Source organism: Triplophysa dalaica, chromosome 9 (genome assembly GCF_015846415.1).
Source record: "Triplophysa dalaica isolate WHDGS20190420 chromosome 9, ASM1584641v1, whole genome shotgun sequence".
NCBI classification, from domain to species: domain Eukaryota; kingdom Metazoa; phylum Chordata; class Actinopteri; order Cypriniformes; family Nemacheilidae; genus Triplophysa; species Triplophysa dalaica.
The window spans coordinates 1,078,580-1,139,527 of NC_079550.1; the positions used below are offsets into that span (position 1 = coordinate 1,078,580).

At 42.3% G+C, this 60,948-nt stretch overlaps 2 protein-coding genes across 2 annotated transcripts; one reads left to right on the top strand and one right to left on the bottom strand.

Moving 5' to 3' along the window:
* Window positions 1–38,427: 38,427 nt before the first annotated feature.
* otol1b (otolin 1b) lies at window positions 38,428–40,206 on the top strand (the record flags this gene model as incomplete). Its single annotated transcript, XM_056756813.1, has 4 exons — window positions 38,428–38,839; window positions 38,946–39,035; window positions 39,151–39,222; window positions 39,305–40,206. Coding segments are annotated over 4 exons (1,476 nt in total), but the record flags the coding sequence as incomplete, so codon positions are not given.
* A 5,321-nt stretch (window positions 40,207–45,527) lies between these two features.
* Window positions 45,528–55,820, bottom strand: rabgef1l (RAB guanine nucleotide exchange factor (GEF) 1, like). The gene is made up of 9 exons (XM_056757169.1): window positions 55,671–55,820; window positions 55,071–55,250; window positions 54,263–54,399; window positions 53,443–53,603; window positions 53,138–53,219; window positions 51,093–51,225; window positions 50,908–50,999; window positions 46,662–46,918; window positions 45,528–46,583 (listed from the first exon to the last, which is right to left on the bottom strand). The coding sequence occupies exons 2-9, from the start codon at window positions 55,247–55,249 to the stop codon at window positions 46,206–46,208; spliced, it is 1,419 nt and encodes a 472-aa protein (XP_056613147.1). The 5' UTR covers window position 55,250; window positions 55,671–55,820; the 3' UTR covers window positions 45,528–46,205.
* Window positions 55,821–60,948: the final 5,128 nt, after the last annotated feature.

Genomic DNA, 60,948 nt, shown 5'->3' on the forward strand with positions numbered 1-60,948 from the left:
AGGTTATTTTACTAAAGCTGATGATCACGGAGTGGTGGATGTTGGAGCTGATGATAAAGACACAGCGTCATCATCGACCCCACCAATTTCAGGTAACGTTAACTGTTAAGTTTGATTATTAACTTGATGGATGTATGATATTGCTTTTTGTGTTTGATCAAACTATTCGCCTAAAGGGCTGGCAGTGGCGATAGTGCTAATGTGTCCGGTAGAAATATGTCAATTGTGCTGCGCCATCATCATGATGTAAGTTTATAATTTAAACACGTATTTAAGCACCCAGCAAGCAAAAATTTGTTCCTTAGACGTTATTTAGACGTTATTTAGACCACTCCAGTCCACGTGCATTACTACAGGAAATGTTTTGGATGTCTCCCTAAACCAGCGGTTCCCAATCCTTGTCCTCGCGACCCCCTACTCTGCATATTTTGTATGCTTCTCCTACCGCTTCGGAGGTTTGTTTAATACGCCCATAAGAGCCCTGCGAAGTAAACATCACTAGATATTCTGCCATAAATCCCGTTCGAAATGTGGATAATGTTGCGCAAATCTCAAAATTACGGTTAAATTACCCTTCAATCTTCCGTAGTAAGTTTTGTTCTTCGTGTTCTTAAATTAACGTCAGACGATTTCATGTGTGCAGGGAGTAGAGAGCAATGAACACAGTTCAGGGAACACGTAATCGGAACGCGGTTCATTCATTAAGGTCTCTTCTAATGAGCTAGAGATTTAAATCCGGTGTGTTAAACAAGAGAGATACACAAAATATGCAGAGCGGTGGGTCGCGAGGACCAGGATTGGGAACCGCTGCCCTAAACAACACATGAACAAGTTAATGAGTAAAATCAGGTTGAGTTAAGGAATCAATCATTACTTTATTATCTCATTAATGATGAACAGCTGCTGTTAACAAACACAATCACTAAAGAAAACATGAGCAATAAGAAGTCACCATAATAGTGTTTAGTGTTTCCTTTAGTTGGGTTTTACCCTTGTTTATACGAGAAGTTTTCTGAAGCACAAATCTAGCTACCAAGAAAAGAAAAAATGATTTAGTTTCTTGTTGTTGAGAAAATTTGCAGAAGAGAGACGGTTTTGCACAGCGCACTTGGTCTTAAAGTGACAGAAGCTGCTAATAAAGCTGATGTCGCTATTGTGTCAATAATGTTAATCAAACTTAATTGTATTTTGTAAAGGAATTGGCAACAGTTATTCTGAATGATTCTAGATTATATTTATGTAAAACAACTTCAGCAGTGTTTAAAAAAACAGTGTTTTTTTCTATTTCTCTGTAGTTGGTGACCTAAAGTGGTGGGGGGGCCCTGCAGTAACTGATAGCCCCGGGGCCCAGTGAGCTCTTAATGCGGCCCTGGGTGTGGCGAGAGACTCAATCCGAGCTCAAGCATCGTCATTGTCTGTCCCTCGGAAAAGAGGTGAAGCTGCTGTCCTCCCACCGACTGTTCTACGAACACACACGTATGCCGAGCCCGAGCACCGTCATTGTCTGTCCCTCGGAGCAGAGGTGAAGTTGCTGTCCTCCTATTGACTGTTCTGTGAACGTACACACCAGCCGAGTCTGAACACTGTCGTCTGCCTGTCTCACGAGCACATCCGAGGAGACGAAGAAAGCCACTGTCTCACCCACGAACCAGTGAGAAGAGGAGCCCCCGAAGAACCGCTTACCGGCAACCCCCCCGTTCCCCTTCCCACGCTGGGTCCCAGCCACGAACATTCGCATCACTGCTTTTATTGTTTTAAATTAATAAAATACTTACCCTTTTTAAATTCACTTCTTGTTGTCCGCCTCTTGGTGTCCTCTGGTGTCTGCTCCTCCGGAGTGTGGTTATTAACCCTCTGCCCTAACATCGGTGACAGAATCCTTTGTTTCATGTGGGGAGAGATGTTTTTTGACCTTGTGGTTTTCCATACTCTCCCCAAGTCGCGTTATCGTTCCTACCCTCCTGTTTCGTAGTTTGTGTTAATTAGCTTTACTTGATTGTTTATCCCCTGCACCTGTTCCCTCTTGGTTCCTCTCCCTTTAAAACATCCTCGTGTTCATTGACCTGGGAGCGTTCATTGTAAGTGTTACCTTGCCCGTGTCCTATACCTTGCCGTGTTGATATTTGGATGTTCCTTGTTCCTGGTTCGTGTTCCCCAGTCTTAGTGAGTTTAGTCATTGTTGTTCAAGTGTTTTGTTTTATAGTTTAGTTAGTCCGTGTCCTTGTTTGTTATTATATATAAGCCTGTCTTGTTTTCCCCATTGTGGGTTTTGTTTTGCCTTTTTGTCTTGTTTTTGTGATTAAATATCTGTTTACTTCACCCCCATGTCTGCCTGCATTTGGGTTCATTCCACACGAATCGTGACACCACAACTACTTCCATCCTTTTGTTTTGTGTGTTTAATGTCCATTGGACTCCATCTCAGACTGCTCCATTCTTTTCGGCCAAGAATGTTGTGGCGCATTTTGAAGAACCTCCTAAAGTATGATTACAAACAAAATCTTGTAAACTATTGTGGTTTTATTAAATGCTAGAAATAATATAAAGTAAAATTACCTAAATCTTTCTCCTGCTTTCCTTGCTTGGGCCTCCTCATTTCTTCCGAAAGGATCTAAAACTGTGACTTGTTTTGAAGTAGCATTCAGATACTGAAAAAATGAATTTGTCATTCAGTTACGATATTGAACAATGTGAGGTAGTGGAAACCTGCAACTAATGCTCTTATGTTATGTACAGGTGTGCACCTCATGTTGGAAACATTTGTCCTCATTATTGAAAATCATGACTTGAGACATGATTGCATGTAGACACATTTTGTTGCTTTAACAGTTAATGTTTTGAGCTAGCCTATGGACTCATTTTTTGGGACTCATTCAATATAAGCAATGTGTATAAAGAACATATTTATATATATGCTTATGCTTTGTCTAAATTTAGCTATTTGTGTTAAACATGCTGTTATTATAATTCAAGCTGTTATTAAGAAGTTTCTTGTTTTGTTAAATGTAAGTACTGCAAACATTCCCCCAGCCAAAAGAAAAAAGCCTAATGATACAACTTGTGGTTGAATTTGTTTCAGCCTAACTCACCACCAAGATCCAATGAGAATGATCTACATTTAGGGTGCCTACTGCTGCATCAAAGTTATCAAAATGAACCTATGGAAAATATTACTATTTTATTAAATACACTACAAAAATATGTTAGAAAACAGAATATTCAATCAGGAAATCAGGCATGTATTTTACTTCTTAAAAAAATATCAATTATATATTGTTAACAAGTCCTTACCTTTGAGACAATTTATGGCTTGAAAGATTATATATTTCTAAACACAGCAGGATAAAGGGCAAGGAAGAGTTAATTACTGTGTAACTGTGATGTATCAGAAAGAGGGAGAAACATTGCATTATTTTAATTAAGAAACAAGGTTGGAACAAAACATTTTTTTATATTGCTTTAATTAACTGAATTTTAAAAGTGCTATATATATATTTACCTAAAAATATAATGCAATGATCTTGTATTCAAACAAAGAGTTGTAGGCAAACAGAAATGAGAAATTTATTATAAAAAATGAATAAAGCATTCAAAAGTTTGTTTTAATTGCAGTCATTAAAATGCTTCTAAACTGTTGATGTGATGTCTGTTATTTCACTACGAGTTGAGTTAAAACATCTTACTTCTCCACATAGCCATTGTTGGGGACTAAGCGTTTTGAAGTCTGCTACTCTCAAAATCATAGAGTTTTTCACGTCTTGATTTGAAGGCAGTGTGGCTATGACAGCTTCTTTAATGTCTGTGTCCCAGAGAGCGTAGGTCTACAAGATAATTAGAAATGGCAGGTTAATTTTCATTTAGGTTACAATGTTATTATATAAAAAGGTAAAAGAACAAGATTATATACCTTTTCTTCTGGATCTTTTATTGCAGCAATTTCAGACCATTTTTTCTTTTTTGTGCTGTTATCAGGTTGCTGAATAGCAACCTTGCATGCATGGGATTCCTTTGTTTCATTTGGTTTGGTTAAATCTTGAACATTTGTGTTTTGTTTGCCATGTTTAACAGATTGTATATGTCTTCTTTGTTGATTTTTGTTTTTTATCTTTTTGGCACAGGCATGATTACAGGGACACTGTAGTATTTACAGTTGAAAGAAAAAGTATGTGAACCCTTTGGGCTTACTTGGATAAATTGGTCATAAAATGTGTTCTGATCTTCATCTAAGTCACAACAATAGAGAAACACAGTCTGCTTAAACTAATACCGCACAAACATTATACGTTTTCATGTTTTTATTGAACACAACATGTAAACATTCATAGTGCAGGGTGGAAAAAGTATGTGAAACCCTAGGCGAATGACTTCTCCAAGAGCTAATTGGAGCCAGGAGTCAGCCAACCTGGGATCCAATCAATGTGATGAGATTGGATGTGTTGATTAAAGCTGGCCTGTCCAATAAAAAACACACACCAGTTTTGAGTTTGCTGTTCTGAAGAAGCGTTGTCTGATGTGAACCATGCCTCTCACAAAAGAGCTCTCAGAAGACCTACGATCAAGAATTGTTGACTTACATAAAGCTGGAAAGGGCTACAAAAGTATATCTAAAAGCCTTGATGTCCATGTGTCCACGGTAAGACAGATTGTCTACAAATGGAGAAAGTTCAGCACTGTTGCTACACTCCCTAGGCGTGGTCGTCCTGTAAAGATGACTGCAAGAGCACAGCGCAGAATGCTCAATGAGGTGAAGAAGAATCCTAGAGTGTCAGCTAAACACTTACAGAAATCTCTGGCACATGCTAACATTTTTGTTGACAAATCTACAATAAGGAAAACATTAAACAAGAATGGACTTCATGGGAGGACACCACGGAGGAAGCAACAGCTGTCCAAAAAAAACATTGCAGCACGTTTGAAGTTTGCAAAAGAGCACCTGGATGTTCCACAGCACTACTGGCAAAACATTCTGTGGACAGATGAAACCAAAATTGAGTTGTTTGGAAAGAACACACAACGCTATGTGTGGAGAACAAAAGGCACAGCACACCAACATCAAAACCTCATTCCAACTGTGAAATATGGTGGAGGGGGCATCATGGTTTGGGGCTGCTTTGCTTCCTCAGGCCCTGGACGGATTACTGTCATCGATGGAAAAATGAATTCCAAAGTTTATCAAGACATTTTGCCGGAAAACTTAAGACCATTTGTCCACCAACTGAAGCTTAACAGAGGATGGACGATGCAACAGGACAACGACCCAAAGCATAGAAGTAAATCAATAACAGAATGGCTTCAACAGAAGAAAATACGCCTTCTGGAGTGGCCCAGTCAGAGTCCTGACCTCAACCCGATTGAGATGCTGTGGCATGACCTCAAGAGAGCGATTCACGCCAGACATCCCAAGAATACACTTTTGTAAAGAGGAATGGTCCAAAATTTCTCCTGACCGTTGTGCAGGTCTGATCTGCAACTATAGGAAACGTTTGGTTGAGGTTATTGCTGCCAAAGGAGGGTCAAAATGTTGCATGTTGTGTTCAATAAAAACACGAAAACGTAAAATGTTTGTGCGGGATTAGTTTAAGCAGACTGTGTTCCTCTATTGTTGTGACTAAGATGAAGATCAGAACACATTTTATGACCAATTTATGAAGAAATCCAAGTAAGCCCAAAGGGTTCACATACTTTTTCTTTCAACTGTAGACTTTGTTGTCTTTTGTCTTTTGGCCCACTGTTCTTCATTTAGCTCTAGTGCTTCCCTTTTTCTCTTTGTTGATGGAAGTTTTGATCCAAGTGAAAAGAGTGTTTTTTGAGTGATGATGAATTAACTAATTTTCCTTTCACATGAAGGACTCAAGGAATGTGTTTAGGCTAATACTGATCTGTGAAATGTTTCACAAATCTAAAGAGTCATTTTAAACTCAAAAATACGTTAGTAAAAGGTCATAATTAAGTTGTGTGGGTGTCCTGTACCTTTAAAGCTATAGATCACCATTAATATGCAGTTTAAATACACATAAGGCAATGCAACTATTCAAATCAATTTGTGAAAGTTTTCACAAATAATTTTTAGTGCAAAGAGAGTGTTGTTCACCATTTTAGGCCATTTGTTAAGTGGCGATGGACTCACATAACCTGTAAACTCATTTTTCTTTCACATGAAGGACTCAAGGGGTGTGTTTTAGACTAATACTGATCTGTGAAATGTTTCACAAATCTTAAGAGTCATTTTAAACTCAAAAACATAGAATAGGGTACCGCAGGCAATTTTTAGGAATAGTATGCCTTCTGTTCCTTTTAAGCCATGATTCACTATGATTATGCATTATATAAAGCCATTTTAAGTAATAAAGTCAATTTGTGAACATTTTTATGGTGACCTAACAATGACGCAGCTTTTTTATGAATAAGAACATGAGAAAATTGCAATGCCATTTGTGAAACTATCTATATAAAGTAAGCAACATGTGAAAGACAAACAAAACACTGAAACAATTCACCAATCACAACGGTACAGCTACTTGTATGACTCACTTGTCTTGTTTAATTTACAGGCTTATTATGTATAATATCTCAAACCGTTAATAATATTATACAGGACATAATAAACACAGGTGTAAGATTATATAAAAAAGACGAATTTGTTCGTGAAAGTTATACCAAATTAGGCTGCATAAACAAGTAAATCGGGATCAACTTTGAGTGCATGTACACTGAAAGTAGCTGTGAATGGTAGAGACTGTGTATTTGTCATCCTCCGTATCTAACAACTAACCCAGCTAACAGGGAACGTTCCCACAAATTTTACTAATGTTGTTTTGAAGGTATTTAAAGGTTATGGGGAAACATTCTTAAAATAATGTTTATGGAACGTTTTTATAATGTTTTCAATGTATGAGTAAGGTTCCTTTAATGTTAAGAAAAAACGTCCTTAGAACAACATTCTAGAAACGTTCTATTTATGTTATTTTAACCCAACGAATGCTCTTGTAATGTTAAAGGAAAATGTTCTTAGAACAACGTTCTTGTAACATTGTTTTGATGTTTTTTTGCACTTGATGAAGGTTTTCATAATATTTAGAGAAAACGTTCCAAGAACAATGTTGTTAGAAAGTTGTTTTGATGTCATTTGTAGGTGATAAATGTTCTGGTAGTGTTAAAGGAAAATGTTCTTAGAACAACGTTCTTGTAACATTGTTTTGATGTTTTTTTGCACTTGATGAAGGTTTTCATAATATTTAGAGAAAACGTTCCAAGAACAATGTTGTTAGAAAGTTGTTTTGATGTCATTTGTAGGTGATAAATGTTCTGGTAGTGTTAAAGGAAAATGTTCTTAGAACAACGTTCTTGTAACATTGTTTTGATGTTTTTTTGCACTTGATGAAGGTTTTCATAATATTTAGAGAAAACATTCTAAGAACAATGTTTTTAGAACGTTGTTTTGATGTCATTTGTAGGTGATAAATGTTCTGGTAGTGTTAAAGGAAAATGTTCTTAGAACAACATTCTTGTAACATTGTTTTGATGTTTTTTTGCTCTTGATGAAGGTTCTCATAATATTAAGAGAAAACGTTCCAAGAGCAATGTTTTTAGAACGTTGTTTTGATGTCATTTGTAGGTGATAAATGTTCTGGTAGTGTTAAAGGAAAATGTTCTTAGAACAACGTTCTTGTAACATTGTTTTGATGTTTTTTTGCACTTGATGAAGGTTTTCATAATATTAAGAGAAAACGTTCCAAGAACAATGTTTTTAGAATGTTGTTTTGATGTCATTTAGGGCTTCATGATGTTTCTCATAATGCTGAAGGATAACCATTCCTGGAACAATATTCTCAGAATGATTTTTTTATGTTATTTTGTGCTTGATGAAAGTTCTCGTAATGTTAAAGGTTATACGTTCTTAGAACAACATTATTGGAACTTTTTTAGACATTGGTTAAAGAGTTGGACTTGTAACCCGAAGGTTGTGAGTCTTAGGACCACCAGAAAATGTAATTGGGGGGATTGAATAAACACCACATTCTCCACTCTCATTACAACAACCAAAGGAGCCCTTGAGCACGTGTGACTTCTGCATTTAATGCAAGCACCCTCTGCAGTTTCCTGTTGGGGAGACTAAAAGCAGAGTGTAATGGGAAAATTAGAAATTAGTTAAATTAGAACAGCACTTCTATAGGCTATACCACTGCGGTGTGCTGCAGTGTAAGGCATCTGCGAAATTTATCAATTTTCTCAGTTTCCCATTTCTCCCTGCTTTAAGTTTGCAAACCGGAAACTGACGAGGGTTCTTCCTGTTTAATACAGAAGTAATGCACGCATGCTCCGCGGGCACCACAGCAAAAATGGCTGCAAAAACTGTATATAAACTCTCACTGCTGTGTGTGAGCACTTGGATGTGTGAAATGCAGAGCACAAATTCTGAGTATGGGAAACATGTACTCGGCCAAACAACACTTCTAAGAAAGAAAGAACTACATATTTATGGTAAAAAATGTTGCTAGACAATTTAAATGTCTATGATTAGTATGCCCAGTTGAGACCTCTATAGCACAGGTGTCAAACTCAGTTCCTGGAGGGCCGCAGCTCTGCACAGTTTAGCTCCAACCCTAATCAAACACACCTGATTCAGCTGATCATCTTCAGGATTACTAGAAACTTCCAAACAGGTGTGGTTAAGAGCTGGTTGGAGGTAAACTGTGCAGAGCTGAGGCCCTCCAGTAATTGAGTTTCACACCCCTGCTCTATAGGATCTCTGTGTAACCCAAAAATTGACATTTGAGGCATTGTGCAGCAGCACCGTGTCCTGTCATCTTTTGCACCATTCTTTGTTTCACAGTGTAACATGTATATGGCTGAATTTACAGTAATGCTGCTCTGACTACAAATGATTGAGACCTGCATCATTTTCTCCAGTAACATTTTAACGTAATGGCCTACTCAATGTTTGCTCATCAGTGAGTGACAAAACACCGCTGCACATAACCTGGGACAAAAATATAGCACAAATATAGCTTTTCATGACTCTAAATTTAAATGGTGGACAATTTATAACTTGCTGGACGAATGGGCCTGGCACAAAGTCTGGTCTGTGTTTGTTGAGCAGTCTGGCCAGTGGATTTTTATCAAATTTATATTAACATTAATTAAAATATTTTTTATTATTTAAATCTTATAAAATATTATATTTTCCTAGAATAATTGATGGCATGTGATAAAATATTAGATTTTTAATTGTGTAATCATATTTTAAGTGTCTATTAAGTAATCAATCAATCCATTATCCATCCATCCATCATGGGAAATCAGAAATATTATGAAGCTGATACTTTAAAATGTTAGCTATCTCTTTAAGAGCATGGCGCGAAAAACGGATCGCGCCCAAAACGGATCGCGCATGTGCACGCCGCACAACGAGCTCCACATGGCGCTTCACTAGGTGAGTACAGAGCATGATCTCTTATTTAGTCTTATCTTTATGTGTTTATTGCTATTATTACTAAGTCAAGATGCGACTTGATATTATATTATCGTATATTGACGTGTTTTGAAGTATATTTTACATTTAAATCTAGCATATGGGTATGCCTATTTCAGCTAAAAACATACCAAAGTATACTTCTATTTTTTAACCTTCCGAAAGTACAGTAAAATAAGTAAAAGTTTCATTATCGATTTCAGTCACCCTTATCTTTTATTGAATACTCACTGATGGATCTGTTTGACCTCAAAAGTATTTCACAAGAGTTTTATGTACTTTGTTGTGTGCGGGTTATGATATTCTAGATTTTGCATGGCATAGGAACATATTTAAGATGATTAGTTATCATTGTTGACTGATTATCTCCAGCAAGTTTGTGTTTCTTTCCAGAAAGTTCTTGGGACGTTCTGAAAAGTTTAAACAGTAAAAATACCACCATATGTTTAATTGAAGCTGTTAAAACCGTGTCCTAACCAAACGCAATGCGACACGCGATAAAAGGTGTCTTTTCTATGTTAACCAAATGTTTTGTCCTAACCAGCCTCGATAGCCCTGTGTGACGAGCAACGGCTGTTTCTACTTTAGAAACGTGACGCATAATATCTCTCTTCTGCTGCAGCGTGCGAGGGTGTGTGGACAGAGACAAACTCTTCTGATTAGCTGTGTCTTCTGATTGATTGACCCTTTTCAGTATGGACAAACAAATTGCTTATAGCAGTCGCGTTTGGTTAGGATGCGGTGAACCTATTACTGTAATATATATCATATTATATCATTGTGAAACCAAACAAAATTATTTCTTTATAGAAATTTTATATTTGACATAATACATGAATAAACAAATAAAGACTCAAATAAATGAAGACTTAAAAAAATTATAATAAGAAAAGCAGCCAAGGAAGAAAACTGTACGTGGCAAAAGATCACTAACTTACCCTTGTCCCTCGCTGTGGGGCATAATTTAAATTGTCTGCTATACAGTCACAAAACACCTTTGTAGACTCCTTTGGATGCATCTTGCGGCAGACTTCTGAAAATATTTTTCTGGAATAAACATCGAAGACATTTTTTACAAATGTCTCAGTGTTGTACATATATCATTAAAAGAGGTTTTCACAACTAGTGATGAAACGGATCACGGATGATCTATACGGATCGTGCTCTACGGTTCGGAAATTATGTGACCCGCGGATTATCTGTAAATGTATTCATCAGACAGTTTTAGCACGCACGCACATGTCCAAGAAAGTTTTTCGAGATATTTCATGATCTCCACCTTGTTACACGCGTCACATTTATAATCTGATGTCTAGAGATCCAGTTATTAGCTGTTTACTCTGATTGCACGTTTATATTATTTTTATTTGTTAAACATATTGCAATTTTTGAATGCATGCATTGCTTACTGTGTGACAGCCTAGAATATACATGATCATGTGAATTAATCTGTTAAATTAAATTAAATGAAATAGGGTACTTTAACACCTTCATATTTATAAATGTATTTAACACCATAAACGCCAATGTATTGATTGCAAAAACAAGTGATTATAGTTATAATAATAATAATATATATATATAGTAATAAACTATGGTGAATGTAGTGGAGTAGGCGGGGCGAGACCGTGGTTCGAGTCCGGTGAGTAATTGTGAATGAGCGCCAGCTGTGCGCACACCGGGCTCGAATCACGAAGGAGATTGGGAGCATATAAGAGAACGAACGACCGGACCGTCGAAGAGAGAGGACTGGGCCCGGACACATGTTAAGTTAATATTTATTTTTGTGTTGCCGGCAGTCGTCCGCGAGGGGCTGCTGACTGTTTATTATTTGTATTAAATCTTTATTTAAATGTCTGCCGGTTCCCGCCTCCTTCCATATCTTGAATCTTTTTACAGTGAATTTTACATTAGCCAATCCGAAAAATGATCCGATCCGTGACCCAAGATCTGTGAAATGATCCGTACCATGAGATTGGTGATCTGTTGCAACACTATTCACAACTGAAAATGGGAACCAATCAATTGACAGTACAATAACACCCTTTCTACACTGTGCATGATAGACAGAACATGATCTGACACTGTTTATACTGTATATGAATCTGCCCCATTTCCAGAAAATCTGGGACACTTTGTAAAATGTAACTAAAAATAAAATACAATGACTTCGAATTGATCTTTGGCCCAAAGAAGATGTCTCATTCAAACATTTGATAACGTGAATGACGTGGGTTTAGAGATTTTTAAATCATTGCATTCTGGTTTTATTTACATTTGCAGTGTTCCGACACTTTCTGGAAATACAATTGTCCAGCAAAGGGCATCAAATATGTTTGTTAGATCAATGTCAATGTTAATGTTGGAGTTTGTTGGTGTGTGTTGGATCAACTCAACTCAACTCAACTTTATTTATATAGCGCTTTTTACAATTTTCATTGTTACAAAGCAGCTGTACATGAGACACATTTAATACAAGTATGAATTCTAAAGCAGCCCCCCCGGCCAGGCAGATAGTGCAAAACAATATGCAAACGGTGGTGAGGAACCCAAAACTCCCATCGAGAAAAAAAACCTCAGGGGAACCCAGGCCCAACCAGGGGATTCCAGTTCCCCTCTGGCAAATCTGCTGCCTCTGCACAAGCTCAACAGTGCTTGCACAACAAGGCTTAGTAAAAATATAAAAATTAAGGATTAAAGATTATCATTAACAATCTAATAGCATTTGAAATGTTGTAGGAAAAACAAAGTTGTCGCGTCCTTTATCCAGCTCTATCCTCTAGTCTAGATTTAAACTGACAGAGTGTGTCTGCCTCCCGGACCGTGCAGGGAAGAATATTCCAAAGTTTAGGCGCTAGATAAGAAAAGGATCTACCACCTGCACTTGATTTTGAAATTCTAGGTATTACCAACTGATTGGACCCCTTAGAGCGTAATGTACGTGGAGGTCTGTAATACAATAGAAGTTCATTCAAATACTGCGGCGCTAGACCATGTAGGGCTTTATAGGTAATAAGGAAGATCTTAAAGTTAATGCGATGCTTTATAGGTAACCAGTGCAAGGTTGACAGAACCGGGGTTATATGCTCATACTTTTTTGTACGTGTAAGAACTCGAGCTGCCGCGTTTTGAACCAGTTGCAGTTTTTGTAATAGGCCCGCAGGGCAACCACCTAGAAGTGCATTACAGTAATCTAGTCTTGATGTCATGAATGCATGAATTAATTTCTCTGCATCTGACAGTGACAGCATATGACGTAATTTAGATATATTCTTAAAATGGAAAAATGCAATTTTACAGGTGTTTGCGACATGGCTTTCAAATGAGAGAGTACTGTTGAATACAACGCCAAGATTCTTAGCTGATGACGAGGATTTTATGGAGCATCCGTCAATCGTTAAGCAGTATTATTGGTTGTTACGCATAGCAGTTTTCGGTCCAGTAAGTAACACTTCTGTTTTGTCCGAGTTTAGTAGTAAAAAATTGTTACTCATCCACATTTTTAAGTCAACTATGCAATCCTTTATTCGATGAAACTGCTGGGTTTCATGAGGCATCGAGGAAATATAAAGTTGAGTATCATCAGCATAACAGTGAAAGCTAATTCCGTGTCGCTTTATTATATCTCCTAGAGGTAGCATGTATAATGCGAAGAGCAGGGGTCCCAAGACTGAGCCCTGTGGTACACCGTACTGGACTTGTGATTTGCGGGACACCTCATTGTTTATTGCTACAAATTGAAAACGGTCGGATAAATAAGACTTAAACCATTTCAATGGTATTCCGTTAATGCCGACGTAATTTTCGAGTCTATGTAGAAGTATGCTGTGGTCAATGGTGTCAAATGCAGCACTGAGGTCTAGCAGCACCAATAACGAAATACAGCCACGGTCAGACGCTAAAAGCAGATCATTTGTAACTCTGATCAAAGCAGTCTCTGTACTGTGACATGCTCGAAATCCAGACTGGAATTCATCATTAATGTCATTCCTTTGGAGGAAGGAGCATAATTGAGTTGAAACTACTTTTTCCAGAACTTTACATATAAAAGGTAAATTCGATATAGGCCTGTAATTCCCTAGTTCTTTAGGGTCGAGTTTGGGTTTTTTTAAAAGAGGCCTTATAACAGCCACCTTAAATGCTTTAGGCACATGTCCTAATGTCAGAGATGAGTTAATAATACTGAGAAGAGGATCTATAATTTCTGGGAGCATTTCTTTCAGTAGTTTTGTAGGTATAGGGTCTAGCATGCATGTTGATGATTTAGATGATCTAATGATTTTAGACAGTTCATCGTGATCTACTGTAGAAAATAATTGCAATTTCTCCTTAGGGGTGCTGTAGTTAGTTTGTTCAGCGGATTTCACTACAGGTTGCATTGTTATAATTTTTTCTCTTATATCTTGGATTTTACTCGTGAAGTAGTTCATAAATTCATCACTGTTATGCTGATAATCAGAATCAGATCACTGTGAGTTAGCCTTAACGTTTTAAAGCAAAGAACTGAATTCAGTTGTATGTAAGCCAAACTGAATTTATCATGATCAAAAATAGTAAATTAGGATCTGTTCACTTCACAGGTGGAGAATGACGAGACAGAAGACAAGTGTACACAGAAGTCCAGTCAACAAACAGATTACAATTGTAGCATCCTAATAATATATGTTTTTCTTTTAAATTGCTGATACATGTTTAATAATTAAATATGTTTTAATGTTTAATTTGCTTATACCTTAGTTACCTAAATGTTTCATGTCACTTTTGAATACTAACCTATTAAAAAGAAATTGTTAATACTCAATATTAATGTTCATATTTTCAATAAAAATAAAGTTTGAAGAATGTTGTATCTGTCATGAAACTCGAGGTGGTGGAACCCAATTGCAAGGCAGAGTGATAGGCAGGACGAGACAAGATGGTACGGGGTTAAACAGATTTAATAAACAATGACAAGACTATAAAACACAAAACAAAACCCACGCGGGGGAAAACAGGAGCAGGAATATATATTACAAAACAAACAAGGACACGGACTAACTAAACTATAAAACCAAAACACTTGAACAACAATGACTAAACTCACTCAGACTGGGGAACACGAAACAGGAACAAGGAACAAGGAACATCCAAATAGGCAACAAGGTAAGGTATAAACAGCTACAGCAAGGGTAAGACATACAACAACGTCAAACCTCAAACAATGAACGCGCACAGGACAATGAAACATGAGGATTCTTATAGGGAAGATAACAAGAGGGAACAGGTGCAAGGGATTACAATCAAGGAAGGCTAATCAACACAAACTAGGGAACAGGAGGGTAGGAACGATGACGAGACAAGAGAGAGATGAAATCGTCTCTCTCCCACATGAAACAGAGGATTCTGTATGATTCCACCTCTAAACCAAGAAATACCTGACAAGGAAAGGTGGAACCATGACAGTATCAAGTGTTTTGTAATCTTGTATTAATGTTCTAAACAATTAAAAGAAACTTTTAATGTTATAAGAATATAAAAAAAATAGGTGTTCAAAGAACATTGTGTTTTGAGTGAATATAACGTTAGGAGAATGTTGTAAAAAAATATTTGTAACCTATTAATAACGTTCTAATAACACAAAAAATTGACAATTTAGCATTCTAAGTATATTAAAAGTAAATGTTTATGGAACATTATATTCTGATTGGAAATTAAGTTAGTCAAACGTTATACAAAATGTTTTCGTAACCTTTAAATAATGTTATAATCACAACAAGAATCCTGGACATTTTAACAATATTATAATGTTTTTTTAAATGTTTAAAGAACGTCATATTTAAGTTGGATATAAAGTTAGTCAAACGTTATAGAAGAATGTTTTTGTAACACTTAAATAACGTTATAACCACGACAAGAAAACTGGACATTTTAACGTTTCAGAAACATTCCACAGCAATGTTTCCACAACCAAAATGCAATGTTTTGAAAATGTTTTTTTATTTAGAACCTAAATGTGTTAGCTGGGATACACGATTTGGCAGACAAACTTTGCTGTGAAAAAATTCACAAATCAAAGTGGACAAGATGACGGTCTTTTTAGGTGTTTAGGTCTTCAGCTTCATGAGTTATAGGCGTTTGAAAACAAAAAGTCGTAAAAATAAAACGCGGATATCGTGTGGGGGAAACCGATTCATATGAATTCACAAATCATTGTGTGCCAAATTTAATAATGTGTTCATGTACACAGCAGAGCGATGCGGATTCACAACTTATAAACGTCCGAATGTCAAACCGCTAAACTATCTTTACTGCGGTACTTGTTACATGGTTTACGCGTTTTTATGCTTGGACACTGGATTCACAAGCAAGCGCTTCGAACGCGGATGATGGTTCTCTATCTTCCGCTAAAATAACTTGAGTATGAACAACGGGAGATGGTGAGAAAGCAGCCTATCCTGCGACTTTTTTATGTTAATGGCCCCTAAACAAAACAATACACACCTTCCGCAGGCATTTCTTAATTTCTTCCAAAAAGTGGTGGGCCATGTCCTTTCTGTCCCACCCACAAAATAAGCCTATGATGATGATATGCTACATTATATAGTATATAAAGAAACTAAAATAGTCCATTCCGCAAATTAATGGCTTAAAACTATAAAAATGGCCGATCTGGTCACTGTCTAATATAAACACGTTTAAGTCTCTTCTGATTGCATAATTTTAATTGAACAAAAACTGCAACATGAAGGGTTTGCAAATACATTTTATTAGGCTACATGCGGATTAATGCGGACAAACGCTGTATGAATGACGTATATGCGACAAAAGAGGAAGCAAGAAAAACTTTGGCTGGGCTAACGGCAAAAGAACAAACAAAAAGAACCTACAGCTAAACAAAATTCCCAGGATGAGTCTAACTTACCAAACAACATACCATTAGAATTATAAGGTTCTATCTGTTTTCTGAGTGTGTTCTCACAACGTAGTGTCAAGCCGACAGATGGGGTTCGCCCTTGAGAACCTATCAACTCTGTCTACTGTAGAAGAGGCCAATGAAATTTGGCTAATGAAATTTGCATGCCGTTCTCCGCCCCCGGATATCCTGTATAAAAGGAATACGGCGTGCAGCATTCATTTACCTTTTGTTCTTCAGAGCCTTTGCTCATGATTACATACCTCACGAATTCAAAGAATTCTCCATCTACATTGCTGGATCTACGACGTAGAGCAGCGGATCGTCCCAACCTGCACCAACCTTCCCCTGGGCGTCTCGGCGGTTCCAGAGGTGTTAGAGATTTTTTCCAAAAAGTCCTTTTCAGGACTGAGCATTCTCAAGCGTGGCATGTCCCGCTGTTCTCTTGGGTGTGGCACCCTCATCGAAGAGGTGGATGGACACGATAGCTGCGTCAAGTGTCTGGGCGCCCAGCACGCTGAGGCAGCTTTCGTTGACACATCTTGCCCCCACTGCGGGCAGATGGTCATCCATAAGGTGCGGTCACGGATGGCTGTCTTCCTCCGGGAACCAGCCACCATTTCGTCTGCTACCCGGGCCGTGGCGTCGGTGGCTAAGGCCCCGATGTCCGCCAATGCTAGCGGCGTTAGTGATATGGGGACCTCTGCGAGCGTACACCCGCCAGCCAAGTGCTCACGGGCCGTTTGCACCCCGCCTCACTCTTCTGACCGTTCCCCAACCGACGGTGGCAGACCGTCTGGATCCTCAGGCACGCACTCGGAAACGATGCGTGACGTAAATGAGATGTCGCTCGCAGCATCGGAGGGAGACTTGCTGGCATCCGACCCTGACGAATCCAAGCTCCCTCCCAGGGGGGGGGGGGTCGAGCTCAGGAGGAAGCAGACGTGGAGATGTCAGCCATGCTAACCCGGGCTCTTTTTCTCCTCCAGGAAGAATGGCACCAGGGGCGGGGGCGGTTTGGCACGGCGCTGAGATCTCTGGAACCACGTATCCAGCCGCTAGTGTTGGGGAGGAGGCAGTGCTGTGCACTGCAACCCAATACTCGCTTTCCTCCCTTTCGGTCTGTCCCTGTCCCAACGGGTCTTCACGAAGATCGTGGAAGCCGCCCTTTCTCCCTGAGGGGAGTAAGGTGTGTGGGTACTGAACTATCTCGACGACTGGCACACTCGCGAGATCTGTTGTGTACGCAAAGGGGCCTGGTGCTCCGGCACCTAGATCGATTGAGACTACAGGTCAACCGAGAAAGGAGCTCTCCCCGGTGCAGAGCATCCTCTTTCTCGGCATGGAACTCAACTCTGTCACCATGTCGGCGCGACTGTCCACAGTATGCGCCCTGTCGGTGTTGAACTGCCTGGAACACTTCAGGCAGCCAGTCGTCCCCCTGAAACAGTTTTCAGAGGCTCCTGGGACACATGGCATCCTCGGCGGGGGTAAAACCCCTCGGGTTGATGCACATGAGACCTGCTACCAATAACCATGAAGGTGAGACGCAGGAAGCGGTGGACTGACTCGCTGCCCTCATACATAGGAGCCATCGCCAACCCCCAGGAGGCGGAGAAGGATAGGGCCGTCCACCGAACGTCCAGCACCACCGCATAGCACCTCGAGGAAGAGCCTCTCGGCTGGGCTGAGGACCGAACGACAGCATGTCGGGGAACCAGATTATTTTATTTTCCTCTCTCCCCTCTCTCTTTCCGGCCGCTCCGAGGGCTCCCGTCGCCGTTGTCTCGTCTCGTCGCTGCATACCCCCCACCCCCCCCGAGGGAGGGGGAGGGAGCATGCACAGTCTCGGGGGTACCCCCCGGCCTGTGAGGGGTGATGGGGGTATGTAGTGGAGTAGGCGGGGCGAGACCGTGGTTCAAGACCGGTGAGTAATTGTGAATGAGCGCCAGCTGTGCGCACACCGGCCTCGAATCACGTAGGTGATTGGGAGCATATAAGAGAACGAGTGACCGGATCGTCGAGGAGAGAGGACTGGGCCTGAATGTGTTATATGTTTGTATTTATGTTTATGTTATTGCGCCAGCGGTCGTCCGTGAGGGGCCGCCGGCTGTTTATGTTTTGTTATTATTTTGATTAAATGTTTATTTAAATGTTTGCCGGTTCCCGCCTCCTTCCTTCCTTTTATTGAGCTTTTCTACACCCTCTTGTAGAGGCGAGCGCCATCAGGAGTGTGGTCTTCATCATAGATGTGGAAGAGTGGCGTCTCTGAGGAGCTCGAGAGGGGCCGTGAGGTCTAAGAGCCAAGTCTGGTTAGGCCAGTAAGGCGCAACTAGCATTACTTGAAGCCCCTCTTCCCTGACCTTGCTCAGGCTCACTGGGGGGAAGGCTTACTTCCGCTTGTCCCAGGGCCAGCTGTGTGCTAAGGCATCCTTGCCGAGGGGACCCTCGGTTAGGACGTACCAAAGCGGGTAATGAGTGAAGTCCGGGGAGGCAAACAGGTCCACCTGTGCCTGGCCGAACTGCTCCCATATGAGCCGGACTCCGCGAGGATGGAGTCGCCACTCTCTGCGGAGTGTTCCCTGACGAGAGAGCGCATCGGCTGTCTGGATCAGGTTGCCCGGTATTAAAGTGGCCCGTAGGGATTTTAACATTTGAGCCGTCGGATGAGTTGTGACATCTGCCTTGAGCGTATGCTGCCCTGATGATTGATGTACGCCACGGCAGTCGTGCTGTTTGATCGGACTAGCATGTGTTTGTCCTGCACTTGGGGCCTCAGCCTCCTCAGTGCCCGAAGGACAGCCAAAAACTTGTACTGGTTGCACACTGCACCCCACCCGCAGGGAGGCGTCTGTTGTAACCATAACATGCCTCGAACCTGCCCGAGTGGGATCCCCGCTCGGAGAAGGGTCAGATCTGACCAGGGTATGAGGTGCGCAGACACTGAGGCTTAACCTTAATCCGCCTGATGCCGGTGTGCCGCCGTTTTAGGAACCCGACCCTCTCTGAGCCCTTCAGACAGGAACATGCTGTGAACGGCATATTCCACATCTTTGCGAGCTCCTCATGCAGCTCCTTTTCAGCCGACCGCTGCCGCCCGGGGAAGCTCGGCCATCATTTCTGCATCGCCTCCTCTTGGGCTCGACTGCCTGGAGGGATTTTTGGAAAAGGCAGGCTTCTGTTTAAAATAATAAAATTCTTCCTGCAAAACATTCATTAAAGCAATACATTTTCAAGCAACACAAACAATTTACTCATAACGTTTGTTAATACATGAAATTAGTGCTATAATATTGAGCTGCTGTATAGAAAAGTAACATTTTCATGCTTTTATGAGATGAATTTAATATTGTAGGACGCATACATTTTGTTCAAGTTTGGCATAAAAGGCATGCTATATGTTTTATTTATAGTGGAGATGGTAATTTTAGTTAGGTATATGATGCATAATTCTACACATTATTGCAGGAACCATTAAGTTTCCGTTGGTTTAGACCAACTTTTAAAATGGTAAACCTGATAAGATCTACCAACTAAAAACACTTTATAACACATTCAACACATTTTTTATTTTTAAATAATTGGTATTATCTACATGGAATTCAACAATGCAAAACAATGTTCGGTTCTGGTATCATTCATTTTCACTCTAAACTCAAAATACATACAGCACGTAGCAGATTACAAATGCCAGGCCATTTAACTAATTGTGATGACTTGCACTGAAGTGAATCAGATATTTTTGCATAATTTGGGCAGTAGCTGCTGGATATCTAGTTTCAAACAGGCCTCCAAACTGTCATTGGTCATTGTGGTCCGGTGTTTTGACTTAATAATCTTCATGTGATTAAGGCTGACTAGCATTGATAAATTGAGCCAAACAGTGCAGTCAGTGAGGTGGCACATTTTCTGATACTTGGATAATTCTCTTCAGGAAGAAGGTTACAAAACTGTCCACTGCAGTGCCAGCGCTATGGTGGGGCATTCGAGGGTCATGCCCCCCCTAGGTGTCATTGATGCCCCTCCTACCATAGGCCATGGCGGGGCCCAAAAAATATCCCTTTAAGTTATTCTTTTAATATTAAATTTGCAAACTGTAACTTAAATTAAATAAAATGAAATGAACGGGGAAAACGCATAATTTTGGTGGTTCATGACATGTTACTAGGCTTGGTCATCATTGGTCAATTCTTATTGGTCGCTGAGTAAACTTGTTACATTTGATTTGAAGCGCACGGAAACCATTTCAAGTTGTCATTTGAATCGAAAAGAGCAGTTTGTCTGGCTATATCATAGACAGTAAGCGGCTAACTGTAAGTCTAATTATAGACAAAAAATGGATTTACGAAATTGGTTTAAACCTCATCGGCCTCTTCCATCAGCAGACTCTGACACTCCGGCCATCACCACCAGTACCACAGTCTCTGAATACGAGCTGACCCTTCTGCTAATGTTAGCTCCGGACAACCGGCAACAGTCCTGGCAGCCATAGAGCAACGATCTACAAGCCCTCCAAGTCCGCGGACAGCAGTTGATGATCTCGGGACTGACAGGCCTGTCCAAATGTTGTTAAAACAGTATCCTGTAACCATTTACAGTGGTAAGGGGCGATCATTCATTGATAAATGGTTTCACAACAGAGAGTGGTTGGAGTACAGTGTCAAGGCAGACGCAGCATTTCGTTTTGCTGTCGGGTGTAGGACCACATGTCTTGGTTTGCAATGTGGAAGGAGAGGGAGATGCGTCGCAATAAAAAGAAACGAGGTATCAACCCTTGTCCTTGCAGATCAACTAAGGAAAAACAGGTATTATGTGTCCTCACTAATAGATGTTGTTGGGTTCTTGGTTGAAAACGTCTTGGTTACTTCTGTAACCTCAGTTCCCTTGATGGAGGGAACGAGACGTTGTGTCGAGAACGACAGATGGGGTTCGCTCCTGAGAACCTATCAACTCTGACTACTATAGAAAAGGCCAATGAAATTTGGCGAATGAAATTTGCATGCCGGGCTCCGCCCCCGGATATCCGGTATAAAAGAAAGCCGGCGTGCAGCATTCATTTACCTTTTGTTCTGAAGAGCCTGAGAGCCTCTCACAACTACAACAGAAACGATACAGGTTTGTGGCATAAGGGACACAACGTCTCGTTCCCTCCATCAGGGAACTGAGGTTACAGACGTAAACAAGACGTTCCCTTTCTGTCGGTCTCTCGACGTTGTGTCGAGAACGACAGATGGGGTTATCAATGGAAAACGCCACAAACGTGTATCGCGTCACAACCTCAGCGAAGCGACGGTAACAAGCCGGGGCGTGTCAGCTCGAAGCTTTCGTGAAGCTTGTAACCTTCCAGTGTGGTGGTCGGGGGGTTCCAGAGCTTTCTGGAGAAAGATGGGTACAGCCCTGACCGGTAACCTATCACGGACAGGGCCTTAGCTCTCTACAGGCGAGAGGCCGTCCGGCTCGGTTTACACTGGGAAAGCGCAACTCTTAATAGAGAAGCGCTGCAGAGGCCACCTCCTACCCGTGGGGAGGAATATGGTGGGGAAAAGTATGGTCTCGTCCTAGGAGGAGAACGCATGGAACGTGCGGACTGGAGTTAACCGCGAGGTGGAGGTCCACCTGGGGAAGCTCATGGGTTACCAAGCGTGGGAACCATTGTCATGAGGGTATGGCAGACGGAACAGCCCTCGGTGGGGGTGTTACTGCGTCTGATAGCACAGGTCCGGTTAGAACTATGTGAGATAGGTCATAAGGTTTCCCGGCCTAAGGGGGAAGGCTGCTCTGCCCAGCCAACCCCCAGGAGTGCTTGCTTAGTGATGGAAGGAATGCCTGTTCTTAACCAGGGTGTGGGTAAGAAAGAAGGCTGGTGAGGTCACAATTTTCTTAGCCAGAATGGGTAAGAAGAAAAGGGGATAGATAGCACACTGACCCAACCTCGGGGAGGGTGGGAAGGTGCTTTCGCAGGCATACGCCCTCCCGGATGTCAATCCTACATGTCGCCACGTAGGACGTGAGCTGATACCGGGTTTACGCTTGTAAAACCTTGCGAAGGTGGTGGGCGTAGCCCAACCCGCAGCTCTACAAATGTCTGCCAGAGACTCGCCTCTGGCCAGTGCCCATGAAGTGGCTATACCCCGAGTGGAGTGAGCCGTAACCGCCAATGGGCATGGCAAATTCTGTGATCGGTATGCGGTAGTAACGGCATCTACGATCCAGTGCGCTAGTCTCTGTTTGGAGACAGCCTTCCCCTTCTGCTGTCCTCCGAAAAAGACAAAGAGCTGATCAGAACTGCGGAAGCTCTGTGTGCGGTCCAAGTAGAGGCGCAGTGCGCGTACTGGACACAACACGGACCGGGTTGGGTCTTGCTCCCCGGTGGGGAGCGCCTGCAAGTTCACCACTTGGTCCCGAAAGGGAGTAGTGGGAACTTTGGGCACGTATCCGGGCCTGGGTCTCAGGCGAACGTGAGAGTAGCCAGGGCCGAAATCAAGGCAGTCCGGGGACACAGAGAATGCATGGGGATCCCCTATCCTCTTAAAGGATGCGAGCGCCACAAGAAGAACCGTCTTAGTCGTTAGGTGAGTAAGATCGGAAGCTTCAAGGGGCTCAAAGGGGGGCTCGGCTAGGCCCCTCAAGACCACGTTAAGGTCCCATGAGGGTATGGAGCGGAGACGAGGCGGGTTGCGTCGTCTTGCGCCCCTTAGGAACCTAGTGACCAGGTCGTGTTGCCCTAGAGACCTTCCGAGCACTGAATCGTGATGAGAGGCGATAGCGGCTACATACACTTTCAGTGTGGAAGGGGAGATGTTAGTCTCCAGTCTCTGTTGTAGAAAGGACAACACGATCCCGACCGAGCATCTCTGTGGGTCTTCTCCTTGGGAGAGACACCAGGATGAGAAGAGGCGCCATTTGTAGGCGTATAACCGCCTAGTGGATGGCGCCCGTGCCTGTAAGATGGTTTCAGCCACAGCGGGGTGTAACCTACTCGGGGTCTCCTCGTCCCGTCCAGGGACCAGACATGGAGGTTCCAGAGGTCTGGCCTGGGATGCCAGAACGTGCCCATCCCCTGAGAGAGCAGGTCCTCTGTCAGGGGAATGGGCCAGGGGGGAGTTGTTGTCAAGAGCATCAGCTCCGAGAACCAAGTGCGGTTGGGCCAGTAGGGCGCAACCAGTAACACCTGTTGCTCCTCTTCCCTGACCTTGCACAGGGTCTGTGCAAGGAGGCTCACTGGGGGGAAGGCGTACTTCCGCTTGTCTCGTGGCCAGCTGTGCACCAGGGCATCCATGCCGAGGGGGACCTCGGTCAGGGCGTACCAAAGCGGACAATGGGTGGTGTCGCGGGAGGCAAAGAGGTCTATCTGTGCCTGTCCGTACCGCACCCAAATAAGCTGGACTGCACGAGGGTGGAGTCGCCACTCTCCGCAGGGTGTGTACTGTCGAGAGAGCGCGTCGGCTGTCTCGTTCAGTACGCCTGGGATGTAGGTGGCACGCAGGGAGCGGATCACCTGCTGACTCCACAGGAGGAGGCGTCGGGCAAGTTGTGATAGTTGCCGTGAGCGCACGCCACCCTGGCGATTGATGTACGCTACGGCTGTGGTACTGTCCAGGCGAACCAGTACGTGCTGACCTTGCACTAGAGGCCGGAGCCTTCTCAGTGCAAGCAGTACAGTCCACAACTCTAGGCAATTGATGTGCCAGCGCAGTTGGGGGCCCGTCCAGCGCCCCGCTACCGCGTGCCCGTTGCACACTGCACCCCAACCCTGCAGCGAGGCATCCGTCGTCACCACGACGTGCCTCGTGGGCAGCCCGAGGGGAACCCCAGCTCGGAGAAAGGTCATGGAAGACCAAGGGGTTAGGGTGCTTCGACATACAGGCGTTACCACCATACGCCTGCTGCCGGTGTGCCACGCCGTCCTCGGAACTCGACTCTGTAGCCAGTGTTGGAGCGGTCTCATGTGCATCAATCCGAGGGGTGTTATTGCCGCGGAAGATGCCATGTGTCCCAGGAGCCTCTGAAATAGTTTCAGGGGGACCGCCGATTGCTTGAACTGGTCCAAGCAATCCAAAACTGACTGGGCGCGTGCTGCGGACAGCTGCACCGACATGGTGACAGAGTTGAGTTCCATACAGAGAAAGAGGATCGTCTGCACTGGGGAGAGTTTGCTCTTTTCTCGGTTGACCTGAAGGCCCAATCGGTCTAGGTGCCGGAGCACCATGTCCCTCTGTGTACACAACAGATCTCGCGAGTGTGCCAAGATAAGCCAGTCGTCGAGATAGTTGAGTATTCGCACACCTCTCTCCAGGAGAGGAGCGAGGGCGGCCTCCACGATCTTCGTGAAGACTCGTGGAGACAGGGACAGACCGAAGGGGAGGACTTTGTACTGATATGCTCGACCCTCGAAAGCGAACCGTAGGAACGGTCGGTGTCGAGGAAGAATCGAGACATGAAAGTAAGCGTCCTTCAGGTCGATTGCCACGAACCAATCCTGACACCTGATAGATGTCAGGATGCGCTTCTGGGTTAGCATCTTGAAGGGCAGCTTGTGAAGGTGCCTGTTCAGGATACGTAGGTCCAGAATGGGGTGCAACCCTCCGTCTTTCTTGGGAACGATGAAAACCGGGCTGTAAAACCCGCTGAACATCTCGGCTAGTGGGACGGACTCGATCGCCTGTTTCGCCAGGAGGGTGGATACCTCTGCCCGAAGCACGGAGGCGTCTCTGCCTCTGAGAGAGGGGGAGATGATGCCCCGGAACTTGGGAGGGGCCCTGGCGAACTGGATCGAGTAGCCGAGACGGACCGTCCGCATTAGCTACCGAGACAGTGTGGGCAACCTTAGCCAAGCTCCCAGGGACTGTGACAGGGGGACCAAGGGGACGGCCTGTTTCACCATTCCCACGGAGGGTGGTTCGTTGGCGAGTGGAGTCAACCGTGTGTCGCCGGGGCTTCCCGGGAGGGATGGTTGGCTCCACCTGTTTTCCTGCCTGGCGGGACAACGGCACGCACTGTCGGGTCGAGAGTGGTGACAGCTGTCGGATGTGTGCGGCCTCACACCTCGCCAGGGTGTGAGGTCAGATCGCCGAGCACAGTCCGGGGGAGTGTGCGAACGGCTGGGATGAACGCGCGGGGGAAACAACTCTCTTTGTGAGCAAGTGGGCGCCAGGCCCTGATAAGGGCCCGGCTTTGGAAACGAGGCAGGATTCGTCCCATACCGACCTGTCAGAGGTGGAACTGTGACGGTCGGGCCAGATGTTGCTTTCCCCGGCGTCCTCTCGTCAGGGGGCGCTTCCTGGAAGGCTGCTGGCGAGGAGGGGGCCTAGCCTTCGGAGTCCTCTTCCGGGGTGCAGCCTACGAGATGGGTGCGTCGAGAAAGCGTACTTTGTCGGCGTCACTCATACTCGCAAGGTTAAGCCAGAGGTGTCTCTCCTGGACCACCAGAGTGGACATCGTCCGACCCAGGGCCCGCGCCGTCACCTTAGTCGCCCTTAGAGCGAGGTCAGTGGCGGCGTGGAGTTCCTGCATGACACCCGGGTCGGCCCTACCCTCGTGGAGTTCTCTCAACGCCTTGGCCTGATGGACCTGCAGGATGGCCATGGCGTGGAGAGAGGAGGCAGCCTGGCCCGCAGCACTGTAAGCCTTCGCCACCAGGGAAGCAGAAGTCTTACAGGCTTTGGACGGGAGACGAGGTCGGGTCCTCCAGGTGGCAGCCGTTTGCGGGCATAGGTGCACAGCAATGGCACGCTCCACCTGGGGGACTTCGACGTAGCCCCTGGCTGCCCCACCATCGAGGGAGGTGAGGGAGGCGGAGCTGGTCTGCGAGGAACGAGCCGTGAGAGGGGCGCTCCAGGTCTGACACAGCTCCTCATGCACCTCCGGGAAAAATGGAACCGGGGGTGGGCGTGGCTTGACACCACGTTCCGACCCCAGGAACCAAGTATCCAACCGCGAGCGTTGGGGTAGAGGCAATGGCGTACATTGCAGCCCAATGCTGGCGGCAGTCCGGGTTAGCATGACCGACATCTCGACTTCTGCTTCCTCCTGAGCTCTACCCCCCGGGGGGGGGGAGTTCGGAATCTTCATTGTCGGATGTCGGCATCTCTCCCTCCGATGCTGCGATCGACATCTCATCCGCTCTGCGATCCGTTGCCGAATGCGCAGAGGAGGATCCAGACGGTGTGCCACCGCTGGGTGGGGAATGGCCAAAAGAGCGTGCCGCAGAAGTCCCCAAATCACTAACGCCGCTAACCGGTCCGGAGATCTGGGTTTTAGCCACAGATGTCACGGCCCGGGTAGCAGACGAAATGTTGGCTGGTTCCTGTAGGAAGACAGCCAACCGTGACCGCAACTTTTGCATGACGATCTGCCCGCAGTGCGGGCAAGATGCGTCACTGAACGCTGCCTCGGCGTGCTGGACGCCCAGACACCTAATACAGCGCTCGTGTCCATCCCCCTCCTCGATGAGGGTACCGCACCCAAGAGAACAGCGGGACATGCCACGCTGTAGAGTTGTTAGTCCTGAAAAGGACTTTTGTAGAAATTTTAACTCTGACACCACTGGAGCCGCCGAGACACCCAGGGGAAGATCGCTGCAGGAGGGACGATCCGCTGGGACAGGTCTTAGATCCGGCAGTGTAGTTGTAGAAGAAGAAGATACTTCAGTTTTTGTACTCATGAGTCGATGGCTCTGAAGAACAAAAGGTAAATGAATGCTGCACGCCGGCTTCCTTTTATACCGGATATCCGGGGCGGAGCCCGGCATGCAAATTTCATTCGCCAAATTTCATTGGCCTTTTCTATAGTAGTCAGAGTTGATAGGTTCTCAGGAGCGAACCCCATCTGTCGTTCTCGACACAACGTCGAGAGACCGACAGAAAGGGAACCAGTTGCCACTACAGGGGAAGATTGACGCTTTTGATGACATGTCGGAGGGGGGTCTGGACTTTTCCTTTCCATGCTTTATTCCACCATCCAAAAGGATCCTGAATTGGCTAATGTGGTGAAGACAATCCCCGGAATGCCACTTACACCTGTCATGATATGCAAAATGAACTAATAAGAACACTCAATAATGTGGTGGCAGAGGCTAAAGTGGAGGAAGTTGGTTCCCACAGGATGTGAAAATATATTGATTGTGCTGCATTAACATTTGGTGCTTCCACAGCAATGTGTGGGAATTCATTCTCCACTCTGGAAAAACTTTTTTCGGAACACAGACGCCTCACACGAGGCGATGTCACACGAGAGAAAGGCCAGGTTGGTGCAGAATGCATTTGAGAAAGACTTGACACACAAATGCAGAAGCGAATGGAAGGACACAGTACTTTGGCAGTTCAGCAGCAACACGCGCCGCCTGCAACTCTTCTAAGGGTAAGTCGTTTGTTAATTTCACTTTTTAAAGCCAGCCCTGGCTTTCATGATAAGGCCTACTAAGCAGGTGAATTGTTGATGAATGTTTGCTGTGTCTATCTGCATTTGTGTTTTCTACTTGGCTGCCTGCAAGATATGTGGGCTTATGTCATTTCTGCCTGGTGCGTGGCTTGTCCAAAAGGCTACTTGCTGCCTGAATGCGTGCCTCAGTTATCTCAGTGGTCCTGTCCTGTCACTTATATGTTGTCCAGGGATGTTTTTGATGATAGGCTCTTGTTGTCTAATGTTTATAACCAGTGGTAGGCCTACTCAATGGTTTTCTGGAAGTGCATAAACTATTTCTGGCATGTGTTGCAGCAATATGGGCATTGTCCCTTAAAGATGCATGGGGTTAGTAGTCCTGTCTGTACTGAATGATGGGAATGTAGTGCGGTTGCGAGGAAATTCATGTGTGTGACAGAAAAGTTACAGACAGAGAGGTTTATCACTCAGGCTAGGGCCCCGGCCACTAGGCGGCTATACGTCTATAAGTGGCGCCTCTTCTCGTCCTGGTGGTCTTCTCGCAGAGAAGACCCTCGGAGTTGCTCGATCGGGAACGTGTTGTCCTTTCTACAAGAGAGACTTGAGACTAACCTCTCCCTTTCCGAAGTGAAAGTGTTTTTAGCTGCGATTGCCGCTCATCACGACTCATTTGCTGGAATGTCTCTGGGACAGCAGGACCTGATCCTCAGGTTCCTAAGGGGTGCGAGATGGCGGAATCCGCCTCGCCTGCGCTCCATACCCTCTTGATACCTTGATGTGGTCCTGGCGGGCCTTAAGAGGCCCCCCTTTGAGCCCCCCAGAGGTGAAGACCGTTCTCCTGATAGCGCTCGCTTCCATCAAGAGGGTAGGGGACCTACAGGCATTCTCCGTGTCCCCTGATTGCCTAGAATTTGTGCCCTGTGACACTCATGTGATCCTGAGACCCCGGCCTGGCTACGTGCCCAAAGTTCCCACCACTCCTTTTCGGGACCAGGTGGTGAACTTGCAGGCGCTCCCCACTGGGGAGGAAGACCCAACCCCATCCGTGTTGTGTCCAATACGCGCACTGCACCTCTACTTGAACCGCACGCAGAGCTTCAGGAGCTCTGATCAGCTCTTTGTCTGTTTTGGAGGTCAGCAGGAGGGGAGAGGTGTCTCCAAACAGAGAGTAGCGCACTGGATTGTGGAGGCCGTCATGACGTCGTATCAATCTTAGAATCGCCCGTGCCCGCTATCAGTGAGAGCTCACTCCACCCGGGGTATAGCCTCCTCGCGGGTACTGGCGCAGGGCGCCTGTCTGGCAGACATCTGCAGACCTGAAGGTTGGGCTACGCCCAACACCTTTGCAAGGTTTTACAACCTCGGCATTGAACCGGTGTTAGCCCTCGTCTTGCAGGGCAGCATTTAGGAACAGCAGCTGGTAGGGTGTATGTCTGCGAAAGCACCTTCCCCCCTTTTCCATAGGTGGGTCAGTGTGCTACTTAGCCTCCATTCTTTCCCCCACGGGGCCAAGAACAGGCATTCTCTCCATCACTGCGGGCGGGCTAACTACCTCAGTCCGCTTTTTTTCCCCCACGAGCTCTCCCCTGACGATGCCACAATGTGGGTGTCTACACTAGAACTCCTCCCAATTGTAGGAAGTGGTCTCTGTAGTGCCTTCCCCATTCGAGGAATGCACTTACCCAGTGGCCTTACCGTAACCGAAGGTAGATACTTTCCACATTTTCTGAAAGCTCTGGGACCCATTGCCTACCTATCCACTGGAAGATTACAATTTTCACGAAAGCGCTCAAGTCTGACACGCCCAGGCCAGTCACCGTCGTTTCGCTGAGATTGTGATACGTCACAGCGTTGTGGCGGGTTTTAAAAGGAACCCCATCTGTCTGTTCAACACAACGTCGAGAGAACGACAGAAAGGGAACGTCTTGGTTATGAATGTAACCTCAGTTCCCTGATGGAGGGAACGAGACGATGTGTCCTTCTTGCCAAAAACACGAGCTGACCGCTGCAGTAGTCATGAGAGGATCTCAGGCTCCTCAGAACAAAAGGTGAATGAATGCAGCACGCCGTTTCCGGGAGAGAGACCGACAGAAAGGGAACTGATGCTAAATCCGTAACAAAGACGTTTTCTTTTGAAGGCATTGACTGAATTTATCATGTTGACCACCATCGTTTCTTTACCTTGCAGCTCCAAATTGAGCTTGTTCAGCATGTTAGTCAGGTCAGGTCAGTCATCAAGGCCAAAACTAAAAGCCCTTGCTCATTCTCAAGTTGTTTGTATTCTGTATTATGTGTGGACAGGAGAAACTCCTTTATCTCAGCCAGCAGCCCTCAAAATCTTTCCAAGAATGTGCTCCTGATTAACCATCTGACATCTGTATGCAGCAGGAGATGTGAGGTTGCAGTCGGTTTCCACTAAAAAAGTGAGGAAAAAGCGTCTCTGGCATGCATTGAGACAGACTATTTTAATGCATACGTCTGTGATCTCCTTCATGTTCAGCATTTGTGCACACAGAGATTGTTGGTGTATACTTGGCAAATAAACCGTTGGAACGGCTGAACTTCGCAGGTGATCCGTCAGTGGTGATTGACTTTTATCAGGAGCTGTGCATTGTCAACAAAGTCCTTAAATGCCTGGAAAATCTCTTCGCCCCGAGTGTGTTCTTTCATATGCAGAAGCGTCAGCAGTTCCTCTCTCGCTGTCATGTCTGTAAACACCGTCCTTATAAAAATGCACAACTGCGCTGTATCACAATTGTCCATGCTCTCATTTAATTGCAGTGAAGAACAATCGCAATCAGTTGTGTCTTTTCTTAGTTGCTGTGTCTGTTGCTTGCGGAACTGTAGATCTCGATAGCTGAACAGCTTTAATGGAAGACACAATCTCAGATTTGTTTTTTAAAATCCCGAAACAATGAGTGCTGCCTTGACAAACGCGTTTTTTATCATTTCTCCTTCTTGGAATGATTTTTTTACGTTTGACGATGGTGGAATGATGCCTCCGTGGCAGCTGTTGCTTTTTGGCCTGGACAAGTAAAGAGTGACTGCTAGATCACTGAGAATTCAGGTCATTTACCTTTGCTCTTCTAAGATCGCTTTTTGCAGGAAAATTGTGTCATAGTTTTTATGAAGTGTGCGAAAATGTCTCGCCACGTTTCCTTTCATTGGAATAGCAATACTCGTCTGGCAGATCAGACAAATGCATTTAGAAAAAGACATAGAGAAAAATAAATCTTCCTCGCACTCCGAATGGAAAATGTATGTTTTCGGGTTTTTGGTTGGTACCGCAGTCATTCTAAAATGTTTTTGCGAACAAGCATATACTGCTGGCTGCGTGATTTCTCGCTCTGAAGACACAAGCAGCCTACGTAGGTGTCATGACCAAATTAGTGTTTTTTGTATTTATTTAGTCAAAATGTATTGGTCCAGTCCAAATCAGACAGAAAGTAAAATATTTTACTAAAATTTAACAACAGCATATTAGGTGGGTTAATTTATTGCGATCTAGGAGGAATGCCTGTGCGATTAACTTGTCGATCATGATTGACCTATTGGGCACCCCTGGTTAAGACAAAAAGCAGCTACTGCAATCTGACCTAGACTGTATTCCATAGAAGAGGAGACAGGTAAAATGAATTCTAGAGATGAGTATGGCTAAAATAACATGACAATGTTAATTGTTGTAATAAGGACTGTTGCTGTTGTTGACTTGGCTGTTAAGGGATTACATTGTAAAATATAAGGCATTCATCACATTATGGGGGTTCATGTAAAAAACATAGGAATAAGGAAGCTAACAGTTAGTGCTGCAGTCTAGTTTTGTGTCTATAGCTAATTCTAAAAATAAATTCCTCAACAAAACCAAAAATAAAACAGAAAGATTACTATAGTTTCTCTCCTTTACAAGAGTTTCAATAAAACAGTCACATTGTTTTACGTTGCACTGTTTCCTCAGATGTTTCCCACTGTCACTGAGGAGTCCGGTCACATAAAAAGGAAAGCTGATCCTGATTGATCACCTCGTGTGAATTCAAAGTGCTGATTGGCTTGCAGATAGAATCTTATAACACCAAATTACAAATCGATTTTTTGTAATTTTGTTTCCATTTAGTTTCCTAAAAATCGTTCCAAAAATATACATGTTTAAAAAACAAGGCATAGTGTAAATAAGTAGTCATAGAATGAGAATATGTAAATAACTAAATTTTGACAAAAATGTCAGATAGAACCTTATAACTCTAAGGCAACGATATAATATAAACAACAGTAAACTTCCCTTACTCCCTCACTAGACAAAAACATGAGAGAAGGAAGATGGGGGAAAACGAAAGGCACCAATCTCCTGTTCCTTATCACCCAGGTGTACAAAAAATCTAAATATCACTAGGATAACACATGTCTGCACATGAATTCATAGGGTTGACAATAATTGTGGCACACATACTGTACAGTGTCTTTAACAAAGTTCTTTTTATAAAACTGTGTTATATTTGCAACTGTTTGTTTAAAAACAGTTTTTTAAACACGAAGACATTTTTTCACAGCTTTCTTTGCTCATGTTTACCAAGGGTACCAATTTTAGTTGGGGGCACTGTATCTGTAATATTCGCGAGTTAAAAACATTTGCAATGTCGTTACAAAATACAATAAAAGGCTAATATAAAAAGTAGTGGTGGGCCGTTAACGGCGTTAACGCCGTTAACGCAGTGAGACTATTATCGCGCGTTAAAAAAAATGTCGCCGTTAATCTATTCTCAAAGTTGGGTTGGCAGCTGGGTCTATACTACGCAAGCTATGATGACTTTCACCTTGATATTTTAGCGCGGATGTATACCAGCTTAACTGCACTGTACGGGGCGAGAACGAGATTTTTCAACTCGCGTGATTCGCGTCATTCGCGGAAGCAGAAGCCGCCTCATCATCTCATAACCAGGGCTTCATTCTCGCCGCCTCATCATCTCATAACCAGGGCTTCATTCGCGCGATTCGCGCAGCAAGTAGGTCTATTGCCTCTTTGCATTAACATGTAAATCACTCGCGCTTGACACGCCATTCGCGTTTGGTCTGAACACAACATAACGTTACTGTGAAATTACCGCATCAAACGTGACGTGCTAACATGGATGCAGCTATGAAGCCGCCGGGTTTGCTTCAGGGAATATTAATTTTTAAGAAGCTTCCCAATAGAAACATCGACAAGACTAAGGTTGTTTGCACCTTGTGCAATGCGGAATTGGTTTAAAAAAAACACTTTCTCTCAACAGGTAGTGGTCTAGCTTTAGTTGAAACCAGTAACTTTGTATTGAGATCTAATGTATTATGGCTCCTGTATGACATATCGCTTGTTGCTCCCTAACTCTTTGTAAGTCGCTTTAGATAAAAGCTTCTGCTAAATGACTAAATGTAAATGTACTGTAGGAGCTCTTCCAGTCTCAAGTACCACCTAAACGGAAATCATCCCTTAGCTAATGCGGAAGTAAACACAAGTTCATCTTATTGAACATAATTTAATTTTCATCACCAATTATCATAGTAGAACAGCTTTCTCAAGCAGTTTGTGATGCATTTTGGAAACAGGAGATGAGCCCCTGGTCTAATGCGCCACCTGGCTTGAGAAACCCGTTCTCAAAGACTTACTTTTAGTCATTATTTGGGTAGCACACATATTCTGAATGCCTTCGGCAGAATTCAAATGAGCCATTTTAAACTAGATTAATCTAGATTAATCTTGGAATTAATCTAGATTAATCTAGATTTAAAAAATTAATCTATGCCCACCACTAATAAAAAGTAAATGAGCTACTTACATTTACATTTACATTTAGTCATTTGGCAGACAAAAAGCGACTTACAGTGCACTTATTACAGGGACAATCCCCCTGGAGCAACATGGAGTAAAGTGTCTTGCTCAAGGACACACTGGTGGTGGCTGCTGGGATCGAACCAGCAACCTTTGATTTACCAGTTCAGTGGTTTAACCCACTAGACCACCATCTCCACACCTTATTTAAGTTCAATATTAGTGCTTCATATTTGCATTCAAAGGGTTAAAACTATACTCAATTTTACATACTTTATACACCTAAACCCCACTTCCTGAAACAAGGCATGTTGGAACGTTGGAACGGTATAACGTCTCTCAGCATTTTCAAGCTTCGTTTTACCCTCAAACGCAGAATGAAAATGCAATTCGATCAGGTTCAGGTTCCAAAACAACTGTACTGGCCACCTTACTTGGGTATACATTTAGGCAGTCAAACTGATGTAGATTTGTGGGTGTGTAGTTAGACAAAGAATTTCAGGCAGGTCTGGGTTTGCATTCACTTTTGGATAGAATGCATCTTTTGTTCCCACACTTTCATTTTTGCAGTTGTACGTGTCTAATACATGGATGGGCAACTTATAATACACCACAGGCACAGAAAAAAACGTATTCGGACCGGGCCATATGATCACTTTAAAACATATTCACACCCTGTTTCCAATGGAAAGGACATCACATGTTTAGTTCAAACCAATAATAATGCATGTTTTTATCATATTAATAATGATTGGTCTCGTCTCTGTGACATATTATTTAACGTTGACAATCTCTGTCTGACAGTTCTTTACAGATGTTCTTTATTCACACTGTAGTCATAGTTTGAAGACTGTGTGTTATCCACATGGAACTGGAGCAGGAGACTTCTTTCCTGGGGGCTTCCATTGTGACCATGTCTCCAGGATTTACATTAACTCCTGAAGGAACCTTTTCTCTATATTCTTATAACATGTTTACGTGTTATCAAATACGTAAAGCAAGTATAGTGCAAGGAACTGAGAAAATTATATTTAGTTTTGCACTGAACTTTAAACACAAAATATTTATTATGTGTTTTTCCCCCCTTTTTATCTTCTGGCTGCACACTGAAACAGCAATACCTGAAGTAATGGGGTTGACAGAATGTATTGGTTTACGTTAAGCATTTTTTCATTCACAGCAGTAAAATGCAAGCGTTTCCTGAAAAGGATTCTTACGTGAGAATCAGAGAGAGAGATGAAATGAGAGTAAATGAGAAGGATGATTAGGTGAATAAAGTGCACAGTGTTCTGCGTGCCCGGGTCGGGTTTCTGGGTCAGTTCTGGTAACTTCACTGCCCAGCACTTTGTTCGGGTTCAGTCTGGGTGACTGAGACTGTGAAGCACTGGGCCAGAACCGTAGTACACCCCCCCCCCCCGCCTGTGCTTTAAGATGCGTGCGTGTGTGCGTCCATGAACACTGAACACACACTGTCTGGTATGGCTTGATATGTTCAGAACTGATCGGGACCTTCATAAACTCATGTCCTCTGTGTTTTGAACTTCATCAGGAGTCAAGAGCTGCTGCCCGGTAAACACTTTTGCTTTTCTATTATAATCTCATGTTTGTCTTGAAGGATGCAGTGCTGATGTCATATACTCTCAATGTATACAAAGGTTTTTTATGATGCATGTAAATGTTTTGCGAGAGTTTTAATCTGGTCTGAACAAATGGGCTTTTTTCACTAATATCTTCTGCCATTGAAATCATTTGTGTAGTTCAGGCATTCTACAACCTAAAAATAATACTAACAGAGCATTTGGCTAATTCTTCTCCAAGTTTCATACATTCAGATCACCAGAATTGAAAAACGCTGGAATTTATATAGCATCAAAAATGTGTAAGAAAATAAGAAATTTACACTTTTCCTTTTACAGTTATGTAAAATTAAAAAAATTAAACTATTGGTGACAAAATAATCCACACGTCCACACACTGAAATATATTTAGGTTTTTCTTTAGATTTTCCTTTAACAAAACTGTCATTTTATCTGATTGTGTAAAAAGGGCTGTGCTCCGTCCTGTAGGAATTAAAAGGGGGAAAAAACAAGTAGGTGAATAGTCCAAAAGTCCCTCTATTCCTTACAGGGTCACAGATATCTCCATTAAAGGCTTACCAGCGGAGCACAGCCTTAACTGTTACTAGAGACACATTCGGCTCAGGTGTCACACGACCCCCCCCCCTCCAGCTCCTGAAATCCCAAGCCTTTATCACGCATTCGTACACACGCTCTTGATTTGCAATTGTAAAGCTCTCAATCGCAGGATCATTTTAACTTGAAGCATCTCGTGCTGTCCGCTCTGTTGCTCTTCATTGTTCACTAGAGCACTAGGGTTCTGGGGTTGTACTGCGATACCGCCTCCGTGTCCTATACCTGCTCTTGCTTCCATAGGGACTTTGAAAGACGCGGTGTGTCCGGGGGGCCCGGGGTCTGTGTTCAGCAGGCGAGGCTGATGGAGGCGCCTCTCTTTCCATGGCCAGCGGGAAAGTGAGCGCTACTGTTGGGTTTGTGTTGAATGGTAGAGTGACACCAGCAGGTCAAGGTGGTGTGTGTCCCTCTTGAAGCAGCCATTCCTCTCGGTTTTCAGATAGGTATCTTTCCTCGCTGCTTAACTCTCTGTTCATGCTTGCATGATTCTAGCAGTTCTGGGTGTGTGTTGAGAGACGTTTAAACACATTTATAACCGTGTAGATGTAGTACTACACTTAACTGATGCAACTGTTATGAGGGTAATGTTTAGTGGTTGTATTTATCGCTTCTGCACATTAAATATAATTTGTCCAGTAATGCTTGACAAATACATTGTCACAGTACATTTTTTGGAAAGTTTGTACAACTTTATATTTCTTTAATAAAACTGCTACATGCTTTGATCCTGTATGTTGCTAGCAATGTCATAATGTTAAAGGAGATGATAAAAATATTTTAGTACATTATTAATTATTAATTGGTTACTATTGTTAACTGCGTAAATTGTATCATACACATACACACACACAGAACCCTGACAGCACACCTGGAAGAGATCTGTATAACATAGTTTGCTCATCTGCAATACATCTCGGAGTCATCTGCTGTCAGATGTCTATATGACATATGATATCTGACAGCAGACGCCTCCAAGACGTCTTTAAGATGTTAATGATTTACAATGGATGCAAAACTGCTCTTTCTAAGATATTAAGCAGATGTTTTTAAACAGCAGATGTTTAGGAGCAACTAAAGCCTGTCATGGTTGATGGTGCCAGTAGCCTTCAGTTTACCTCAGAAGAGGAGAGCTTGTGAGATTATCACTGCTCTTTTGGACAAAAGCTTTTTTGGAGTGACACCAAACCGATGGCAATGAGACTCAGCTTTTCCTGACTGAAGCTGTTATATTCAGCTGCTACAGAAATCTGCAATCAGACATCTTGTGTCATGTCACAAACTATTTCATTACGCAGGCCACAGAATGAAATGCTGAGCTTTAAAAAAACAAGATATAAAGTGTTATAGTTTTAAATGTGCTGCGTTTGGCATCTGACCATCCATTAGTGTTGAATAGCCGCTGAGAGAATTTTTACGGATCATATGTCACACCAGCCCACAGGCCAGCTGCCAGACTAGTATTTGTTCGGTCCTTCTCTGCTGTTGATGGACGGGTTTATTCATGAGAGTCCTGTCCTGCATGTCACAGAAGCACCAAACAGTAGATTAGGGATTTTCAAGTCCTGCATACTTCACCTCCAGCCCTGCTCCAACACACCTACCTGTAATTTTCAAGTAGCAACTTGATTAGAGTATTACCAAAACAATAGACCCCTTTTGCGCTGATGTCATGCTTTCATCACGGCACTAGCTGGAGGCACTACTGTCTTTTGTTTGGGATGGGGGTATGTGTCTAAAACTATCTCATGTACACCCACTTATAAAAATCTGGGTAACAACAAGTTAGGTTGTTTTTCACGTAGCGTCAACATTTGGGTTATCAGTATGGTTATCCCTCTGCAGTTATATTCAGAATTATTTTTTTTACATGGGTTGTGGTCAGAACATCAGAACAGAGCACATATAAACATTAACAGTAACATATGCCCATGTCTAAACCGGATGCAACACGAAACGTTTGTTATCATTACTCATATAGAAAATAGAATCAGTTGTAGCTCTTGGCACCTGGTGTAGACAGAAATTCTAAATAACATGGAAAAGATCGCCTACCTTACGTCCTACAAGTCATATATCTGAAGCATGTCATCTGAACACTTACCATATCTGCATCTTTTCTTTTGACCAAATGAATACAGACTGACATTGAAAAGGACTGTTAGACAGCGGTAGACCAAATCTGAGATCAGCCATCTAGGCGTTTTCTACAATACTGACAGCTCTAGCAATTGTTTCATGATTTAAATTTTTACACCATGGAAAATGCAGACCTCGGGGACCCCAATGATGGGTATGGCCATGCACGTAGGAACAATGTCACTATCAAAAGAAAGTGATACCTTGCCATATTTAGCTTTTAAACAGTATGAAAATATTGAAGCTTAAAATACTGTGTCATTCCAAAATGTGTCAAAACACAATTAACATGTGAATAGTTTTCTTCTGTTTTAACACAGCAACGGTCTGATATCAGACTGTTCCGTTCCATTTAATGGTTCAGACATTTGAAAGTAACACCCCTGTAAACGAGGTTTGTTAGCACAACAATAATGCAAGAACATGCGCTTAGTATGTAAGGTGAATTCAGGTAAAACTATTACTGATTTCACACTACAGTAGGAAACAGTATTTGTGTCTGCTCACTTGTGCAGAGCATGTATAATTCTGTGACTATTCACATTTCTTCTCTTTTCTCCACAGACAGAAAATGGGTGGGTTCCGCATATGCACTATTTTTGTAGCTGTAATATCATTGACATTCCCTGCCTCGTATGACACAATCAAGCCCACTCAGAGGCCAAAGTATCAATACACCAAGAAACCACCTCGAGAGGTGCCTCAAACTACTGTACATGTAGGCAAGCCTACAGTCACCGCACGGATTGTGGACTACACCAAAACAAGAGAGCGCTTCCCTGTGGCCATCACAGAGAGCATAACAGTTCCAGGAGACATCTATATAGACTATCCCTCAGACACCACTGCATTCCCCACCGCCGCAAAAGACAATTACACGCTAGACTACAATGAATGCTACTTCAACGTCTGTGAGTGCTGCCCTCCAGAGAAAGGAGCACAGGGGTTTAAAGGAGACACAGGTCTGCCAGGTTGGTGAGGCTAAGCCACTGATCTCTATTTTTATCAAATTGAGTTTTCTTTAGTGTTGGTACACAAACAATGGGTTCAGTAGGTGTGTTTTATGTCATGTTGCAGGTATACCTGGGGATAAGGGAGAACCTGGACCCAAAGGTGAACCAGGCCCATTCGGGCCGTCAGGGATTGCTGGGTCTAAAGGAGATAAAGGTTACTCTTTAAAAACACGTACTATGTGAAAATATTTGCCTCATTGTTTTCCTGTGATTGTGGAGGTGTCACCTGATGTATTTTCCCCTATATATATATATATATATTGAAACAGGAGATAGAGGCGAGCCAGGCAGCACGGGATTGACTGGATCTCCAGGAATCCAGGGAAAGGCCGGAGTGAAAGGTGGACTTTGTGTATTTGTGGATCTCAGTGAGAAAGTAAATGTATGCTTTATTAGAAACATGGAATATGTTTATCTCTACAGGTGAAATTGGTATTAAAGGTGAGAAGGGGGCTAGTGGTCTTCCAGGACTGAAAGGATCTAAAGGGGAAAAAGGAGAGCCAAATGTGAATGCATCAAAAGGCGAACAGGGCGATACCGGAAAAAGTGGGCCACTGGGACCCCGAGGCATGACTGGTGAAAAGGGTGAAAAAGGTGATAGAGGAGAATGTGGTTTACTTGGGGAGAGGGGCCAGAAAGGAGAACCAGGTGACCATGGACCACCAGGTGTACGTGGAGATCCTGGCCCATCTGGACAACATGGCATGCACGGTACTCCCGGAATACCTGGAGAGCGTGGAGAAGCAGGAATCCCTGGAGTAAAGGGAGAGCCAGGAGGACGTGGGCCAACAGGACTCAAAGGTATGAGAGGTCTGAGAGGAATGAGGGGCGATCGTGGTCTGCAAGGAAAGCGTGGTGACCAAGGCCTACGTGGAATAAAGGGCCAAACGGGACAAAGCGGTTTGAGACTGCGGTCTGCCTTTAGTATTGGCCTCTATCCTAGCAAGTCTTTTCCTCCATCAGGATATCCGGTTCGCTTCGACAAGGTCTTTTACAATGGCGAAAACCACTACGATATAGCCACAAGCAAATTCAACTGCACCTATTCAGGAGTTTATGTGTTCTCCTACCAGATCACAGTGAGGAACAAACCACTACGAGCTTCTCTGGTGGTCAATGGGGTGCGAAAGGTTCGCTCTAGGGACACTCTACACGGTCAAGACATTGACCAGGCATCCAACCTTGTGATATTGAAGCTGGATACCGGTGATCAGGTATGGGTGGAGACGCTAAGGGACTGGAATGGTGTGTACTCCAGCAGCGAGGATGACAGCACCTTTTCTGGCTTCTTACTCTATCCTGACGAACACCCTCTCCATGTTTAATACCAGGTGCAAGGTCATCTTTAGCTGACCTTTACACCAAATGGACATGGAAGGTTTGGGAATATATGGCTTAACTAACTGAATGCAGTTTGCTCTTTTCTATTTGTTTATATCTTCTTAATAGCTGTATGATCCCATATTGGTAACCACAACAAAAAAATATTTGATTCATATATAGATATTTATGTATAAAGATGTAGTTTGGGCCAAGTTAACACCTAAACTACATGACAATATAATAGTTATACAATGCATAGAGGGCCAAATATAAGAATCTCAAAATTAGGAATTAATTGATAATTGATTAGAATTGTAGTTTTTTACATACATTGCATTTTGTAATGCAATCATGACGTCCACCAGGGAGTCATCCAGAAGATCACGATCAGTTCACTCAATACTGCATTGTTTTTTTAAAGATGCTGTTTGTTTATTTGCAAGGTTATGCATACAAATCATTGAATATTATATATATAATTTTGTATGAAACCTAATATAAATCACAATGTAGGCTTTGGGTCGCTCAGTTCCTGAGCCCTTGTAATAAAATAAGGCAAGGATAATCATTCTGAATTACTTTTCTCGCCACAAGGTCCATTAACATTACGTTTAATGCTAATTCTTTCCTTCTTGTAGCTTTATATGGGACTTGATTAAAGGTTTCACAAATTCTCTGTACACAAAGTTAAAAATGGAGAGGTGATGAGCAGCATAATGTCTTTTGGAGTAGTCAAAAGTCGATAAGGCACCACACTGTATTTACGCCCTTGTTCCAGCTAAAAGTAAAAGTGGTAGTTTTGGAGAGAGGTAGGGCAGGCTGTGGCGAAAGTAAGGGATAATCCACGGTTAGCCTTGCATTGAAGGATTTGAATGCACAACGTGGAGGCCAAGAACCAGGCTTTCCGGAAGGTGGTTGCGCCCAGAACTGCTTTAAACCCGTTTTAACCCTCAATTACTTACAAATGTTGATCAAACTAACTGGAACTACCTGTGCATTTAGCCGTGTCATGTCCCGTCCAGCCATAGGCATCCCAGCCGACAATCCAGCCGGCGATCCAGCGGGCAGTCCAGCCGGTGATTCAGCCGGTGATTCAGCTGGCCTTCCAGCGGGTAACTCAACAGGTCTTCCAGCTAGTGACTCAGCTGGTCTCCTGCCGTGTCCAGCCGGCCTTCCAGACGGCATCAAGGCCTTGTCAGCCAGCCTTCCAGCCGGCGCCTAGTCCTTGTCTGCCGGCCTTCCAGTTGGCACCTAATGTCGATCCCAGTTTGTCCTTCCCATCCCTTATCCCCTTCCCATCCCTCATCCCCCTGCTACAAGAACGGTTCCCCTAGCTCTCCCCGTCATACCTCTCCACCCAGCTCTAGGAAGCATGCCCCAAGCCCCCTCTAAATCCCCACCTCCTGTCCCTTCAAGTTTAGTGTCCCCAAGTTTGCCCTACCCATTCACCCTCCCATTAATGTTTATCTTATTATCCAACCCCTTTGTTGTCATGTTAGCCCTGCCCCTAGTTTGTTCCATTATATGTTCCTGTATGTCGGTCTTGTCATGTGAAGTGTGCTTACTTGGAGAAACGCCTGGGGGATTTCTTTGTGGGGGGGTTATATCATGATCCTGCCTTTTCTTGTCATGATTTTCAGGCCTTGTGGTAGTATCATGACATACCCATGTGTCTTATGTGGAAAAGGGCATGGCATTGTTTTGATTTTGTAATGCCATGCTCTCTCTCCGGTGTCGCGTCCTTCAGATGGTGTATGTGTTTGAGGATGAGAACGGTGTCAGCCAGATGTGGTTCTTCATGTAGTGATATTTTATTTGAAGGTCTTCAGCATTTACATTCAGCCGCATCTCAAAATCTTGGTATGCACAAGCCTTCCAGCGACGACCTGACCAGAATCAACCACCAGCCGGGGAGTTTCCAACTTATCTGAGAAGAAACATTTCAAACACGGTTATGTTCCACTGACAGCACAGTTAACGGTGTCCCTTGCAAAAATAAGTAGGCTTTTGATATCAATTTTATTAATTATATGATTCAAGGTATATTTATAATTGTACTTTATGTGGTAAGTACCAGTATACTTGTTCTTGTTCAATACTACTCATGACTAATTTTGCCCATTTTTTTTAACTAGTGCATTTCAAGTGTAAGAGTAGCAAACTAAGAATACACAACATGTTTTTCTGAGAACCACATATCATATATTTCTGAGTATTATGCGTTCTTATTTTTAGATGAAAAGCAGTATACTAATAGTACTTTTAAGGCGCTGCCATGTTACTGCACTTATTCTAGAACAATGCAATGCAGTGTCACGATCAGCATGCAAATGCACTTGGATGTTTTAACATTTGCATGTTTTGCTGAAAATTTAATTATTTAATTTTTAAGATTCAGTGTTTACAGCATACCTCAGTTATGTTGACACAGAAATGAGAAAGACTGCATTTGTATGATGTTGAGGAAGTCGTACCGAGTACGTTTACAGGAACGGGAAGAGACTGGGCAGAGTGTAACTCGTATTTCTCCATCCATGAACCCTGCACCAGTAAACACCAGCATCCTCAGGAGTCCACTTACAAATAATAAATGAAGGTTTGCTGAGTAAATACTTATTATTTTTGAAATGTTACACCTTCATTAAAATGTACAGGACTCACTGCAGTGTAGCAGAATCATGATTCTTCAGCTGTGGCTCTTATGCCCTCATATATTCTCCATCTAATTCCACATTCTACATAAAAAACAAGGATTTTGCATACGCTCAATTCCGGAGAACGCAGCGAGCAACATAATGTGAGAACAACATCGTTCAGAAAAACTTAAGATCAACTCGATATTCAAAAACAGTGACATGAGACAAAAACACAGCAAGTGAACTTTAAAGATTTAAAGCTTAACAGGTTGATTGGATGATGAGAGATGAGATTTATCATTTCTTAGACATTTATGTTTTGTTGTTGAACGTTTGATTCATTTGATACTTTTGCACTTTAAAGGGTTCCACTTATACATAAAAATATAATTTGATAAAAAAGCACTCAAACATAGTCAAAACAACATAGTTGAATTCATTACATGATGGTTGAAAAAAATGCTTTTTTGGGGGGTTCTTTATCACATGCGAAACCGACATGTCTGTCATTTGTTAAGTAAAAATACCCCCACAAATGACCTACAATATTTAGTCATGTGCGAATCGGCATCTCTGTGGCTACAAGATTATATCCAAGCAGCTTGATGTTCCTGTAACAACAGTTGCAAATATCATCAAGATGTTTAAGGTCTATGAAATTGTAGCCAACCTCCCTGGGCGCGGCCGCAAGAGTAAAATCCACCCCAGATTGAACAAAAGGCTAGTGCGAATGGTAGAAAAAGAACCAAGGATAACTGCAAAAGAGATACATGCTGAACTTTCAATGTGAAGACACGTCAGTTTCTGATTGCAACTTTTGGAGCAAAATTGGGCTCAATGCAAGAAGAACATTTTGAAAGAAAAACCTAAAAAATCCAGACTTGGAATTTGTTATTTTCATATTCATAAAATTTGCTAATTCATATTGACAAGCCACATTCCTTCTGGGAGAATGTCCATTGGACAGATGAGTTTAAAATTTGAGCAAGTGAAATCAGCTCTATGTTTGCAGATTAAAAAAAATCAAGCTTTCAAAGAGGCGAACACCATACCTACAGTTAAATAGGAGAAGGTTGGGTTTTGGGGCTGCTTCTGGCAAAGGTTGCCTTGAATCTGTGCAGGGCACAATGAGATCTCAAGACTATCAAGGAATTCTGGAGCGAAACGTACTGCCCCGTGTCAGAAAGCTCAGTCTCAGTCGCAGCTCATGGGTCCTCCAACAGGATAATGACACAAAACACACAGCTAAAATCACCCAAGAATGGATAAGAACAAAACATTGGACTATTCTGAAGTGGCTTTCTATGGAACATCTATGGAAGAGCTGAATGACATTTTCATTTGTTTTATTATTTACAGTATTATGTTTAATAAAAAAATCAAAAGCAAAGTCAGTTTTCTATTAAATATGGAATAAACAATGGAGGATGTCAGTTTCAAATTATTTCTGAGGAAATTGTGAATTCTTCGTTTTTTTGTGGAGGATTACCAACAAATTTGAGCACGTCTGTACATCACTTTTATCAAGGTTGGAGATGAATGACCTTTATAGCAGCATGCGGCAAGAAACATTCTTCTGTAATGATATATCATTAAGCTAGACCTCTTAACTCAGCATGAAAAGGACGTAGCGATAGTCTTTCTTTCTGTATCGTGACATATACCTGAATGAAACTATTTCTGAAATGAGCAGAAATGTAGGGCGGGACTTGATTTCATCCACCAACAACTGATTGTTAAAAGGTGAGATGTGTCCGTCATTGCAGCCCCGCCCTAGTGTCATTCCTTGTGATCAGAAGTGAAGACAGGTCGTTTCAAGAGGCGGAGTAGCTTAATGTTTTTAATGAAAGATTATAAATGCAATTTTTTGTTTTTAAATAATGATGTGCACGGATAAATCATTTATAATGCATACTGTGTAAAACAATAAAACTGATCATTTTAAATTTCCTACCAACTTTAAGACATTTCCAAAGTCCAAAATTGCCATGTTACATAATACCTTGATATCATAACCAGGAGGATGCGTTCGAGACAACTCGGATTTGGGGTATTGCCGACCCCAATCCTGGAAGTGAACATCTGGAACGGTTATCCGACCTCTGAACTCGGGGCAGATCGATCAACAATCTATCCAGAAACTGTTTAGGAACAAATTCCTACGTTTGATTAGCAATCATATAAGGTTCTCTTGGCGTCTCATAGTGACATCACGTGGTAAACATACGAATGTGATGGGTGGTTGACTGGAACGGATTAAGGTCCGATGTGGGATATTTTACCTCATTATATCCTAAATTGTCTCGAATGCAGTATAAGTCAGCGAAATCAAGTAAAATAACAGGCATCGCTTGTCGTGTGAAAGAGCCACACGAAATTCAAACGTGAATTGAGTCTAAATCCCACGAGGTCCCACCAGATAATATAAACCCTGTGCCAACAGGACTTTAGACTCAAGTCACACAAAGTGGCACAACAAATGACTCATAAGCAACAGACAGATTTGACTTGAAATCAGATACTCTTGAACAACACAAATCAGCAAGATGTAAATGAATTTATACATAATATTTAATCAAACAAACCAACTGAAAATCTCCTAACACCCCAGTAAAGAAGGCCATATCTGCATACATGTGAGAAGTTCAATCATGACACTGACCGAATAAAATACAAGCTACGCCTCCTTTCTTTTAATTCTCTTCATTTAATGATTTAATTTCTCATATTTTAAATCACATTTATGGCTTCACACAATACAAATGGACAATGCACGCATGCAATAGTAACACACCTCTGCATACAACAAACAGTATGTTTCAAATAAATAACTCTCCAATTTATTCATAAATTTGATTTTCATACTGTAACTTCTTTTCCTTAAAAGTTATATAAACAGTAAATAAATATCATATATTATTCAACAATAACAAAGTTACTTTTCTTCTTCTCTTCATCGTGCTTTAAATCATTCAAGTGTAATAGCAAACCTTTACACTGCCCCATATCTGCGGTTTTAGCTATAATGCTGAAAATAATGATCAGCCAAGTAATGAAGATGCAAAGAGAATGTAAAAAAGTAACTGAGATTATTATAATCTCTATTATTAACGCCAATAAATTATACTGTGTATTTCAGTCACCTTTCTAAAGGCGAAATACTGTGCAAAAGATATATAAACCATACCCACTATAACACAAGAAATAGAATGAAGATCTACTCGGGAGTTTCATTTCTTTTGATGTTAGGGGAGAATCTGACATCAATCATATGAGAGATACTTGAGTGTTGTCAGTGTCTGAATTGAGAGTATCACATGTACAGAAACCCCTGATTGCTCACAGACGGAAATATAACTGCGGATCTAGCCAAACTTCTGTGGCTGTAGTGGAGGAGGCAGACTGTCGCCCTCGACATTATCAGAGTCAATAGTGAAGATGCTGGAGGTCTGTGTCCTCACAGGCGGCTCTTCCAAGACTCCAAACCCAGAGAGTACCTGTCCATCCTTCCACTGGATGAGATCAGTTTCAAGGTCACATCTCTCTTCCTTTCTCCGTTCCCGCCGAAGCCCTGATGGCATGCCAGCGCCGGGCTCTTCTGTGAAGCCATTCTGTGAGGAAGAAGCCCTGAGGCCCAGCGGGCGCTGTGGAGATTCCCCGCCGGTCATGTAGCGCTCAAAGTCTTCACAGCTCAGGTTCAGAGCCTGTGCATCCATCTTCTCGATGAACGCCACCGCGCAGCACTGAGAGAAAAACACAGACAGAACTGATGAAAGGCACGAAGAAAAAACAAAAGTAGGTTGTAAGAGGTGACGGCTTACCAGGTTAGTGAAGTAATACCCGTCCTCTCCGCTCATGAGACGGCTGGGCATACAGAAGCGTGTGACGTACTGGATGTTGGAGTGTAAGCGTGGTGGATTGGCCTTCAGGATGATGTAGACAAGAGTCGGTAGAAAATCATCTGCTGAGGCGGCAGCTTTTTGACTACACTGAACGGCTGTAAGGATGTGTTTGCTACACCTGGTGACACATGCCAGCTTCTCCTTTGGCACCCGTTTAGAGTCCATGTCGATCAGGTCTGTGAAATGAAAACCAAAAGTACAAGAAGTGATATATTTTTTTTTTCCAATTATTTATTAGTGGAGTTTGGGTTCCTCGCCACACGCCACAGGCTTGCACACCGGGAGACTGCTTTTATTAGATATTATTTAGCAGAATGATCTTGCTTGTTCTATAAACCCCATGCACTGTGCTCTGTTTTACATTTTCTGTGTTTTTTCAGTTTTTCTTATTTTCTCCTGTAAAGCTACTTTGGAACAATACACATGGTGAAAAGCACTATATAAATAACATTTATTTTAATTGAATTGATAGGGAGCGGACTAAAAAACAAGGTTTTAAAGTGCCCCGCGAGAGAAACGTGATAAGCATCCTGTAGAATAATGAAATCATATGACCTCATTGTCTTGCAATTGGCGAGATTTGCCACTTCAGTCGCAAGAGGAGTTGATTAAGGAGCCATCAAGTCGCATACCTGCTGCTAGCCATAGTGACATGTTTCCTTTCTAAAGCAAAAATGAGGTAGATTAGATGTATCCTTCATAGGGAAGTAACCATTCACCGTGAGTCGGTAAAAGAAACTATTATATTGTGTGCTGATTCAATTCAGTAGAGATGGTATTTTATGGAATTTATATAGAGTATATTATATGGAATCTGCCCAAACGTGCATGATGATAGCCACGTGTTGAAAATTGCCCCGTGAGGGAGCATTTATAGTCTGTGAGGGAGCATTTATAGTCTGCGAGCGAGCAGCACAGTATCCGCAAGCTGAAAAGAATCCTGAGCAAAAACTCAGTCCGTGAGCAGAGGCTTTGACGAGCGTGATTCTCTCAATGCTCTCGCAACTGCTTACTACCGAATGATTAGTTTATTATCTTTAAACTAGCTAGCTATGTGTTAGTATTTAGTGTTAGTAAGTGACATTTCGATTTCTCACATCGGTCAACAACAATTATGCTATATAATATAGGAGTAAAACTTAAATGTCATGTATGACCTATGTAAAAATGTACTATAATAATATAATTACATGTTTCCTGTAGTCATTAAATTTGAATTATCTTATATCTGTTTACTGGCATAACCAGTTTTAATATTTTCAAAACAACTAAAGCAAAACAACTAAATTATTTAAATTAAATTTTAGAGAGTACATCAAATTGAAATTTATAATAACTTGTGCTCTGAGTTATACGGTTGTGCCATTTATTAATTCTAATTTTTAACAATTTCATGAAAATTATTAAGCAATTATGAATACACATACCAAAGTATTTGTTTCTAACTTCCTGTCAAGATTCCAAATATGTAGATCTAAAGCCAAGGGCATACATTACACTGTAACGTCTTGGTTACGGATGTAACCTCAGTTCCCTGATGGAGGGAACGAGACGTTGTGTTGAACCGACAGATGGGGTTCGCCCTTGAGAATCTATCAACTTCTGACTAGTTTAGAAAAGGCCAATGAAATTGGCAAATTAAATTTGCATGCCAGACTCCGCCCGCAGACATCCGGGGATAAAAATGGAGAAGGCGTGCTGCATTCATTCATCTTTGGGAAGAGTGGTCTTAGACCTTTCTCGACTGCTGCAGCAGGCGGCAGGCGTTGTGGCAAGGTGGGAACCAGTCATGAGGATGCAACAGATGGGGGGTTACAACGTCTGGAGCACTAGGTTTTGTTAGAGATATGCGTAGATAACTCCGCTGGTAACCGGCCTAATGGGGCAGGGCTGGTCTGCGCAGCTCGCTCGAAGGAGGTCCTCAGTGATGGATGGAATGCCTTTTCTTCACCCAGTGGGGGAAGAAAGGAGGCAAAAATAGCACGCTGACCCACCTAGGAGGGGGGGAAGGTGCTTTCGCAGGAATATGCCCTACCGGCCGCTGGTCCTACCTGATGCTCTGCAAGACTCGAGTTGACACCGGTTTTACGCGGAGACTGTGGAACCTCGCGAAGGTGGTCTGCCAGAGAGGCGCCCTGAGCCAGTGCCTGCGTGGTGGCTATACTCGGGTGGAGAGAGCTCTCACTGTCAGTGGGCACGGGCGATCTTGGGATCGGTACGCCGTAGTGACGGTGTCCACAATCCAGTGCGCCAATCTCTGTTTTGAGACAGCCCTCCTCTTCTGCTGACCTCCCTAACAGACAAAGAGCTGCTCAGAGCTCCTGAAGCTCTGTGTGCAGTCTAAGTAGAGGCGCAATGCGCGTACTGGACAAAACAAAGATGGGGTTGAGTCTTCCTTCCCGGTGGGAAACACCTCCAAGTTCACCATCTGGTCTCTAACGGGGAGTGGTGGGAACTTTGGGCACGTAGCTGGGCCAGGACTCAGGATCACGTGACAATCACCGGGCCCGAGTTCTAGGAAATCTGTGAACACAGTGACTGCTTGTAGGTCCTCTACCCTCTTGACAAATGTGAGCGTCATCAGGAGAGCCGCCTTTGTCGTGGGGTGAGAAAGAACCGCATCTCCGAGGGGCTAGGACCACATCTGGGTCGCAAAAGGGTATGGAGTGCGGATGAGGCTTGGTTGAGCTTGTGTGTTAAAGAAGTTAAAGCTTGTTAAATATTTGCTTTTTGTGTCATAGCAAAAATAAATGTGCTAATTGTATTGCCTTTACAGCCAGATGTTGTGATAACGGTGTTAAGAGTTTAGAAAAAATAAAAAAAGTATCGGAAAAATTGTTACATCAATTGTTATACCTATAAAGCCCTACATGGTCTAGTGCCGCAGTATTTGAGTGGACTTCTATTGTATTACAATCCTCCAAGTGCATTACGCTCTCAGGCGTCCTGTCAGTTGGTAATACCTAGAATTTCAAAATCAAGTGCAGGTGGATGATCCTTTTCTTATCTAGCGCCTAAACTTTGGAATATTCTTCCCTGCACTGTCCTGGAGGCAGACACACTCTGTCAATTTAAATCTAGACTAAAGACACATCTTTTTAATCTTGCATACACTACACTTCCATAATATTAATCCTCAGAGGATTTAGGCTGCATTATTTAGATCAACCGGAACCAGGAACACATCCAACAACAAAATGATGTACTTGTTGCATCAAAGAGTGCAGAACAGTACTCTACTCTCAGCCAGTCTTGTCTTTTTGTTCCAAGGTTACCGCAGGATGTAGTTCATGCCCAGACCTGATGGCAGAGCTGAGAATGGGAAGCGGTGACCTGACAAGAGCTGAGATGATATAGCTGGATACAGGACGCGGAGAGTTGACACGATTTCACTACAAAATTTCAAATGCTATTAGATTGTTAATGATAATCTTAAATCTATAATTTAGCTTATTAGTATGTTTTTTATTTATTTTATATTTAGCCTTGTTGTGCAAGCACTGTTGAGCTTGTGCAGAGGCAGCAGCTTTTGCCAGAGGGGAACTGGAATCCCCTGGTTGGGCCTGGGTTCTCCTGAGGTTTTTTTTCTCGATTGGAGTTTTGGGTTCCTCGCCACCGTTTGCATATTGTTTTGCACTATTTGCCGGGCCGGAGGGGGCTGCTTTAGAATTCAGAAGTTTTACATAATTAATATTGCATACAGGAATTTATAGTCCGTTTAATATTTGACCTGTGGTTCTCTCTGCTTTATCTCAAATGTGTGCTTTTACTGTGCGTGTGTGTTTGCGTGTGAGCGTCTATGTCAATGTGTGTAAGTATGTATGCATATTCTGTGTGTGGAGCATTTGTATGTCTGTCTTTTGTGTTTTCACCTTTTTCTTGTTTTTATAGGTATATGACCTTAGTTGTTTTACTTATAGTCGATGTGTCTCATGTACATGTGCTTTGTAACAATGAAAATTGTAAAAAGCGCTATATAAATAAAGTTGAGTTGAGAATTGTAAAAAACTGTAAGATCAAACTAAAAGTTGTAATTAACATAAAGGAAAACAGGTAGAAAGTTAATATTTGATCATTTAATAAAAAATTGTGACAATATCTATAGCATAAAAAAAGCATCAGAAATTGTCATGTCGTGTGTCAGTATTTTTAATCACGTCAGTACCTGTCATGGCTCTCTCCACACTGTCTGAAACTTTTGGAAGCTTCTCATCTACCGGCACACACAACATCTCAATAGACACCCAGTGCAAAGCACTAAAACACATACACAAAAGTCAGCGGTAACGCATGTTAGCTAACAAGAGAAAGATCATCTGTCATTACTTGATGGTTTTAGCATGTACACACCCGATTCTCTTCTGCATGGCCAGATCCTTCTTCTTATCATCTGTGTGTTCAGGACAGAAGAGCTGTTCATACAGACGACCCATCACATAACGCTCAACCTCACCCATCACCATCTCACGCTGATCAGACGACCCTGAAACATGAACCACTAGTGTTTTTCTACTGAGAGCATGATAGATTTTAACCTCACACGCACAGAACGCTGCAGTCTATTTTTATTACAGACTTTTTTTCTGTTAGTAAACATATGGGCAGACCATATCCGGAGGCAGAAAAATTCCCCTGACCCATGTACTATCTCTAGCTAGAATGTTTGGTTAGCTTGTTTTGGACAATGACGGTAGATAATCAGATTTCATTTGAATAGGTGATGTTGCTCATTGTCCGGGACCGTGATTGTTGATAAAAAAAAGTTGCCATCCTACGCCAGCGTTTTTTAACATTTTCACCCAACTTTAATGGCTCACAGTAAATCAAAGAATATACGGACAAACATATGTCAAATGAAAGAACAGAGTCTCAACTTTTAAACAAAAGAAACCGTATTCTTCTATCTTCATTTGTTCATTTTTTATCACTCCGTAGATGTGGGTAGGTTTCTTCAAAAATGCATAATTTTGATTAAACAGCTGAGATAATGAATGTTTTTTGTCAAAGATTACGCCCAGATTACACTCAGAACAATCATTAAAAACCGCTAAAACATATACGCTCTCCTGCTGTACAACAGTACAAACACTGATTGCCGTAAAAACTCGTCTTTGGCGGCGAACCGCTTTTTTTAAATGACGAGATAACTCTATGGCAGTGAAAGAGTTAAGCGCTTGTCGTTGACAAGTTATAACGTTACACACACAACATGAAAGCATAACTAGTAAGCTGTGAATGATTTTTCAGCCTAAGGACGATTGATTTAAGACGTTCAAAACTAAACTAACCTGCAGTGTAAGCCCCTGTTCATTAGCAAAACAAACATCTTGCCGCAGCAAAACATATTAATGCACATAATGTAATAACATTCATACAGTTAAACTCCAAGTGTCCATCTGCACTTATATACAGTAAGTTTAACACTGGCTTTTAATGTTCTATTTAGCCTGTGACTGATTTAGCTCCCTTCGCTATCATATGCTGACGTTATCCTCATATTTATATGGTACATTTACGTCAATTCAGACTGTTGATAAATATTACTTACATCGGCAGTTTTGACTCGTTCAATCGATCTCAATTCCTCTTGAAGAAAAACTGTGCTTGTACTGTCCCAGGTTGAAAAAGCACTTTGGCTTGAAGTGATTCACGCAAACAGTCAGGTTTTTACTAATGGTTTCTAAGGGATTTCCTCTAAAAATAAAATAAATCCACCATTGTCTCTTCCTAGGTTTGGACTCAGTGCAGCGACTTAATTGCATGTTGTCCATGAACTTTAGCCATGGTGTCACATACAGCGCTGTCGCTAGTGAAAACAACAATGGCGGAGCGCGGTGGGTGGAACTCTGTAGAATAAGGGGCGGTAACATTATAATAAAATCCGCTTTGAACTTCACAACCGGAGCCAAATCTGAACGGCTCGATTTCTCACATGCTTCCCGGGAAAAGCACACCAAAACAAACTTACTGGGTTCTTATTTTTCAAGTTTTCTGGGTTGCTAGATGCACTGGGGACCCAATTATAGCACTTAAACACAAAAAAAGTGGGGTTTTCATATGATGTCACCTTTAAGCGATATCAAGCATTTTTGACGATCGATTGTGTCCAGTCTGATTTTATCGTGTTTAACTACAGCTGTCGTCATGTTAAAATGTTAGATTAGCGCCTGTACTTCATCGGTTCTGACACTCCACAAAACAGTAAGACTGCAAAACAGCAAAAACTCTTTAGATCACAGACTCTGTGCTGGTTTGTATTGGCTGCCTTTGTTTCGCTTTCAGCCAATGCGTGAGGTAATTGTGACATCGGCACTACATGAGTCTCTACATAATCAGTTAAAAACTAGGCGTTTAAATAAAGAGATTGATTTCTTAACTTTATCTTGCATGTTTACCTTTCAAGTTGGTGTGCAGATACTCTGACATGTTTTGATAGAAGTCCTGCACCGATTCTGAGAAATCTTCACAAACCAAGACCTAAGGCACAAAGCAAACACACAATCATCAATAATCTGATTTGAGCTCCCATCCTCTGTATTCTGTAAATACAGCCGTAACCTGTAGCATTTAAGTCATCTTAAAGATATTTGAGAACATATGCCAGACCGTGTTCTTTCAGAAAACAGAAACCAACAAGTGCTTCTGTAACGCTAATGAAATGCAATGTTGAAGCTGACATATAAGTTCTGTTCTTTATCACCTTTTTATGTGCAATATTTTCTGTGAAGGCATGACACCTTTTGAAGATGTCATACGCAGGTTTTGGCAGGGTCTTCAGAAAGTCGACAAAGTGTTGTGTCACATGATCACACTCAACGCTGGGCTGCTTACTGATTGAAGAACTCCTGGAACCTGCAGCATCTGTCAAACATTTACACAAGACACACTGTTATCAATCTTCTAGCACATTTACATTCACTTTCCTGAAAAAGGCGACGGACAAATGAGAGAACGCTCAACATACCTCCTTAAATTTCAACAATATAGTTATGTTTACATAGAGGAATAGTAGTGAGGCTACGGGAGAAGTTTATGTAAATCTACTGCCTGTTCATCAGTGTGAAAGGATTTTGGATGCTAAGGTTCACGATAAAAACAGAAGTGTGTGCAATGTTTCTGGAATACACCCTGGAAAAACTTTAACTGCTTATGTTGCATCGCACTTCCAGTTAACTTCTAGTGAATTGGTCAAGAAAGGTTGTATTCTGAGTTTGTGTATTTTGACGCAATAAAATAAAAGGTTAAGCTCAATCAAAAATTTAAACTATAACTATTATATATCGGCCCTTGTGGCCTTCTGAAACAAAAATGTGGTTAATGTTATTGACCTCACAAATAAGAACATTACCTTACAGGATTCACATATGCAGCGTGAAACGAGAAACAAGATAACCCATGATTATGCTGACCACAGATTTATCACAAACTGACCCTGGGTTAACAAAAAGCACTTCACTTGGCAGATTTCCATCAAGAGTTTAATACATTTCATATTTGACCACTCTTTTCCAAGTGTGTACCTCTCCTCGCAGGTGTTTTGGGAGCTGAGGCAAAAAGTCTCTTCACCATGGGCACGGTTTTGGATGATGTGCTGGTGGTCTGTGTTTGCGCCCCCTGGTGGCCGCTGGCGTACGCTGCCTCTTCTTCCCTCTGTAATCTGACACACACAAACACAGCATGAAAGTAAAAATCATAGTTTTGCCATATATGATTTTACACAATCTCAAAACCTCGTAACTTTACATTTTAAGCCTCATGGATTTGAACGTATGCACATCACTGTTTCATAATGCAGTTAAGAGGACATCATAACATCTTTGATTAAATACAATTATTAGTTTGATTTCAGTCAACGTCAAGCGAGTGTAGCTATTTATAATTTTTTTCATACGATTGTATTCATCAGTGTTGTTCATGTGTAAACATCAAAATGACCTTTTTGAAAGAACTTAAGCACAGTTTTTAAGCACATGTTTCCCAGAAAATATATATCTTTCTAAAATGTGTGTGGTGTTGTCCTTCCATTTCTTTGAAATGTTCTTGTGCTTTTTGTAAAGGTGACAGCTAATCATCACGTGGACTGTCTGCGGTAAACGCTAGTTTGTTTCTATTAATTTAACCCCACCATGCTTTCACAGTTTATTGATATGAAAACACATGCGTTTGAATGCAATTACATTCTGATTACCTAAAGGGCAAAAGTGTGTGAATATGAAACAATTTTTTGATTTGAAATACTTTTGATGAAATCAATTTAATAGTGATTACACGCAGGGAAAATCATATGATTACCCTTAAATATTATGAATAAAAATGTGTCTCTCTCACCTCTCAGCCAAAGCTCGATCATCCTCAATCTGTTTATTTTTGGCACAGTGATTTTCTTCATGCCAGCATTTGGAACAGAGACCCTCCCAGACAGTGTTACCGTAGAAGCCGCATCCTCTCTTACACATCAGATCTGACTGCTGGATGCTGATGCCCCTGCGCTCCACACCAGAGTTCATGCTTCACCAAACAAACACATCACAGATAAACATAGCTTCATCAGTGGCCTGGATTAAAAACAAGAGTGGCAAAAATCTATATAAAATATTTTAATGAGAAAAGGTGTCACACTTTTACTGTGGAAAATGTTTATCATTTACTGACAGAGTACGAACACACGTAAAATATAAGCAGAAGCTTTGCTTTCCCATCACAATGTCATGACATGTTTCTACATCAGACTTTCACGTCACTCACAGAGAAGAACTCAATGTCCTACTGTGACGTTATAGAAAAGCACATCATCAAATATCATGACTGTAACAGCGAGTCCTTCGTATTAAGAGTTTAACGTCTTCCGTTAAATGATCGTCTGTTTCATTTGACATCGTTTTTGATCAGATAACGTAAGTTGTGTCTGTAAAAATGAAAACGTGTTACCTGACAAACAGACAACTGTCCAAACGAGTTTAATATGTGAAACTGGTATATCTTAGGTGTGTAGTGTAAAAAGAAATCATCAGCTAGTAATCGCTAGCCACTAGATGTTTGTGTTGATGACGGAAGTTCTCTTGCACACCGGAAGTGCCGTCATATGCACCGTACACATTCTGACTGACAAGCGTCAAAATAAAAGTCCTTCTTTTAGTTGTGTGTCATCATTGTTATATATTTATTATAAATGATTTATCCGTGCACGCCATTATTATTATTTTAATTAATTTGCACTTGCAATCTTTAATAAAAAAACGTTAAACTCCTCTACCCCTCTCATCAACAACTCTTCACCACATGACGTCAACATTGTTTTCTAATTTCAGAAGCCGTTTCACTTTTATACACGTCACGATGCGGAAAAGAAGTCAATCGCAACTGCCATTTCATGGTGAGTTTTTGGAGCAATGTAGAGATTGGAGTGGCATCTAGCGGTGAGATTGAGAATTGCAGCCAAAGGCTCACTCCACCCCTCCCTTTGGAAGCACTATAGCAGCTTTAACAGGACATAGATGTGGTCACAGTTTTGCTTCTTTGTCGAAGGAGATAACGTATTTCAGGGCACCAGACAAAAAAGTGGTAAGAGCATTGCGTTAACAACGCAAGGTTGTGGGTTCGATCCCAGGGGATTGCAAATACCTATGTAAAATGTATAGGATAAAGCAATGTAAGTCGCTTTGGATAAAAGCATCTGCCAAATGCCTAAATGTAAATGTAAAATAAATAAATTAAGCCATTTGCTCCTATAGGGGGTGCAAGTGCCAAATATTTTTTGAAGAGCCACATAACATTCACCATTCACATAACTCACCCTCATGTCATTTCATACCTTTATAAATTACTTCGTTCTTATGAACACAGAGAAAGATATTTGGAAGAATGTTAGCAATTTTCAAATCTGTGACATCTGTGACTGCCATTGTAGGAATAATGAAATTGTATTCAAAGGTTCCCCCAAAACTGTTTGTGTTCATAAATTCTTCAAAATATCTCACTATGTGTTCAACGGAAAAACAAAATTTACAATATTTATGTTTATGTAGCATAACTGAAAATGTCTGAAATTCTTACAAATATCTTCTTGTTTTTATCAGCTCAATAAAATTTCTATAGGTTCGAAACAACCTGAGGGAGAGTTCAATGTTTGAAGTGAGGGTAGAGTGTACCAAGGTCTGAAGTGCTGAGAATTGTTTGCCGATGAATGATGTTCATCATTCCTCCGCAGTCCTCCGCAGTTAAAGATGAAGTGGGCGGGGGAGGAATGGGGCAAAGAAGAGAGTTAAATGTCTTATAGACAGTTAAACACACAAACAGACACATGCGTGCACGCACGCACACACACACACACACACACAACATACATGTGCTTAACTCATGAACAACCCATCTGCGTCACAAATATATAAACAGACACACACAAAAGATAGAAGAAGGTAACATATAATGCAGACTTTAAATTCCTATATATAGAGAGTAGGTAATAATTTATATCTTAATATTACTTTAAACTACATTTTGTCAGGACCCGCTGCTTAGCAGAAAAAATGCAAACAGTGGCGAGAAACTAAATCCAGACCCAACCAGGTGCACCAGTTCCCCTCTTGCAATCCTGCTGCATCTCTACAATAGTGACGGGTCGTTCGTGAACGATTCGTTCATTTTGAACGAATCTTAAATGTGACTCGGGAAGAACGAGTCGTCATGGGACGTGATTCGTTCAGTCGCTCATGCGCATTGTGCAACATGCTCCGGACGTTTAACAAATGCAATCAGAGCCGGAAAGAGAATTGATTAGTTCACCTCTCTAGTCTTCGGGTTCGAGTCGTTCGTTCATCACGTGACATCCCTGAACGCTAAAAAAATGCTGTCAGAGCCGGAAAGAGAATTGATTAGTTCACCTCTCGAGTCTTCGGGTTCGAGTCGTTCGTTCATCACGTGACATCCCTGAACGCTAAACAAATGCTGTCAGAGCCGGAAAGAGAATTGATTAGTTCACCTCCCGAGTCTTTGGGTTTGAGTCGTTTGTTCATAACGTGACATCCCTGAACGCTAAACAAATGCAATCAGAGCCGGAAAGAGAATTGATTAGTTCACCTCTCGAGTCTTCGGGTTCGAGTCGTTCAGTCTTTTGTAATGTGACAGCTTTGGACAGATAAATTAGCTAATTTACAACCTTCCTAACAAACGGGTGCATAGCCTAGCCCTAGTGTTTGTCTATTGATAGACAAATACAGTGAAATTACAAATTAATCAAGATAAGAGGTGAGGTGAGCTATTCACAGACTAAATACCAAGGTAAACAAGTAATTAATATTTTCTGTTTATTATAGCATTATAGTTTTGTATTGGTTGTAATGTGATCAACGTTTGCCTAAGTAGTAGATTTGTTAGGAAAGTGACATGTAACATTTTAATTATACTTTGCTAAAATGAACGAAAGGAACGATATGACTCGAAAAAAGATTCGTTCATTTTGCTGAACGAGACTCAAAGGTCCGAGTCAATAAAATGATCCGAACTTCACATCACTACTCTACAAGCTTGACCCTAACCCTAACCCCTAACCCTAACCAGTTAATTAGAAAGAAAATAAGCAACATAAAGGAAAACTATACTGAACCAAATTATAAATGCAACCCTTTTATTTTGCCCCCATTTTTCATGAGCTGAACTCAAAGGCTTTTTCTATGTACACCACAGGCCTCTTTCCCTCAAATATTGTTCACAAATCTGTCTAAATCTGTGTTAGTGAGCCCTTCTCCTTTGCCGGAGATCCATCCGCTTTGTAGATGGGGCATATCAAGATGCTGATTAGACATCATGATTATTGCAGAGGTGTGCCTTAGGCTGGCCACAATAAAAGGCTACTCTAAAATGTGCTCTAATATGTGGATAGTTGCAGGAATTGGAACATGAACTGGGATGTGTTCAGCTCCCAGGAATTGTGATCACTTCCTTGCAACATGGGGCCGTGCATTATCATGCTTCAACATGAGGTGATGGTCTTGGATGAATGGCACAGCAATAGGCCTCAGGATCTTGTCACGGTATCTCTGTGCATTCAAAATGCCATCAATAAAATACACCTGTGTTCGTTTGTCCATAACATTCGCCTGCCCATACAATAATTGAGTTGACTCTACCTTGGGAAGAGGACATTAACAAAGCATTTGAAAGAAAGAATCTCCGGAATGCCAACTTGGCAGTGGAGGCTGAAGATCATAGATGTACAGTGAAAGTGTTCCCATTCGAAGTGGGCGGCAGGGGCTATGTTTCCAATTCCACTAGAAGGCTGCTTAAGAAAGTGGGGATCAAAGGACAGGCCCAATTGACTGTAGTCAAAGAACTTGCCACTGTCACTGAAAGAAACAGTCACTGGCTGTGGTTGAATCGAAAGGACGCAATATGGGCTGCCAAGTAATAAAAGGGTGTTGTTTTGTATTGTTATGCCATACGGGACCAGGGGCACTGAGCTTGCATTGACGGAGCCAGCGGGGCCATAACAGCCTTAGCCAATGGGTTGGCGCATATGGTTGCGTTGATTTTGGTAATGTGTCGTAATGGTATGCCATACGAGACCGTGGGAACTGAGCACGCATTAACGGTTTGGCTAGTTGTGGCCTAATGGTGAGAGAGTCGGATTCGTGACCAGAAGTTTGCTGGTTCGATTCTCAGGGCCAGCGGGTAACAACTGTGGTGTCTTTGAGCTGCAGTGATAGCTGCCCACTGCTTCTGGTGTATATGTTTTCATGACTCACAGTTCACTAGTCACTGGACGGGTTAAGGTCACCATAGCTGACAAATAGGTCAATCTCAGAGGACAGGTCCAGTGGAGTATAATCAAGAACTGTCCGGTGGTGCAGAAAGAAGAAGCCAATGGCTGTGGTTAAGACGGATGGACACAGCCTGGGCTGCCATATAACCTTATAACAATGCGATACACACCCAGGTCTGATCAACCTGCGGTGGGCCTCCCTTGGCTGAGGGTGTCTTGTGATTTCTTGACTGCTTCCCCCTGCATAAGGCATGGGAAATGTCCTTTTGGGCAATTCAACTGCTGTGAAATAGTGTTATTGTAGCACCTAGTCCTGTTAAGCAAATCTTTTCAAGTACTTTAGAAATGATTAGAAAAAGATTTGAGATCTATATTTAACATTAACATTCTCTGGGATCATGTTGAGGGTTTTTGATAAGGGGCCTAATAACAGCCACCTTATACGCTTTCCGGACATATCCTAATGACAGAGATAAGTTAATAATACTGAGCAGAGGATCTATAATTTCACGGAGCGTATAGCATTTTCAAATCCACATTGAAAATGACTCACAGAATAAGCAGACTTGTCATGTGCACAATTAACTGCAAAACTCAAATGTTGTATTTCCAAACGTGGACCAAACTTCTCACAGATGACTTTTAGACTAAGCTTTCTAGAGGCTTTCACATTGTTTGTATTGACATTAGTTTGCTGATAGAAGTAAGGGTCTCTTGATTTTACCAAGAGGTTCATGTCCAAAATCATTTTGACCCTGGGACAACATTTATATCAACCAATTTCAGATTTTTTTTTTCACTTTTCATGTCCCTCTGATTTTAGGGGTAAGTTATGGTTAAGATTGGGGTTTGGTGTGGGTTTAGGTATTATTTGTAAAAAATGTTGTCCTTAGGTCAACAAAATATGTTGCCCTGAGGACATCAACCACTTGGCAAAATCAGGTCAAGCTAGAAGTAAGGTCTTTGTGGTCTGACTCTCAACTCATTGGTTTCTTTGGCTGTTGTTTTGTATTGTAGGTAAACCTCTACTGTCCCTTCTGAGATTCAGAGACATTAATAGATCGACTAATTCTTTATTGCAACACACTTTGGATAAAAAAACAAGCCAGCTAAATAAATACGTACAGGATTGATGCATCACTGTTTCCTTTCCTTTACAACATGGCTGGTTTCAGGTAATATGAATTTTGTAATAATTTAACCACATCATTTTAGAAAAAACATTCACCATTTACTTTTGAAAGAGAGATACTGTTAAAAACTAATGTATACTACAATTGTGTATAATTTTGTTATATTAATAATACAATTGCAAACGTTCCTTAAATATGAATATAAAACCAACCCTTATTTTAGGAAGATACCTAAACTGTTTTTTCAATATAAAGACAGAGTTTAGGAAGTATTGCATTTTGTTTTGTTCAGTTTTTTTTTGTCATTGCTTTGCTG

Excerpts from the sequence above, each read along its gene's own strand:
- rabgef1l (XM_056757169.1), bottom strand. The coding sequence starts at position 55,249 with ATGAACTCTGGTGTGGAGCGCAGGGGCATCAGCATCCAGCAGTCAGAT. Across the intron at positions 53,604-54,262 it reads CAAAACACCTGCGAGGAGAG|ATGCTGCAGGTTCCAGGAGT; the intron begins GTACACACTTGG and ends AATGTTTGACAG. Across the intron at positions 46,584-46,661 it reads GGTATTACTTCACTAACCTG|TGCTGCGCGGTGGCGTTCAT; the intron begins GTAAGCCGTCAC and ends TTTTTCTCTCAG.